Below are 71,218 nucleotides of genomic sequence, written 5' to 3' on the forward strand. Positions count from 1 at the left end.
GACTTGTTTGGGTCATGTCCAAGAGAGGCGTACATGACATCTCTCTAAAGAGTTTGTGCCTGATAGATAGATAAGCCAAATGAGGTACTACCGGCCTTTCATTTTTCTCTATTATTTTGAATATATAGTATGACTATACGGCTAGAATATAAAGTTTGGCTTTATTTCTGTCATACATCTATAAAAAAGCTCTCATTGAGAATTAACAGAGGTTTAGCTCTAGATAATGTTGATGTTTTATTGAAAATATTTCATTTGAAGTGTTAGTGTTTGTTTTAGTTGGTCTATTGACCCTTGACTTTTTAAATTATTTTTCAGCATTTGCAATAGTATTTCACAAAATACCTTGTGCTTTTTTATTTCTCTTTTTTAGCAATGCACACAAGCGGAAGTTGCCTGTTTGTATGACATTTAAATGAATGTCACAAAGTGAGTTTTTTTGTTTGTTTATTGACTAATGATAATATTGAGGTCGAGGTATTACTGAACTGTAAAAATTGTTCTATTAAACAGAAGCCGCTGTTGTGATTAACCACTGTAATACATTAACACTGAAAATAAACAAACATAATCATTGAGACACTTAGACATAAACACACATTATACAAACCTCAACAATGGTGACAATCATCAAAATATTCAGAAACAGATCAACATCTGAAACATCTTCAGTTGATTTCATCTAAGGCTGTGGCTGAAAGTCAGTTGTAGTTCTTGTTTCTGCTCGTCTCTTCTCTTTTTTCTGTTCTTGTTCCGCTTTCCTTCAGTGATTCTGCTTGTTAACAACAGGTGTTCACCACTAATGCTAAATCATCACTCAATTAATCACCTGATTATCTCATTGACAGCAACTCTGCCGCAGTGTTTCTTTAACACTTTGTAGATTGAGACAATATGTACAGAGCAATGTTGATTTAACTCTAAGGATATGTTTCAGTTATTGAGGGGAAGTACCTGGAGCTTCAGGTGTGTGTGTGTAAAACAAGTGATTTTCACTGCAAATAGAGCTAAAATAGAACTTATTTTATTCATGCACATATATATATATACATATTATAAAAACAGGCCCAATGGGAAGTTTGCAACTTCCCTCCAGAGAAAGTGTAATTCAATTATGAGATATTTCTGTCATAACTTTTGATCTACACATCTGTGAGATTGTAATTAATAATGCATCTGTTCTACAGGATTTCACAAATCTTAAAATGTCAAACTCCCATGTGAAGCATACAAATGACACAGCTTCGATCACTCATTGAATTCGTTTGTAAATGCGAATGATGTTTTTGCAGTTTGGACAGGTGTGTTTCACATCCTTGCACGATTCCAGACAGAAGGGAATGCAACAACAGAACCAGCACCTGAAAATCACAACAATCTCTAAATCAGCAGTCTGTAAATTCAAGCAGGGTAAACGGTCTAAAGCTTGTACAGTTAGCATACTCACACAAAGAGCGCAAGAACTCCGCAGATTAACCAGGTGAGCAACCCATTTAAATATTCGATTTCCGTGAGGACCTCCGTCATGCAGTGAGGGCAGATAACACGGCCCGGGACATCAGTGAGACTCATAAGCGCCGGCTGCGTAACTGCACATGTACAAATGCATCTATGACATGCAGAACAAATATAAAATATTGCATATACAGTATATATATATATATATATTATACGTCTGCAAGAGTAATTAATTAAGTCTGGGTGAGATGCAAAATATGCATTTTGAAGATTTTTTTAATTATTAATTAAACATGTATAGTGTCCTCCAAACATCAGGAAACACCCTATATTTCAAGGTAGGGTTTTAGACAATATCAGCATAAATCTTAGTTTTCAGAGTAAATCCATTAAAGTAACTTGGAATTATTATCAATGATTTTCTTTTTGGTTACATAAGTATATACACATCACAATCACACATGTCCTTTCTGCTGTGATGCCTGATTAGTGGAATTAATGATTAGCAATTAAAGATAGTAAACAGCAATTAAAAATACATTTTTATAAACAGTTCTAGTATTTCACTGCTGAAAAAAAACAAAAAAAACAAAAAAACAAAAACAAGATTGGTTGAAACATCATTGAAACAAAATAAGGATTTATGTCAATATTGTTTGTCCAGGACGTTCACAAACCTTTGAAAAGCACTGTAATGTAATAAGTGCAAGAATACAAGTATTCATGTTATGAACTGCTCCGAGACTCGAAGGTGAAGATCCAAATGCAGCTTTATTACAGAGTAGTCGTACAGGCAGGGTCAACAACAGCGAACAGATCAATGGAGGAAACACAGAGAACATCCGAATAACAGGCAGAGGTCAGGGCAGGCAGCAATTATCAGAGTCCAATAAACAATCCAAGTCAGAGAAACAATCAGGAAACGGTGAAACAGTCCAAGGTCAGCAATACAAGAATCAAACACAGGTAAATAATGCTCAGAAATGCAGTAACAGTACAACAAGACTTCGCACTGAGTGAATGTGAAAACCAGGTATTTATGGTGTGAGTGAAACAAGGTGATAAGACACAGGTGAATGAGATGAGTGCTGATGAGTCCAGGCAGTGAGTTATGGGAAATGTAGTTTGTGAGGAAGTGATCATAGTCTATTGTGGAGCGCCCTCTGGTGGCTCTCGAGGGCACTCCAGCTGGTGATCGTTACATAGCCCCCCCCAAAGAGCGGCTTCCAGACGCTCCAAAACTGTCCAGGTGGGAGGTGCGGATCCGGGGGCGGGATGGAGGGCCAGGTCCGTGGAGCAGAAGAGGACCTGGAGACTGCGGCAGGACGGAAGGCCAGGGCGGAGCAGGCTGTGCAGGCGACCAGGGCGGAGCAGGCTGTGCAGGCGACCAGGGCGGAGCAGGCTGTGCAGGCGACCAGGGAGGAGCAGGCTGTGCAGGCGACCAGGGAGGAGCAGGCTCTTCAGGCGGCCAGGGAGGAGACGACCCTTCAGGCGTCCAAGGAGGAGACGACCATTCAGGCGGCCAGGGCGGAGCAGACGGTTCAGGAGGCCAGGGAGGAGACAACCCTTCAGGCGGCCAGGGCGGAGACGACCCTTCAGGCGGCCAGGGCGGAGATGACCCTTCAGGCGTCCATGGCACAGGAACAGACACCGGCTCAGGAACAGACACCGGCTCAGGAACAGACACCGGCTCAGGAACAGGAACCGACACCCGCTCAGGAACAGGAACAGACACCAGCTCAGGAACAGACACCGTGGCAGCGGCTATCTCTGCTGAGGGCTCAGGTTCAGGCGTGTCGGCGGCCATTTCTGCTGAGGGTTCAGGCAACGTGGCAGCGGCCATCTCGTCCGGAGACACTGGCTCGGCAGCGGCCATCTTGTCCGAAGACACTGGCTTGGCGGAGACCATCTTGTCCTGAGACACTGGCTCGGCGGCAGCCATCTTGTCCGGAGACACTGGCTCGGCGGCGACCATCTTGTCCGGAAACTCTGGACTGGACGGGACCAGCATCTTGTGAAACTCTGGGCCGGACAGGACCAGCATTTTGTGAAACTCTGGGCTGGACGGGACCAGCATCTTGTGAAACTCTGGGCTGGACGGGACCAGCGGCGAAGAGGGCTTTGGCTCTGGCTCGGCGGGTATGACGCTCACAGACTCCTGCTTGGCGGGCATGACGCTATCAGTCTCAGACTCGGCGGGCATGATGCTTTCAGTCTCAGGCGAGGCTGGACTGGCGTGAAGTGCTGGCTCGGCTGGACTGGCGTGAAATGCAGGCTCTAGTTGGGCAGAAGTGACGTAAACCGTCTCTGGGTCGGCAGACGTGACTTGAACAGTCTCTGGATCGGCAGACGTGACGTGAACAGCCTCTGGATCGGCAGACGTGACGTGAACAGTCTCTGGATCGGCAGACGTGACTTGAACAGTCTCTGGATCGGCAGACGTGACGTGAACAGCCTCTGGATCGGCAGACGTGACGTGAACAGTCTCTGGGTCGGCAGACGTGACTTGACCAGTCTCTGGATCGGCAGTCTCGGCTGCACAAAATTCTGGCATGACGGCCTGGGGAGTTAGTAGCATTAGTAGCGTTGAAACCAGTGAAACTCTCTGGACCTCAGCTGCTCGGACAGATGTCAGTGGCAGATCGGCCAGCTTGGACACCAGTCCTCTCCACCCTCGGACGGGTCCAATCGACGCAATTGTGTTGGCTGATGGTGCAGTCTGCGGTGGAACACGCTCCGCAGCCGACGGAGCTTCGGCTGTATAGCCCCCTCTCAAAAATAGTTTTAAGGATGTACTCTCCTCCACCTCACCCACAGTGAAGGGAGATCCACACAACAGCAAAGCCAAATTTATATATTGGGCCAGGGTCCAGGAAGGGTGATGGAGTGGTGTAAGGGAGCTGAACGGCTCGGATAATCCACCACGGAAAAATATCATTAGGCAATCTTTATCGAAAGATGTCAAATGTGCCAGTTCAATAAAATCCATGATGTATTCCTCGATGGGCCTCTCTCCCTGACGGAGACACATGATCTGTGCTGCTGGGTTCATCTTTGGCATGGTCGTCGCTGCTGGATCACTGTTGGCGAAGTCTTCTGTTATGAACTGCTCCGAGACTCGAAGGTGAAGATCCAAATGCAGCTTTATTACAGAGTAGTCATACAGGCAGGGTCAATAACAGCGAACAGATCAATGGAGGAAACACAGAGAACATCCGAATAACAGGCAGAGGTCAGGGCAGGCAGCAATTATCAGAGTCCAATAAACAATCCAAGTCAGGCCAGGCAGAGAAACAATCAGGAAACGGTGAAACAGTCCAAGGTCAGCAATACAAGAATCAAACACGGGTAAATAACGCTCAGAAATGCAGTAACAGTACAACAAGACTTCGCACTGAGTGAATGTGAAAACCAGGTATTTATGGTGTGAGTGAAACAAGGTGATAAGACACAGGTGAATGAGATGAGTGCTGATGAGTCCAGGCAGTGAGTTATGGGAAATGTAGTTTGTGAGGAAGTGATCATAGTCTATTGTGGAGCGCCCTCTGGTGGCTCTCGAGGGCACTCCAGCTGGTGATCGTTACAATTCAGTTTCAATAGTACTCGAGTAAAGTACAAATTCTTCAAAGTAAAAATTAAGTACTTTACACCTCTAATCACATCAAAACATGCAAAGGAATTAGGTAAATGGCGGCTTTCTGATTCAGAGGAAACCTTCTGTGAAAATGCAGAGGTTTGCAGGCATTATCAGTTCCCTCCGATTTATATGGTTTATCCTCGTCATGCTACATTAGTGTTTATAACTCATGAAATGAATAAAACATGAGAAATGATGGGTCTTGGGTTCTGAACACTCACCGACAGGAACCATCATGGGCTGGACGGTGGTGGGTGGAGCCCCGAACCCATATGGAGGTGGTTGGTAAGGTGCAGCGTTTGGACCTGTAAAAGGGTCAAAACACCAGTTAGAAACACAGAAACCCACTGCAATGGAGATTTATAGGATGTGAGATCATCCGTTTTATTTAAAACCCAGACAGCAACTATAGTGTCGGCACAGATCCGGCCCACATCTGGTACGTGTGGATTCCATGTGTACCAGATGTGGGCCGGATCTGGGCCAACACTATGTTGCTGTCTGGGAAGCCAGTTCATCTCAAAATGATCCAATTAAACAAGTGAGCAAATCAAAGAAAACACTAGCCATGTTAACATGCACCCAAATAATCTGTTAGTAACTGGATTGATGGCTCAGTCAGAATGAAAAGCCTTCACGTAAACACCTCAGTCGACTTAACTGAGCTCGATCTCAGTGAAATTGTGATTAAAAGGGGTAGACCTGAAAAATCGGATTAAGAGGAAAAAATAAGCACGTAAACACTTGAATATCAGTATCTTCTCGATCAGATTTTAAAAAAGGTTAGTCCCATTTAAAACATTACTTGGGTTTCAATTGTTCAGTTGTTGATTTATTTGTTTCCAGGATCAATAACATGCTATATTATCCGGTCTTGGGTGGACACACATTGCTGGTAAAAAAACGAAATTCAATGTTCTGTGAGTGTGAGATGGACAGGTCCTGAAACCCAGTGTTTCTGTTTATGGAGAACATAGCAATTATCTTTCTTCTAATATATATATATATATATATTTTCTTTTTTTTACATGCTTTCACAGTCAGAGATGTTCCCACCCACAACAACAGTATCCATCCATTAGTAATATAATCTACCAGGCCATTACTTAATACCTCTGTAATCGTGAAGCTCAAACTATATCACCACCCAAAGTCTGTATGTTTTACAGGTGACGTCCTTTAACACACATCTGACGTCATTGATGTGACCTTTGCACAGTGCATGATTTCCTGATAACCCGTCCATAAAACAGATCTCAATGGCGCTCTGAATTTGGTGTAAGATTTAGTTTGAAATAAAAAATGAATACAAAATTCACTGAACTGAAGTAGAGAGACTGAAATAGTATTTTCTTGTAAAACATACTCCAAATACAATAATCTTTGTTTTACTTACAACTTTGAATTTTTTATTTATTTACTATTTGTTACAAGATTTTGGATCTTTTTATATCTATTATTAATACTTGAGGGAACACTGACTTGCATTTGGGTCTTATCACAGATTCTAAAGGCTTCAGAAACGTTCTCCTACTGTAAGTTGTTACAACTAGGTTCCATATGTTATTATTAGTTAACTGCGTTAGTTAACAAGAACAAACAATTCTTCTAAAGCATTTATTAATCTTAGCTATTGTTCATATCAACATTTACTAATACATTATTCAAATAAAAAGGTGTGTCTGTTCATATAATCGAATGGACCTGAGCTAACATGAACCAACAACGAACAGTTCTATGTTTATTAACTAATGTTAAAAAAGATGAATAAGTACTGTAAAAATGTATTGCTCATTGTTTGTTAGTTGCATTAACCAACATAGCTCCTGGAACCTTATTGTAAAGCGTTATATTTCGTTCTGGTCTGTAATCCTCTTGTTAGTGAAGATGATCTGACCTGTTTGAGGAGGGTAGGCTGCCTGCGGTCCAGGGTTGTATACGCCTGTCTGGGTCGGCTGAGGACCGGAATAAGGAGGGGGGGTGTATTCCTTCTCCATGATCAAAGACCTGGGAATGAGAATACATGAAGATGAGGAATTGCAAACGTTTCTTTATCTTTGTAACATTCTAATCTTGTTCTACTAATTTCCCTATATCTATAATAAAAGCCACACACTATACAAAGCTGAATAACATCCCTCTTAGTTGATGTAAAAATGTATGCTCGTACCTGTATGTGGTGTGAAACGTGCGGTTGTGTTGCTTCCTCTTTTAGAGAACGAACGGCAGAATATGGATGACTATAGTGAGAGAGCGAGAGGGTGCGGTCCCTGACAACACCAGTCTACAGTCATAAAATTACAGGCAGATAACAGTCACACTGACTGTGTAGGCAGGGCTATCTTTGGCTAAATGATGGTCATCCGCCCCATTTTCCATGACAATAAAGGGAGAGAAAGCAACATTATCAGTTTAGCAAAATTATTTTTCTGCTTGTTTGCACATGCTGTTAATCTTAAAGCAAATGTTGGCAGGTGAGCAGACAGACTGAATCCACGAACATATTAAACCGGGACTTAACTAAAATTATGTCACTTTCTGTGTGTCACAGTTTAAGCAATGTTACATTTTATGTAGAATGGAAAAATAACAGGAATGAATGGAATATAATGCGTTTGGTTGTTAAAAATGAAAATAATTTTTTATTTTTTTATTTGATGTGTCTAAAACTTTATAATGCTCTTTTATTATGTTAATTGTATGTATTCAAATTGAATACCTAGCCCGTTCATGGAAAATGCCATAGGCTATGCAGATTATAAGCCACTTTATCATGTTCTAGTTGGACTTTATAAGGCTGAATGAATCCTTTAAGTGTGCTGCTCATACATTTCTATGACTAAATCATGATTTTATCACAGCTGAGTCGAGTTTCTGGCTTTTCAATTCTTTTGGGTGATGTGCACACCGTAACATGCACATGGTTATATTTTACTCTGTCAGTTTGTAGCCTACTCAATGCTCATAAAACTTTAATGTGATTGGCCATTGTGAGAGGAAGTTTCCATTAACTCTGTGCTGTGCTGTTGTAATCTGTTTATATTAATATTACCTCAATTTGAGTCCAGCATTTCCTGGAATTAGTCAGTCATTAACGTTAGAGAGAGAGGGCAGCTTATAAACAATCCACCACGTCTCCCTCATCCAACTTGCAATGCTGGAAATATTTTTTTCTTTTATTTGATGTGTAAAGCCTTGATTGTTCACACTAAGCCTCAACCTTTCTCATTCAGTATGTATTCAGAAGTGCATTGAATATGAAATATAACATCAACTAGCTTGCCAAAACATATCTGGAGTTTAGCCTTTCTCTTATCCATTTTTGAAACTGTTTTTAGGGGAGACATAAGGAAATTATAACTTTTTTATATTTATTTTTTTATTCAGCACTACTTTAAAAGCACTATACTTTGGTTAAAATCCAAGGTCTGTATATATGAATAACTAATTTTGAAGTCTTAAAATTTAAAATGGGCCTAATCTTTCTCTCTCTCTCTCTCTCTCCCTCGCAGTGTGTTAGCGCGTGTGCCAAAAAAGCGCGTCCATAGAAACCGGCAGTATCCAGGCTACGGAATACAAACATTCAGCGACTTCGACCCTATTTTTTACAGTCTATGCTTCGACCGCTACAGGAACCGATATGAATAACTAATTTTGAAGTCTTAAAATTTAAAATGGGCCTAATCTCTCTCTCTCTCTCTCTCTCTCTCTCTCTCTCTCTCTCTCTCTCTCTCTCTCTCTCTCTCTCTCTCTCTCTCTCTCTCTCTCTCTCTCTCTCTCTCTCTCTCTCTCTCTCCTCTCCCTCTCCCTCTCCCTCTCCCTCTCCCTCGCAGTGTGTTAGCGCGTGTGCCAAAAAAGCGCGTCCATAGAAACCGGCAGTATCCAGGCTACGGAATACAAACATTCAGCGACTTCGACCCTATTTTTTACAGTCTATGCTTCGACCGCTACAGGAACCGATATGAATAACTAATTTTGAAGTCTTAAAATTTCTCTCTCTCTCTCTCTCTCTCTCTCTCTCTCTCTCTCTCTCTCTCTCTCTCTCTCTCTCTCTCTCTCTCTCTCTCTCTCTCTCTCTCTCTCTCTCTCTCTCTCTCTCTCTCTCTCTCTCTCTCTCTCTCTCTCTCCCTCTCCCTCTCCCTCTCCCTCTCCCTCTCCCTCTCCCTCTCCCTCGCCCTCGCAGTGTGTTAGCGCGTGTGCCAAAAAAGCGCGTCCATAGAAACCGGCAGTATCCAGGCTACGGAATACAAACATTCAGCGACTTCGACCCTATTTTTTACAGTCTATGCTTCGACCGCTACAGGAACCGATAAATCTCTTTAACAAAACGATTTTAAATCGATTTTAAAAATTATGATGTCATCCCAAGTTTTAGTGTCGCGACCCCATTTTGACACGCGGGTAGTGGCACAGAATGGATCACAGCCGCCGGTCACAAACCCGGAGACCACCGTTAAGGGAAACGTTTACGCGGGTACATCGGCCGGTCTGGCCACCGCGGGCTACCGGAGCGCCAAATACACCCCCGAAGAGTGGCTCACCAATAACTCTGCTCTCTTAAACCGGGCCGTCGCGGACCGGGACCGGGCGGAGAATATTTGCCACGAGTCCAAAGCGCTGAAAGTGGAGACCGACGCCGGGACTTTACGCACGCAGACCGAGGGCACCAAGCACTTGGGCGAGCGGCTGCAGGACATCCACCGCTGGAGATCCGAGTTGGCGCAGTTTATCGAGCGGCTGAACGCAGAAACACACCTGCTGATTGGCTCCAGGAGGCGGCTGGAGAAAGCGCTGGACGCCACTGAGATCCCCTTCGCCATCGCCACTGATAACCTGACCTGCCGAGAGAGACGCTTCGGCCCGGATCTGGTGGTGGACCCCGTGGAAGAGGAACTTCTAAAGGTATGAAAAACATAAAAATAATCGAAACTGAAATCGAAAATTATGTAATATGATCTATTTTTGTCTTTTCTTTGTTCAAGAGAATAATAATAATACATAAAACAATAAATAGTTCCCATGGCAGCGAACAATTTTTGGTTCCCAGGCAGAACGTTCTTGGAACATTAGTTTTGGGTTCTCTCTGAACGTTCTGGGAAGAGAACGTTTCCAGTGTTAGCCAGCCTATTTGTAATGCGTTTTGACTGATCAAATCCAGGTTTTAATTAACTCTATCTGCCAAATATACTTGAAAAATTACATTTCAGCATAACATTATAAAAAAAATAAAAAAAATCTACATGGAATGTTCTGGGAAGCTTCTCTTTAGGTTGCAAAAAAAAAAAAAAAAAAAAAAAAACATACAGAGAAAGTAGAACGTTCTTATTTGGTTCCCCCAAAAAATAAACAAATGTGAACCATATGGGAACTTTAGGGGAATGTTCTGTGTTTGCTGAGTTGTAGAACCCCTTTAATTAATAAAAAAAATAACACCAATTAATTTATATTATTATTAGTAGGCTATACTGAGTAAGGACGATGCCATTAAACACAACCAAGATAATATTTGAACAACATTATGTGAACAACAGATCCTAAAACAGTTCATTAAATGATTTTCAACAGGAGGTGGAGCTGATCAGAAGCATCCAGGCCCTGCTGAAAAAAACTCTGGATCAAACTCTCAACCAGATCAGGCTAGTTATCTAGCATTTTGTCTTCATTTACTACCTTTGAGACTACAGCACATAACTGAGATGGATTTTATTCGGATTGCAGATGAAAGTCATAAAACTGTTTGTGTGTGCCAGGCTGAACCGGGAGGTGACGCAGACTCTTGAGTTCGACTGGTCTGATAAACAGCAGGCCTACACCCTGGATGACCAGTGTGGACGTTATAACAACCGGAGCATGGACACACAACAGCATCCCAGCTCAGCAGTGCTGCAGGATCAGTGCGTGCCAAAACTCACAAACACAAACTGTATTTTCATTTCACACACACCTTGCACAATACATTAAAGCATATCAAAGGTGCCGTGTATCTTAACCAGATCATTCTGAACAGTTTTTGGCTGTATTGGATTCTTGACAGCATCAGTGACGGCACTCTCCGGTGTGTTTCTCTGTAGGGTGTGTGATGAGGAGGTGTGGCGTAAGTTTACTGTGGATAACCTGCGGCTGGCGGAGAGAGAGGAGACGGCGAGCCAGGCCCTGAGGAGGCTGTCTGAGCGAGTGCTGCAGGAGACGACTGAGGACCTGCGGGCGCAGTGTGTTACTGTAGATCAGGCTTTCATCCAGCGCTGCATGGAGCTGAGCCAGTCCAAAACACAGCTGGAGCTGCACCTGGGACAGGCAATACACACCTATACAAAGCAAAAGCCTATACAGTGCATGTATACAAATTATCACATAGCCTACATGGCCTAAAACCCCCAAAAAACGGCAGCTGTGACCTTTACAGTAAAAAAAAACGTAGAGGCATTTTAAGTTTTAACGGAACGAACATTTCAAAGTAGAATAACTGGCTCTAGCATTGTTTTTCGGAGAAACAAGTATGTGAACAGCATGTTTCCTAGATATCTGCAAACATATGGTATTTTTATCCTTTAGTACAGCCAAAAAATAAATAAAAATACAGCACCTTAAACTCAAATAATGCAATAAACATTTATTTAATAGCGTAAGATAAGAAATAATAACTTTTACAGTGTATGATAGAGCCTATATAACATTCACATTTCATACTTTATACAAAAACATGAAATCACTCTCTATGGTTGTTTAACGTGTGTGTGTAATAGATTCTGGATCAGATCGGGGCTCAGGAGAAGAATATATCATACTTGCAGCAAGCTGTGCATGATAAAGAAGCTCCACTCAGAGTGGCTCAATCCAGGCTGCATAACCGGACCTTCAGACCCAACATTGAGCAGTGCCGAGACCAGCCACAACTCAGGTACAGGCACTCACTCACTTGCTCACTCACACACACTCACTCACTTACACACACACTCACTCACTCGCTCACTCACTTACTCACACACTCACTCACTTACTTACTCGCACCCACTCGCTCGCTCACTCGCTCGCTCACTCACTCTCACTCACTTGCACACTCGCTCACTCACTCACTCTCACACACTCACTTACTCGCTCACTCACACACTCCCACACACTCACTCACTCACTCGCACTCACTCACTTGCTCACTCACTTAATTAAACACTCGCTCACTCACACTCACTCACTCACTTGCACACACACTCACTCACTCACACACTCACTCGCTCTCGCACACTCACTCGCACGCTCACTCACTCTCGCACACACACTCACTCGCTCACTCACACGCTCACTCACTCTCGCACTCACTCACTCACTCTCGCACACTCACTCACTCACTCGCACACTCACTCACTCACTCACTCGCACACTCACTCGCTCACTCTTGCACACTCACTCGCTCACTCTTGCACATTCACTTACTCGCTCACTCACACACGAACCGATCTGATCCATGTGTGTTTTGTAGTCTGTTAGGTGAGGCATCAAAGCTCAGCAGTACAGTATCAGCCCTACAGCAGCAGCTGTATGAAGCACGCAAATCTTTGTCTGACCTTGAGGAGAATCGACTGGCCCTGGAGAAAGACATCGCTTGCAAAACAAACTCTCTCCTCATCGACAGAGAGAAGTGCATGACGCACCGCACACGCTACCCTACTGTCACAGTGCTGTCTGGATACTGACACACTCTCATAACATTCCCTCCTCAACAGGAGGTCCGGGTCTGTTAGACTGTTACTTCCAGTGGCCTGTCTGTTTTTTTTTTTTATGCAATTATTATATACTACTGCAAAATGCCTGTGCAAAATCAGTTTTTGTGTGTGTTTTTAGTAATTGTTGGTTTGGTGTGTTTGAGTGCTCATTGTTACAATTACACAGCAAAAGTTCAGTGACTTTTTTATTTGTGCATGGTAGAAAGCACACAGTGAACTCAGAGAAAACGCTATGCTTGAGGAAATAGTTTGTGAATGGGCTACTACAAATGATGCCCGTGAAAGAGACTGTGAACGCATTGAATAGGATATGTTTAGTTGGTGAATAGCATAGGCTACTATTACACAGTAGCGATAACGTTAAGCGCACCAGAATGAAATATAATATTCAGAAGTAAACAGCATAGCTGACTTACAGATTCAGTTAACATCCACAAATGAATAAGCACGTCGATTCAGGGAGCAGTGCAAAGTGCCCGTGCAAAATCAGTTTTTGTGTGTGTTTTTAGTAATTGTTGGTTTGGTGTATTTGAGTGCTCATTGTTACAATTACACAGCAAAAGTTCAGTGACATTTTTATTTGTGCATGGTAGAAAGCAAATACTGATACTGACATAATGACATACAATAAATGTGGAAAACTGAACTATACGATTCAGGGAGCAGGCTACACAGTGAACTCCGAGAAAACGCTACTTAAGCTCCGCTACTTTCTTCGACCCTCTCTGTCTCTGGTCCTGGGCTGTGCTCACTCAGTGTCAGTGTGAGAGTGGGAGTGGCCAGCGGCTAGAGCGGTAAAAGCCAGTGTGTGCTTCTTTTACCGATATATATTTAACGATATCTTTTGCATTTCTAATCCAAACAACATCAAACTTGGCACTGCACTTACTCATGCCTGTAGCGAGACACCTGTTGAGTTTGAAATCCATCGGACTAACGGTTCGAGAGATATGCGAATAACACACACACAGACAGACAGACGTTTCTGTAATTTATAGATAGATATATATCCTCTGGTTTTAAAGAAAATGCTTTTAAAGATTTTTTAAAGACTTTTTTTCAAAAGCAATCATTCTAGTTTTAATGATAGATTATCATAGTTATTAATTATCTTTATTATTTATTATTATATATTAAATGTTTTGTGTCATTTAAATTTGTTTCGACATATTATAAATAAATTAAGTGACCAATCATAAGTTTTTAGTCCTACACAAATTTACATTTCAAGGGATAGTCGGTCCAAAAATGACAAATATGTGCTTATTATTATTGTATAATTTTCTGTGTTAAATCAGGATTTGAAAGTCATTACAATAAAATAATCCTGAAATATTTCTGAAAATAACATGGACCCTTTTCACATTTCCGGGGTTCTCAGAAGCGGATGTTGTCATAGTTGGGTAAACTATAGTGGTGAACAGGAGATGGCAGAAAATGTACTTTTTGTATTCCCGTTTGCTCCAATATCAAAAGAAAAAAAATCCATGTTAGCGTTCTGCGACTTTCCAAAGGAGGGAAAAACATCGAGATATTGATTACAGCAGTCAGAAGAGAGACAGATGTGAAATTTGCCATTACTCCCTCAGCCGTTGTATTAGAAACACTCTCACAGCAGCGTTCATTTGTGTTTTGTAATTTACTGCCAAGGTAATTTAACACAAAGTATAGCGTTATAATTGTATATTAAATATTAAAAAAATGATAATACTAAAAACTAGATTTGCAATGTTAATAACTGTGGAAATGTATCATCACTGTATGTGAAAAGGGTCCATTAAAAAAATTTGCTGCCTCAATGAACTGGCATTTGTGGAAAGACAAACGGTATCAGTATGGTAGGATTAGTTTCAACTTACAAACTGATGTCTGATGCAAATAGACAAAACTGGTGCGTACTATATAATCTGATTATATGGCTTATGCAATTTACAAGAGTAAAATACTTAAATCTGTCCGTGTTTACTAAGTATTGGGTAAATAAAGTGAGTGTTTTTTAAAATGGTGTTGTTGTTTATGTCTCTACTATAAGAATGTTAATTCCATTCAGGAAGATTGCAACTTCAACACTGCATCTTAGATTGACACTATAGGGAACGCCATCAACATGACCGGTGTCTTAAGTATGTGTGAAAACACAGCAAATGTTATTGGCCGACGATAGTCCATGAGGTCATTAGCAGAGCGCTCGTGAGTATAAGAGGGTGCATGTAATGCATGTCATCAGTTTGGAACAATTTGTTTGTAAAATAGCACATGGTGAAGGCAAACTAGAAATGGAAAATCCAAGCAAGCGTTTCAGGAAGTGTGTGCCTCCGTGCCCCAGGTTTCTGACTCCTAACTTCCATCAAGATGTCCTGTCTTTGGCATCATCATATCCAGCAGATAGCATGTTGCTGGTGCCATCAGGCCAGGGAGAGGTGCTTGTGGAGGGCAAGGATATTATTTGTACTGAGCCCTCTGAGCCTGCTAGCCCCGCATACGGGGAGCTGTTAGATGTTATGGTCGTGTCATAACCAGATCTGGAGAATATATATCTATATATATATATATATATATATATATATATATATATATAAAACCAAATCTGGATCTGGTATGGGGTGTGAAAAACAGGAAGTCGCTCGTGGCAGACTTGACCCATTAGCCCTCCCCATGAGCCTACCAATTCTTACTGAACTCCATGCAGAGGTGAAGTCAACGTGGAAGAAATCATATTCAGCTCGCATTTATCCATTCCAACATTCAAATTATGTGAATGTAGAGGGGTTACAAGAGCGAGGATATGTGAGGATGCCCCTGTCGAAGAGATGCTTGTCAGCTATCTCTCAAAGGGTGAATCATCCTCTCTGAAGGCTCCGGCATGTCATCTTAGCATCTTTGCTCCCCTTTGATCCTTAGGGTTGATGTAGGTTGAACTGAGTATTGTAGGGTATTATACATGTATATCCCCTCTACTTAGTTTGCTTTCCTCCCAAACTACTGTTGGGTCTTTAAGCAGGGATCTATGTTCTCCTTTGGATGGGTGGGCTTTTTAGGCCTCTCTAGTTGACCCTGGTTGAATATGGAAATAGATTATGCTAATAAGATGAAGAAATTTGCCTGGGGGGCATCCCTCCTTGTTATCTGTCACTTTCAATGGCTAACACTAATAGAGAAAAACTAAGCGCTGGCTATAGCAGGTCCTAGATTAATGTTTTACCTAAAGTGGGGTTCGAGCTGCAGTATTCTGAGGTTCCGAAGTAGTGGTTATATTATATCGTCTCTATATTAGTTCGAGCTGACTACCCCAGTATTCTGAGGTCTTTAAGTAGTGTTAAGCTCCCCTGTGGGATGAGCCTCTACTGTACCTGAGGCTCTTGGAGGAGCAGCAACATTGAAGGTCGTAGTGGCTGTGGTTTTAAAGCCTTGCATGCTCTCTTTGGTGAGCTGCTCTTTAGGACCTTAGGGTTGAGTAAGGTGTTTATTCCCTCCCCAACTGGTTTGGGTCTTAAAGCAGGGTCCTTCGCTCCCCTTTGAAGCTCAAGTTGATCTATCTTCTTGTTATTCTGCGCTCTTTCTTTAAAAGAAGTTCACATAGCTGAGCCAGTTATTCTTTAGAGCTCTGCTCTTGGGCCCAGCATATGGACTGCAAGGGAGGAAGGTTGTAAAGGCCGAGACTTCCCTTGTTATAAGAGCATAGGAGCTTGGATATCGTATATACAGTGCAATGCATAAGTGAATACACCCATGCTAAAGTTGACTAAAAAGAGGAATAAAAAATCATATTTTGGAAATTGAACTTAATGCCTTAATTTAAAAAATTAGGAAAAATCCAACCTTTAAGGACACCAATTTTATTTGTGAATGAATAATGTATCGTAAATAAATAAATGTTCTTCCTTAAAATACATGGTGCATAAGTGAGTACACCCCTATGTTAAATTCCCATAGAGGCAGGCAGATTTTTATTTTTAAGTATTTTTTTTAATTTTTTTTTAGGATACTATGCATCCTGATAAAGTTCCCTTGGCCTTTGGAATTAAAATAGCCCCACATCATCACATAGCCTTCACCATACCTAGAGATTGGCATGATTTTATTTCAGTTAGCCTAAAAGCTAGTTTGATTTGCATTGAGAGATGATCTTATGGAAAGTACCCCATGCCAATCTCTAGGTATGGTGAAGGCTATGTGATGATGTGGGGCTATTTTAATTCCAAAGGCCAAGGGAACTTTATCAGGATGCATAGTATCCTAAAATTTTTTTTTTTTAAATACTTAAAAATAAAAATCTGCCTGCCTCTATGGGAATTTAACATAGGGGTGTACTCACTTATGCACCATGTATTTTAAGGAAGAACATTTATTTATTTACGATACATTATTCATTCACAAAGAAAATTGGTGTCCTTAAAGGTTGGATTTTTCCTAATTTTTTAAATTAAGGCATTAAGTTCAATTTCCAAAATATGATTTTTTATTCCTCTTTTTAGTCAACTTTAGCATGGGTGTATTCACTTATGCATTGCACTGTAATTGGCAGTGTTGAAGTTCCACTTCGAAAGGGAACATCTCAGGTAATGACTGTAACCATGGTTCTGAGAAGGGGAATGAGACAGCGTCTTGTTGCCATGCCTTAGGCCTACCTCTGTGTCTCATTCAGACAAAAGAGTTGATGACGTGTATTACAGGCTCCCTCTTATACTCATGGCACTCCACTAATGACGTCATGAACTGTCATTGACCAATTAAATTGGTCATTTTCACATGATGTTGTTACCCATATATATATATTTTTATTTATTTTTCAGTGAAACATCACAATGATTACTAATGCCCTTATGTGTGTCATTGTGACTGGATAATTTGGTTTTGATGGCTGTTTTCAGTGAATAGTGAGTGTTTACAGTTTAAACAATGATTATGGGCTTTGTCTATATAGGGACAATGGTAAATAAATCTGTAAAATTTATTCATGGAAGTGAAAATACTGTACCACAATGCCAAAGTATAGTTTGACTTATTTAATTTGACTTGCACATTATTAAATTGTGAATGTTTTGTTTTTTTGCACAGCAGTATTACAAGGTAAGGTTACAGCATCAGAAAAGCATATTTTATATATATATATATATATATATATATATATATATATATATATACATACATACATGCACAACAGAATAAATAAATACACAGGGTAAGTAAATCATGACTGACTAAATTGCAGTGATGGCAATGCTACTCAATGACTGAATGTGTTAGATATAGACAATTCTATAAATAAATAATCATGATTATGACAAAAGTTGCTGCAATAGTACTAGTAAAAGTTGGCTATTGTACTTCACTTAGGTCTACTCTCATTGCATCAAATGTTTCTATTTACAATGTGTTTTGCCTGGTGTCCTAACCAAATTGTCTGATTGCCGTCTTTTCAGTCATGGCCACCTAATCATTTAAACAGATTGACCACATCTCTTTCCTCTGATAGCTGGTGGGTGTCCGGGTAAGCTATGACTGCCTTCGTATCACTTGGATAGATGCTGCATACAGGTGGCGGTAGAGGAGATTCCACTATTTTGTCGAAAGGTTTCCATCCAATGTGAATTCTCATGTGAATTTTAAGGCTTTGTTTCACTGTGAAACTCTTTCCACACTCAGAGCAGACAAAGGGCTTCTCACCAGTGTGACTTCTCATGTGACTTTGAAGGTGTCCTTGTTGCATGAAACTCTTTCCACACTCAGAGCAGGAGAACGGCTTCTCTCCGGTGTGAGTTCTTATGTGTCTCTCAAGGCTTTGTTTCACTGTGAACCTCAATATACAATAAGGACAGGTGAAAGGTTTCTCTCCAGTGTGGATTTTCATGTGTCTCTCAAGGGTGCTGTTCATTGTGAAACTTTTTCCACACAGAGAGCAGGTGAAAGGCTTCTCTCCAGTGTGAATTCTCATGTGAATATCAAGGTTTTGTTTCACTGTGAAACCCTTTCCACACTCAAAGCAGACGAAGGGCTTCTCTCCAGTGTGACTTCTTATGTGACTTTGAAGGTGTCCTTGTTGCATGAAACTCTTTCCACACTCAGAGCAGGAGAACGGCTTCTCTCCAGTGTGAATTCTTATGTGTCTCTCAAGGCTTTGTTTCACTGTGAACCTCAATATACAATAAGGGCAGGTGAAAGGTTTCTCTCCAGTGTGGATTTTCATGTGTCTTTCAAGGGTGCTGTTCACTGTGAAACTTTTTCCACACTCAGAGCATGTGAAAGGCTTCTCTCCAGTGTGAATTCTCATGTGATTTTGAAGGTGTCCATGCTGCGTGAAACTCTTTCCGCACTCAGAGCAGATGAAATGCTTCTCTTCGGTGTGAGTACTCATGTGTATCTTAAGGCTCCTTCTAACTGTAAAACTCTTTCCACACTGAGAACAGATGAAAGGCTTCTCTCCAGTGTGAATTCTCATATGAATGTTAAGCTTTTGTTTCTCTATGAAGCTCATTCCACACTGAGAGCAGGTGAACGGCCTCTCTCCAGTGTGAATTCTCAGGTGTCTCTCAAGGACATGTTTCAATGTGAAACTCTTCATACAATAAGAGCAGATGAAAGGCTTCTGTCCAGTGTGAATTTTCATGTGAATTTGAAGTTGTCCTTGTTGCATGAAACTCCTTCCACACAGAAAGCAGGAAAATGGCTTCTCGCCGGTGTGAATTCTCATGTGACTCTCAAGGTTACTCTTCACAGTGAAACTCTTTCCACATTGAGAGCAGGAGAAAGGCTTCTCTCCAGTGTGAATTCTCATGTGACATTTCAGCTGTCCTTGTTGTTTGAAACTTTTTCCACATTGAGGGCAGGAGAAAGGTTTTTCTCCAGTGTGAATTCTCATGTGAATTAGAAGTTGCCGTTGTTCCATGAAACTGTTTCCACACTGAGAGCAGATGAAGGGCTTCACTCCAGTGTGAATTCTCATGTGACTCTCAAGGTGTTGTTTTACTGTGTAACTCCTTGCACACTGGGTGCAGGCAAAAGGTTTCTCTCCAGTGTGAATGCTCATGTGTCTCTTAAGGCTCCGGTTTACTCTGAAACACTTTCCACATTGAGGACAGGTAAAAGGTTTCTCTCCGGTGTGAATTCTCATATGATTTTTTAGCTTTTGCATCTCTATGAAGCCCATCCCACACTCAGAGCAGGTGAACGGCTTCTCCCCAGTGTGAATTCTCATGTGTCTGTCGAGGCTTTGTTTAAAAATGAAACTCTTTCCACACTGAGAGCAGATGAAAGGTTGCTCTCCAGTGTGTATTCTCATGTGAGTATTAAGCTGTTGTTTCTCTATGAAGCCCATCCCACACTCAGAGCAGATAAAAGGCTTCTCTCCAGTATGAATTCTAATGTGTCGCTCAAGGCTTTGTTTCAATGTGAAACTCTTTTCGCACTGAGGGCATGTGAAAGGCTTCTCTCCAGTGTGAATTCTCATGTGACTCTCAAGGCTTTGTTTCACTGTGAAACTCTTTCCACACTGAGAGCAGGAGAAAGGCTTCTCTCCAGTGTGAACTCTCATGTGACGTTTCCGCTGTCCGTGTTGTGTGAAACTCTTTCCACATTGAGGGCAAGTGAAAGGCTTTTCCCCAGTGTGAATTCTGGTGTGAATTATTAGTTGTCGTTGATCCATGAAACTCCTTCCACACTCAGAGCAGGAGAAAGGCTTCTCTCCAGTGTGAATTTTCATGTGACGTGTCAGCTGTCCTTGTTGTGTGAAACTCTTTCCACACTGAGAGCATGTGCAAGGCTTCTCCCCAGTGTGAACCCTCATGTGAATAATAAGCTTGTGTTTTTCTATGAAGTTCATTCCACACTCAGAGCAGGAGAAAGGCTTCTCTCCAGTGTGAATTTTCATGTGACGTGTCAGCTGTCCTTGTTGTGTGAAACTCTTTCCGCACTGAGAGCAGTTGAACGGCTTCTCTCCAGTGTGAATTCTCATGTGCTTCTTTAGACTTACTTGTTCGGTGAAACACACCCCACATTGATGGCAAGTGACAGAATCTTCTTTCAGTTCCTTCAGATCTAAAACAAACATTGAAAGATTGATGTTAAAAGTCAATTCAAGGGCAGCAAGGATGAGATAGCCAACGTAATAGATGCGCACCCCAAACAATAAATTAAGATGAATATTGCTCAAATCCAATTGAAACTGAACATTTTATACAAAGTTGTAGACCTGTTACTATGTATCCTGATTCATTACAAATTAACGTTTTGGGTTACTTGACTGTAACCCTGTTTCCTGAAAAAGTGTGAATGAGATTCTGCACTTGATTCAGCGCTCTGAGAACACTTTTTTGTGTGACCGGCTGTGAATATACACTATTACTGAAAGTATTGGGACACCCCTCCAAATCATTGAATTCAGGCGTTCCAATCACTTCCATGGCCACAGTTGTTTAAAATCAAGCTCCTAGGCATGCAGACTGCTTTTACAAACATTTGTGAAAGAATGGTTCGCTCTCAGGTTGCCACCTGTGCAATAAGTCCATTCATCAAATTTCCTCACTACTAAATATTCCACGATCAACTGTTAGTGGTATTATAACAAAGTGGAAACAATTGGGAAAAACAGCAACTCAACCACAAAGTGGTAGGTCACGTAAAATCACAGAGCAGGGTCAGTGCGCAGAAGTTGACAACAAAGTCATTGGCTACAGACCTCCAGACTTCGTGTGGCCTTCAGATTAGCTCAAGAACAGTGTGTAGAGCTTCATGGAATGGGTTTCCATGGCCGAGCAGGTGCATCCAAGCCTTACATCACCAAGTGCAATGCAAAGCGTCGGATGCAGTGGTGTAAAGCACGCCACCACTGGACTCATGTGGAGACATGTTCTCTTGAGTGACGAATCACGCTTCTCTGTCTGGCAATCCGATGGACTGGGTATGGTCTGGGTTTGGCTGTTGCCAGGAGAGCGGTACTTCGCTGACCACATTGTGCCAAGTGTAAAGTTTGGTGGAGGGGGAATTATGGTGTGGGAAAAGTTTGGGGATGGCCCCTTCCTGTTCCAACATGACTGCGCACCAGTGCACAAAGCAAGGTCCATAAAGACATGGATGAGCGAGTTTGGTGTGGAGGAACTTGACTGGCCTGCACAGAGTCCAGACCTCAACCCGATAGAACATCTTTGGGAATTATTAGAGCGGAGACTGCGAGCCAGGCCTTATCGTTCAACATCAGTGCCTGACCTCACAAATGCACTTCTAGAGGAATGGTCAAAAATGCCCATATAAACACTCCTAAACCTTGTGGAAAGCTTTCCCAGAAGAGTTAAAGCTGTTATAGCTGCAAAGGGTGGGCCAACTCAATATTAAACCCTACGGATTAAGAATGAGATGTCATTTAAGTTCATGTGCATGTAGGCCTAAAGGCAGATGTCCCGAAACTTTTGGCAATATAGTGTAGTTAGCATCTTGAACTTGAGCGCCTTGACTGAGAAGTTCATGCCTTGATGATTTAAAATCGGATGCAACCCCCCATCCTTCTTGGGAACCAGGAGGTATCTGCTGTAGTTACCTGACTCTTTCTCTGGAAGGGGAACATGTTCTATGACCAGAAGAGATTACAGCTCTTGTGACAGTAAATGCGCCTCCTCCGGCTTCATGGTAGTGGAGACCATGCCGCTGAAATGCGGAGGACGGCGAACTAATTGAATTCTGTAACCTTTTTCTACTATCCTTAGAACCCAACCTTAGTACATTTTGCTGGAAACCGCTGCCCCCGCAACCCCAGAGGTGACGGGGATGGTACAGAGGTTTCATGGGGGTGTCTGGAACAGGCAGGTAGATTTAAATGCCCCGTACCGAGGGGGGGTACCCCCATAGGGCGGGGCGCAAGACCATCGGGACATCTTTTTGGAAATTATGGTCAAGGGGTCTTGCCTTTTTGGAGGCTGCTGAGAGCAACGAGCCGGTCCCCAGTCTTGTTTCTGTGCCTCACGTTTAGAAGGACCAGGGCGAGGCTGGGTGGCCGGCAGCCCCTCCCCCTGAGTGTGGCGAGGAAGGAATTGCACGAAAGCTTCCTCGGCTTTCTTCACCTCCCGATACCTGCTAACGACTGTGTTACCCGAGTCGCCAAATGGGCCGGAAGGTGAGATTGGGGCATCAAGCAGGAACACCCTGTCCCTGTCTTTGATGCCTGTGAGGTTCAGCCACAGATGCATCTCCGTGCTAACCAAAGCACCTATTGAATGGCCGATGACATGAGCCGTTTGCTTGGTTGCATGAAGGGGCAGATCTTTAACAAGCAAGATGAACATAATAAATATGAATAATAAAAAAAAAGTTCATACAGTCTGTGAAGAAATTGTTCTATTGAACTAGATCTTCACCGAATAGGACTAGAATTTAGGATGGGCTTAAGTACACAAGTAACTTAAATAACATGTTGTTTTAAATTGTTATTAAATGACTTATTATGTAACAACAAGGGAACTCAGTATTTTAGTTTGTTGATGTGGGTAAATAAAACCAGCTACATTTTCATGCCTCATAACACACTATAAACTTGAATGGTCTAGTTTAATACAAAAGCAACTGAGGATTCAGCATCAAAATTACTGTAATATTTGTGCAGCATTCACCTTGTTGTGACATCGATTTTTTTATATTGTAGTGGACTATTTATTTTTCTTATCAGAAGCTTTAAGATAATATACAGGCTGTATGTAAACTCAAATCAATATTTCATGTCCACATATTTATTTTTATGGTCAGTAGCCAAAGCTAAGCAGAATCAGAAAGCAATAAGTCAGGAGCAGAAAGGTTTTGAATTGTAACACCACAAAAGTGTTTACTTTGCAATAATGACCTACTGACAAACATACATTTTATCTGCCACTAAATATATGTATTAGAACAAAACAACATTAAATGGGAACACTTTTGTAAAATTTTGTATTATGTGAATAAACATTTAAAGGTCCCATTCTTCGTGATCCCATGTTTCAAACTTTAGTTAGTGTGTAATGTTGTTGTTAGAGTATAAATAATATCTGTAAAATTATAAAGCTCAAAGTTCAATGCCAAGCGAGATATTTTATTTAACAGAAGTCGCCTACATCGAACGGCCCGTTTGGACTACATCCCTCTACTTCCTTCTTTAATGACGTCACTAGAACCGTTTTTTGACTAACCTCCGCCCAGAGGAATGCTCCCTCAACTCTACCGAAATTCGTTTATGTACTTGCGCACTTCTTATAACTTACTGTGTTTACTCAGCTCTTACGGTGATTTTCTGAAGTAAAACTGACGCTTCATCTTTTGTGTGATGTACAATAAACTTTATTAAACTCATCAGTATATGTTTGATCATCATTCGGACCTGGTCCGAAACAGCAGACTTGTAGGCTATTAATAAATAATGGATACATACAAGCAGATGACAAATACGTTATAATAACCGTAATTAAACTACTAAACTATACCTGTTCCATCTCTATACAGCACTCTGACTCTGTAGGCATTATTGTCCGACTCGAAATGAACACCGTTACTGAGAGTTTCTGATATTATCATCATTCCCTGAGATGAAATTGTCCTGAGAGACTGAGCGCGAGCTCATGAAGCTCCGCCCCCTGGGTCGTCCAGCAGCAGCTTATTTGCATTTAAAGGGCACACACTAAAACAGCGCGTTTTTCTGAGCCCCAAAAAATGACAATTTAAACATGCTGTAAAAAATGATCTGTTGGGTATTTTGAGCTGATACTTCACATACACACTCTGGGGACATCAGAGACTTATTATACATCTTGTGAAAAGGGGCATAATACGGGACCTTTAATGATGCTAAATATTATGCAAAATAATTTAAAAATAATATTTAAAAATAATCTCCCTGCAATGTTCTGGTTCTAATGTTAGGGGAATGTTCTGTGTTTGCTGGGTATGAGGCTTTTAAGAAAGCCTTTGGATTATATTGAAAATGCTGGATCTCATGCTGTAGAATGAACCACAAGGCTGCTGTTATCAATAACTTAAATATAACTCAGAGATTAGACTCTAAATGAGCTCGGTGATTCAGGTCAAATGATTAGGCTATTATGTGAAAACATAACCAACACCACCTGATCACCTTTTCTCTTTGCTTGTCTGGCTGATATAGGCTAACTCAGTTACAACTCAGTTATAGCAGCCCAAACAAAATCTGATATTAAAAACTCAAGGGACAAAACCCTGAGTAAAGCAAACACTGATCCTTAATGGTGACTTAAAACTGTGATTTTCTCCTTTGGTGATTCTGCTTGTTAACATCAGGTATCTTCAATAATGGTCAATCATCACTCAATTAACTCAATAACTTTAATGTGAACACTTTTCAGAGTTCATTTAACACTCTTATTTTAACACTTTAACACTCTTGAGTGTGGTCTCAAATAAACTACCAGGATAGTTAATTTAACACTGGATGTTTTGCTGTGTACTATTGTGGACATGAGAACATCACCTATTTAGGTTTAGTCATAAATCATTTGATACATGAGGCTTTTTATTAGTCACTATTAACAATAAACAGAATTAACAAATTATTTTAATAGATTTGTTACATTATAAGTGACAAATAGCAGTCTTACTCTGTGTTTTATTCTTCCACTCTTGCATAGGTGTCGTCTGGCAGGTTTTCGTCTTCACATATGGTGCCTGTGTGGTCTGGTTGTTTTCAGGCTGCTCCATCTTTATCACTAGGAAATGTTCGATGCAGCTTATTTCATCAGTATCCATCAGTCAGGTTTCATTCAATCTATTCTCTAACAGATATTCTACAAGCAAAATTGATTTGGTTTGAAATCAGTGATTTGGCGGCGTTCAAAACGCTGCTTGAATAAGCTTCGAGACGTTTGCGAATACATGGCTTGGAGAGCTCGTCAAACTGGCCAAATCACGTGATCGTTACGTCATATACCGTGTGTTCGCCGCTAGGAGCCGTTAATCTGCAGAACCAGAGCCATTTCAGACCCATATTATAAGATTTCTGACTGAACCCATGAACCAGTGTCTGTGTTGATATGATTTTACCTGATCTCGGTTCAGTTTTATAATTTAGGTTCTAACCTGCAAATATATATGCAGAAGGGCAAAATGGAGAGTGATATTTAATTTGACCGATTAGCCAAGCTCTCCCTGAAAGTAAACAAAAACAATAGCAATTAATAACAGAACACAAATGATACATACTTCATATTAATGCCATTTAATGATTTTTAGATTATATTTAATAGATTATACACTTTCAAAACATTTGCTATTGGTTTGTAATGTCATTATAGCCTACATGTTTGGGCTGTATTCTTGTTGCATTTACATTGTGTTGACCAGCAGGAGTCTCCAGCATAAGATGTTTTTTTAGCACTTGATCTGTAAAATTGCATAATCTTGCTTTTTTTAATATAAGCAAAAAGCAATCAGTGTAGTTTTAGGATAGAGTAAAATAGCTTTAAAAGGTTTATTGTGACACTTTCATTTACATTTTTTACTACACATTATAAATATATTTACAGTGAAGGGTTAGTCCATCCCAAAAATGAAAATGCTGTCCTCATTTTGCTAATAAACTATCTATGGTTCACGCACCTCTGTGAGTCTATGCTATCCTTACACATACATGGCATTAGAACACTGTCATTTTATTTTAAATCTATCTTTGTAAAACATGACACTAAAATAAGCATGAAATATTTAAAAAAAATTGACATTTAAGAAAAAAAAACTTAATTTCATTTAAGAAGTGACAGGAGCAGACTCACATTGGCATCGGTGAAAAAGCAACTGGTATTGCTTTAGTAAGTATTTTCTTTTTTCAAAAGATCTCTCAAATCAAGGAGTTCCAGATGCCCAAAAAGCAGACTTTACTGTTTCAACAAAACCTGTGCCAGCTAAACATCTAACAATCTCAACTGCAGTTGTCTCTTTACACTGTTTTCTGACCAATGATTGTGCACACAGGTACTTTCACTTATATATTTTATGGATATGATAAGACATGCACGGTTGAGTGACACACATGTACACAATTTCCTGTGAAAACCCTTTCGCAAGGTCTAAAATATAAACACAGGCAAAGTTATGTCAATTAATTGGTCAGGCAACACCCATTTTTACGAGTTGACATAGCTGCTATATGCAATGCCCAAGCTTAATGAAACTTGAGACACAAAGATAGCAGGATATTCTGAGGACGCACACCAAGTTTAGTAAAATTCTGCCAATAGAGGGCACTACAACTAAAAAAACAATTATAACTTCGCAACCGTATGATCCATGAAGTTAAAAATTGGTATGCGTCTTCTTTGGTGGACGTACTAACATATCCTCTAATATGACTCAGATACTTAAAAAAAAAAAAAGCCCACCAGCAGCCAATTAAATTTCAGCATAATAACATCAAATCTGAATGACCTAGCATTACAAAAATGGATATATTTCTACATTTTGTTAAAATTAATGTGTTTTTGTGAACAGAATATGGACAGATTTCTTAAAAGAAAAGAGAACTTCATTCTCATGTAGCAGTGCCGAGCGGGTAGCTGACAGCAGGAAGAAGAAGAAGAGACAGTTACTTGTCTAATGTTTTCACCTTTATCAGAGATCCATAGTGTCCTCTTCCTCCATGTCTGGTAAGTTGGGACAAACTGTCAATTGAAGCTACGGTTCCTAGCAAACTAAAACAGCATCTGACACACACAAAAAAAAATCACCCATTACTAGTAAGTAAGGATGGAGAATATTTAGTGTCCGAATAAGCACTGAAGGCTAGCTATCTTGTGGCTGACATAGTAGCCATGTCAAAAAAACCAAAACAAAAAAACGCCACACAATTGCTGAGACTGTAACCTTACCAGCATGCAAAGCCATTGTTAATACCATGCTAAGGACCACAAAGAAAGCAGCGAAACCAAATATAAAAGGTTCCCCTGTCAAACAATACAATTATCAGGCGAATAGATGACACATCTTCAGATATAGAAAGATTGGTTTTGAAAAAAAAAAGATATTAGCGGGCACGCTCAGCTCTTGGCAAATGTTCGTTTCGTAGATGGCGATAGTATTAGAGAAACTTTTATTTTGTAAATCAATGCCTGACAAAATAACAGAAGAAGAAATATATTGTGTGACAACAGAGTATCTAGAACAGTGATGGCAGGAAGGACTGTCTCAGTTTATGTGCTGACGGGTACGGACTGCGAAGGGCTTCTTTAGCAGAGTCAGAGTGCAAAGCCCACATGTGAAAGCCACTTGCTGCTTTTTACATCCAGAAGCACTGGTAACAAAGATGTAGATATAGTTCATTTCATCAAGGCGCACCCACTGAAAAGGCATCTTTTTTCGATTTTTTTTTTGAGGAAATGGGAGCAGAACATCAGATCTTATTACATAAAGTCATTTGATGGCTATTGCGAGGACCAAGGGCCAAGCTCACCCTCTTTTGTTGAATAGGACCAACTTCATGTTTCCCTTGTGTAATGCACACTCAAAACAGCAAAGTCCTGTGACATCATATGACATAAGATTCATCTAAATTTAAATGTTAAATACAAGTCCACACATATTAACAACAAACTCTAACTTTCAGTGAAGATTCAATATGGACTATGCTATATAAACCACATCATAAGATACATTTCAATAAGTTTGTTAATCATCCACATGGGCCATTAGCGCTTGGACCCTGACTATTGCGGCTATATTTGTTATTAGGGATGTGCCAATACCAGTATTGGTATCGGGTCCGATACTGCACTCGTACTTAATAAATTGCTCCCATACCAAAAAACGATACCATGCAGCCCAGGACAGTGTTTGTAAACAGTAAACAGTTGGGAAAGAAAAATCGTGTGTAACAGTATATTGGATCCGTGAAGCTCTTAAAGTGACAGCAGCCTAATATAGGACTACTTGCTGCTTCCTGTGTCCTTAATGTTAATCTAACAGCAAAGGACAAAGAGAAAATCACTCACTGCTTTTGATTGAATAACTTTTGTAACTTTAATAAAGATTAAACTATATTTAATTTATAAGGTAAAGACAATGCAGTGTTATTTTACATTTGATTATTCTATTTCTGTACCTGAAAAACCTGAAAAGCAGTGTTTTAAAAATTACAAATGCAATGATAATACAGGTATTGCATCGGACTCGTTTTGGAAAAAAGTGGTATTGGTGCATCCCTATCTGTTATTATAATAGGAATGTTGATGATGTTGCAGAGGCTCCCTCATGAAGGAGTGTTCACCTGACCAATTTTTCCCATTGATCTTTTCTCAGACATGGCCTCCTAATCACATAAACAGATTGACTACATCAGACTTTTACAATAGCTGGTGGGTTCTCTGGTATGGTATGACCACCTTCTCTGATGCTGCACACAGAGACTTGTTGAAAGGCTTGTCTCTTGTGTGAATTCTCATGTGAATATCAAGCTTTTTTTCATGTTGAAACTCTTTCCACACTTGTAGCATTTCCATTCTTTCCAGTGTGACTTCTGATGTGACATTCAAGGTTGAATTCTTTTGTAAAACTCTTTCCACACTCAGAGCAGGTAAAAGGCTTCTTTCCAGTGTGAATTCTCATGTGTCTCTCAAGGCTTTGTTTCACTGTGAAACCCTTTTCACACACAGAGCAGGTAAAAGGCTTCACTCCAGTGTGAATCCACATGTGTCTCTCAAGCTTTTGTTTCATGTTGAAACTCAATCCACACTCATAGCAAGTAAAAGGCTTCTCTTCAGTGTGAAGTATCATGTGACATTTAAGGTGGTTTTGCTGTGTGAAACTCCTTCCACACTGAGAGCATGTGAACGGCTTCTCTCCAGTGTGAATCCTCATGTGAATATGAAGTTTTTTCTTCTCTGTGAAACTCTTTCCACACTGAGAGCAGGTGAAAGGCTTCTCTCCAGTGTGAATCTTCATGTGACTGTCAAGGTTTTGTTTCACTGTGAATCTCTTTCCGCACTGAGAGCAGGGGAAAGGCCTCTCTCCGGTGTGACTTCTCATGTGAATCTCAAGGCTTTGCTTCATTGTGTAACTCTTTCCACACTGAGAGCAGTTGAAGGGCTTCTCTCCAGTGTGAATTCTCATGTGACATTTAAGGTTTTGTTTCTCTGTGAAACTCTTTCCACACTGAGGGCATGTGAAAGGCTTCTCTCCAGTGTGAATTTTAATGTGGCTATCAAGGTTTTGTTTTACTGTGAAACTTCTTCCACACTCAGAGCAAATGAAAGGCTTCTCTCCAGTGTGGTTTCTCATGTGAATATCAAGGTTTTGTTTCATGTTGAAACTCTTTTCACACTGAGAGCAGGTGAAGGGCTTCTCTCCATTGTGAATTCTCATGTGAATATAAAGTTTTTTTCTCTCTGCGAAACTCTTTCCACACTGAGAGCAGGGAAAAGGTTTCTCTCCAGTGTGACTTCTCATATGAAAATTAAGGGTAGTTTTCACTGTGAAACTCTTTCCACACTGAGGACAGGTAAAAGGCTTTTCTCCGGTGTGAATTCTCATGTGACACTCAAGGCTTTGTTTTACTGTGAAACTCTTTCCACACTGAAAGCATGTGAAACGCTTCTGTCCAGTATGAACTATCATGTGCTTTTCAAGGCTTGCTTGCTTGGTGAAACATATCCCACATTGATTGCAAGTAATATAATCTTCTTTCAGTTCCTTCAGACCTAAAATAAGCATAAACAAAATCAAAGGTAAAAAATTTAATTTAAGGACAATAAATGCGAGATAGCCAATGTTTTAGATTTGCACCCATTTTATTTGCAACAGATGTCATTGGTTTATCTTTGACATACATAAATATTGTTAAATATTAAATATTTCATCCTCAAGTTCTTGTTATTAAATCTGATATGGCGTAGCCTTTTCCTCTATTAGACACTGTTAGGCTCAAGATACACCTGGTACTAACATCCATCTCATTTGTCTAGGGCTGCAAGATATTGGAAAAAAACTGATTTAGAAAATATATATATATATATATATATATATATATATATATATATATGATATAAATTGCGATATGAAAAAACTTGGGATTTGAGTGATTAGGTGTTCACAACTCAAACCTCTTGTAAGCTTAAGGTGAACAGAGCTTCCTCAAGAACCAATTAATTTTTTGTTAATTTTTGTGTCACGCAGCATGTTCAAGCTTCTGCAAGAACCTATTAGGTTCATTCTCATGTCACGCAGCACGTTTGAGCTTCCTCAAGAACCTATTAGGTTCGTTTTTGTGTTACGCAGCACATTTGAGCTTCTGCAAGAACCATTGAGGTTAATTCTCATGTTATGCAGCAAGTCTGAGCTTCCTCAAAAAACAATTAGGTTCATTCTTGTGTTACGCAGCACATTTAAGCTTCTGCAAGAACCAATGAGGTTCATTCTCATGTAATGCAGCACGTTTGAGCTTCCTCAAGAACCTATTAGGTTCATTTTTGTGTTACGCAGCACGTTTGAGCTTCCACAATAACCAGAAAAAAGAAAAAAAAGAACCACAAAAAATTCAAATATTTTATATATCAGGGCCAGTTTATATAGGCTACACTATTTTTTTTTATTCAATGGCAAGTCAGTATTTTACAATCAAATACATAATTACAATTAAAAAGCATTTTTAGTAAACGTTTTAGTAGGCTATGTGACAGGAGCAGCAAGAGCAGCCTATGGGAATCTGTGGGAAGAACAAAAAAGCTTTACCTTGTGCCATCTTGTCTGTCAGACATTAGTTCCATCCGGTTCAACCCGTCAAACGCACAGATTAAACGCATAGCGCGAACACAGCAGCGAGTCGACGCAAGCGCACTAGATCAATAGCGCTTCAGTGGAGCGCACGGCAGCTTCTACACATGACATTGACCAGCGCTGGGTTGGTATGTGAGGGGGTTGATCATTTGTACTTACAGTAAAAATGATCCAGCAGCTGAGTTACAGAATAACTATTCAGCACACGGGTAAAAAATATTAAGAATAACCCAATAAAATTACCCAACAGGCTGAACCCAGCATTTGTGTTTTTAAAAAAAAGAAAAAGAAAAAAACCTTACACGGTCCTTCATTCGTCCATTCTTGCCTCGGTGATGACTGGCATGTTTTCGTCTCCACATCTGGTGTGGTCTGGTTGTTTTCATGAAGCTCCATCATTATCTCCAGGAAATGTTCGATCCAGTATAATTTTCCAGATCGCTCAGTCATTTATTCTTCCTCTTCTTCTTTGGGAATTGACTGCAGCTTGAATCCAGAGGCGTTACACTACTGCCATCTTCTGGGTTTTTCCCTCCATCATATTCTCCTCATCAGATCTGTCATTGTTAAAAAAAAATATTTTGTCTGCAAATTATATGTTCTATATAGTTTCTAAAACCTGAAAATATCAGGAAAAAAAGTATTATTATTATTTTTAGTTTTAGATTAATACATTCCTTGATTTTCTTCCTTTTAAAAATCATCACTTTGGAAAATGGAAAACTCCATTTTGTCCCCCATTTTTCAACCTGCTGTACAGTGTAATCATAGACAGTATGAGTGTAATAGCAATGTGATTATTCATGAGATAGTGTTTGTTTATTTAAAGAGCAGACCACAAGGGCAGTTATCTAATAGTGTTACCAATACAAAGAAAATAAATAAGAAGCAGACGAAAGGACTGAAAAGAGTGTGTGCCACATACGTTTATTCACATAGCAAATTTATATTCATATAGCACATTTAAAATATTAATTATATATTATTCAAATAAACTAATAATAAAATTGTGTTATTTTTCATCACAGATAAATCTCTACCTGGTATGTTTTTTTAATAGTCAACAAAATAAAACAGCAACATACATTTCACGTGTGTTTACTATAAGAAAACAAAACCAGACCAAAGCTGAAAACTTTTGTGAAACGTTTATTTAGCTGTTAAAATAATGTAATCTGTACATTGGAATAAAGCATTCAAAAACGTCATTATGGTATCAAAATCTGACTAGGCCAAATATTCTAAGGAATGTTCTTTGATGACTCTTTTGAGTACACATACAAAATAAGATTGAATAAACAATTTTTCTGACCAACGTTTCTATGTATGGGTACAACTACAGCACCAAAACAAGGGAGTAGTAATTTCCATTTAGGAATGGACAGAAATAGTAAAAGTGATGTAAATAATATGCCATTGATGTAATTTATTCTTTCTGTCAATTCACTGCTGGTAAAATGGGCTTTCAATAAAACTTGGCTGTCTATGCAGTAGAAAGGCAAAACATTAAAAAGGTGCTACCTGAATAGAGGAAACAGAGAGAAAAGGCTGTTGTCTTCATAGATATCATATAATAAAAGCTAGATGTCTTACGGCAAAGTCTCTTCCGGCATCACCGTTCGGCCATCTTGTCACAGGCAGGCTTTCTGGCGGGCTCTTTGGTACCTGATGTAAGGTGAGTGATCAGCACGAACACAAATACTCTTTATCTCGCTGAAATCTTGACGGTTTGGTTTATTACAAACGTTATTAACGTGGCTATAATTCCGAATGCTTGAACATGTATGTTATAATTATTCATATGTATGTAGTGTCATAACTACATCTCTGACGTTTATAACAAACCAAACTGTTTGAAAATCGGTAGAAAGTTATAGTTATTTAAAAGTACATGCACCATTAAAACACAATGTTACGAGTGAGCGAGCTGTCTGTGGCAAGATGGCCACCACATGTGGACGTCGACCTCCATTGGCCAGGAGCGCGCACGAGACATCTAGCCTTTATTATATGATATCTATGGTTGTCTTCTCTTTTGCCAAATGGCTAGGGAAACTTCAACACCCATAATGCACTGGGCATGTTGCCATCCAAGGCCACACCCACCAGTCTGTTGACGCCTAACCAGAGTCAAATACCACCTTGCTTTAGTAGGTAATACTCAGAGCCGGACAGTAACGGAGTACATTTACTTGAGTACAGTACTTAAGTACAATTTTGAGGGATCTGTACTTTACTCGAGTATCATTTTTGGGGAGTACTCATGGCTTTACTCAAGTACATTTGAGAGGCAAATATTGTACTCTTTACTCCACTACATTTCTATCCATAACCGTGAGTACCCGTTACTTCTTCTAAAAAAAAAAATAAAAATAAAAAAAGAAACATCTCGGAAACCCTCAATTTGTTGTTTCCCTCTCAAATGTGATTGGATTGTGCAGGCGTCACTGATTGGGACAGCCTATCAGCAATCACCTTCAGATTTCCGCCAAAGTCAACTCCATGGTCAGATTTAGATAAGAGACGAAACCATGGACTAAACAATGGATGAAGATGCAGCAGGTCCATCCCGGGAGCGATATTTTTTTTCCAGGATGGTAGGGGAAGACTCATGAATATTCATTAGGGAAGTCATCCCTGATTGGTCTTAATCCCAGTGACGGGTAGGTTTAGGGGCGGGGTTAGGGAGGTCATAAGACCCCCAGTGACGGGTTGGTTTAGGGGTGGGGTTAGGGGTAGGTCATCAGACCAATCAGGGATGACTTCCCTAATGAATATTCATGAGTCTTCCCCTACCATCCTGGGAAAAAAAATATCACATCCCGGGAATGTGCCAACCCGTGCCCCCACCTCGCCAGACTATTTCAATTTTCTGAACAACTTAATGATATTTTTCGCTTCAAGTTGCTGTGCTTACCAATGTAAGCACTGTGGCAGTAGTAATGCAATATTTAGAAAATGTACTCTTGTACTCTTGATACTCAAGTACTTTTAAAAACAAGTACTTTAGTACTTTTACTTAAGTAGACATCTGACTGTAGTACTTTTACTTGTACTTGAGTAAAATTTAGCAAGAGGTATCTGTACTTTTACTCAAGTAATGTAGCTGTGTACTCTGTCCGCCTCTGGTAATACTTCTTAGCAAATGTTTTACTTTTAATGGTGTCGACTTGTATTGAATTCAAAGAGTAAACATTTAGCAAGAGTGAGTTATTTTCAGTTTCCAGTGAAGGATCCAGCGCATTGTAGGCAGTGGCTAAAGGCTGCAAAGAATCATAAATATGGAGAGAACGCCACGACTGAAAATCTGAAAAACCTCTTTGTTTGTAGTCAACATTTGTAGTCAATTATAATCAAACTATGACTACGAATACAGTGTTTTAGGCCAAATGAAGGGGAAAAACTGAAAGAAACTGCCGTTCTGTCATTTCAACCCAACCCCCAAAGTACACGTTGCGTACAGGTAAGAAAGCTGTTGCTATAGTTAAATTTTTTACCATAATACTGTTATAGTATTATAGTGTTATAGTAGGCATAGTACAATAAAATTTTCATTGATAAACCTACCTTCACAATAACAGTTCAGTTAATAACTCTCTGTCTATCCCGCTGTCCCAGACAGCAACAGTGTCGGCCCAGATCTGGCCCACATCAGGTACACATGGTCCTTGGGCGGGAATACAAAAATCCAGAAGTATAACATGTCTTTTTCACAAAAGCCTCAAAGCTATTAAAAGTCTGCCAATAAACGTGAAACAAATAAATGTGAATTTATTGGTCCATGTAACACAGAGAATGACTTGCTCATTTATACATACTACCGACATTGTAACAATACAAAGTGGGTTGAAAATTGGCAAAGTTACACTTTAAGGAAAGATTTGGCTGGATCAATTTAAATGTGCATTCTCACCTCTCCTACCATGATGATTTTTAAGCAAAATAATGTATCTGGGTTACATTTGTAAGTGTGAAGCTGTGTATGGTGTTGGCCCTCATGAGATCCGTTTTAGTGGATGTTTTCCTTGGGAAGTGAAAGACAATTAAGAGCAAAATAAGTGGCATTGAACGAGAGAATGAAGAGCTCCATCCCTGCTCCAAACACAGCCTTCCTAGCTTCCTCATGAACCACCCAGAAATGTGTACTATTTTTTTTTTAGAAGGAGTGGGCTCCCTCCAAGCACTCATGCTGGGTCCAGAGTGAGAAGAGGTCTAGGACTCGTAGGCCTTGCCCACCAGTCTAGATGTCATCTGACATGGTTTAGAGGGCAAGACTGGAGCCTTCAGAGAAGACGTCGGATGGCCTGAAGGAGCCTGAGACCTAAGAGGGATGTAGCATTTGAATGTCGCAGACTGAACCCTAGCCTATCTGAACCACTTGACTACTGTTAAGACCGGGACATCAAGGAGAACAAATTTCTCCTTATCTTTTATCCTTGACATGTTCAAGCTCAGAAGCCTCTACGCGGTGACCATTGCAACCATGGGTCGGCAGATGGCACGGGCCGTCTGCTTGGTGGCGGGGAGGGTGAGAGGTATTTCAGGAGGTCAGACTGATAAGCCTGCAAAACCACCATAGTGTGCAGAGCCTGACCTTGCCCACCAGTCTAGATGTCATCTGACATGGTTTAGAGGGCAAGACCGGAGCCTTCAGAGAAGACGCCACACCAGGGGAGAGATAGATCAAGTGCCTCTTCAACCCAGGGCATTTTCTCATTCCAGTCCCTCCACATTCGAGGAAAATCGAAGCAGTGGAAGTTACTAAGCAATAGTACCCACAATCTCTACATAAGAATGTAGACTGGGGAGAAACAGAAGGTTCATGAGTGAGGAGCATCTTTGACCCACCAGGAAATGCTCATAAAATCTACTTGGAACAACTTCTTCTAACACGGGGATAACGGTGAAGGTGGGCTCACTGAACGTGTCCGCTTCAACTCTTGTTACATCTAGCTCCTCAGAGCCAGATGCCATTAGCATGCCCTCGGCCAGGGATACGTTTCCCCAAAGCATTGTTAGCCAACTATGGTCGCAAGTTCCATCGTTATCAGCATAGTTCAACGAGTCTGTGTTTCCCGAAACCATCTATCTAATGAACATTCAGAAACAGCTTTGCAAAGCTGTGGCTGAAACGACAGCTCTCGACCTGTGGTTAGAAGCAGTTTCTTGTTTGCATGACATGTGGACTCAATAAATCCTTATCTGGGGCCAAATAAGCAAGCTGACATTCAGTACAACCTGTGTCTTTTATTTAGAATACATAAAAAATGTCATTTACCTCTTTTAGTTCAGAGATTTGAAGCGTTGTTTTCGAAGAGTGTGCATATGCGAACGTGCTCTACTACGTAATAACGAGCCTATAATCTGGACATAAATCAAAATTAGTCCTCAGATGCCATGTCCCTAATTTATAGCAAAAAGTCTAGTATTAATTCGATCTCAAACGATTAATTAAAAGTAGTTATTACTTCACCAAGTTTGTGACATCATTAACCAACGTGGTTGAACGACAACTTTGGGCAAAATGGTTTCAGGAAAACAGTTGTGACTAGCTAGTTGATTTCTTCAATGATGCATCGTACCATGGTAGTTAAGCAGCGAGTTTTGTCGTTGTGTCGAATGGCTAACGATGCTTTGGGGAAACTCACCCCTGGCCGAGGGCATGCTAATGGCATCTGGCTCTGAGGAGCTAGATGTAACAAGAGTTGAACACACCCCAGATCGGAAGAAGCTGCAGAGCGACTGCCAGCCGGCACTGGTACTCAACTGACTCAATTTTTAAATGATTAAATGAAATTATGACCAGGGCCGTGCACAGGGGGGTGGCCCGGTGGCTAGAGCCACTGCCCCTCTGCCCTCATCGACTGAGGTGCCCCTCTTCCCCACCCCCACCGCTCCGCTCCGCTCAAAGCATTCCGCTGATTCCGCTAATCCGCTCCAGGTTTTCCCGCTCGCTCCGCAGCATCACTCACAGTATACGACAGTTCACGAAAGCTGTCGCATGAACAGGTAGGCTATGCAAGACAGTGGTTGAATCTGCGAAATTAGTCATAAAAACATTAAAAATCTTACTGACCCCAAACTTTTGAACGGTAGTGTATGTTTTCTGACCTTCATCAGCTCCTGTGGCAGATGAGGATAGTGATGAGGTTCATGAGAGAGCCCCCAACCCCCCAATGACATTTTTATGACAGCGAAGCACTTCGCTGTGCTTCGTAGACAGAGTCTGGCATGGCATAATTGAAAAGCGTTTTCTTTCTCGCGGAGGGCGCTTGTCGGAAGTTTAAAATCATTGGTTACCCGTAAGCCAATCACATAACGTTTGGTTATGGCGTGTGTTATGCGCATGCTCAGACGCATCTAACTTCCACTGTAAACACATGTATGATGCGAAAACAAAACCATCGAGCGAAATACCAGAGTGAACATGGCTGTGAACGACTTTTGCAGATTATGTGAAGTAAATCTACGCATCCATGGTACAATCAGCATCTACGTCACGGCTCTCAGCCCGCCCTCTGTTCGTTGATTGGCCGGCTGTTTTCAGGCCGGAGGAAAACAGAAAGCTATTACGCTTTCTCAGACTGAATACAGAAGCAAAATGAAATTGAGCGGAAGTAGGAAGTCTGACATAGTCAGACTACCCCAGTCCAGCCCTGTGTACAACATATCCACGTTCTTAGAATTAGCTGCTTGTCTAATCAAATTATTGTACTCTCGATCAGATCTAATACAAATAACTAAATTTTCTGATGTTGGCACACTTTGTAGTGTGCCAACCCCCCCAAAAAAACAAAATAGTGCCCCTTTTTTGGTTTAGGCCACTGCCCCTTAAAATGTCTGTGCACGGCCCTGATTATGACTATGGTTAACTAATTGTAAAAACTATTGGTTAATGCATTTTATTTAGGTCTAGTTTTCCTTGTATCAAATGTTTACATTTTACAATGTATTCTTGCTGAGGTTCAGCTTCTCCCATTATAATGAACAATAGAAGCACTTGCTTGAGTAGGGGTGTAAACGTGGCATCCCGAACAAATTGTCCCATTGGTCTCTTATCAGTTATGGCCTCCTAATTACATAAAATATTGACTACATCACTCTCCTCTGATAGCTGGTGGGGTTTCTGGTACACTACGACTTCATTCTGATAGATGCTGCACACAGGCGGAGGAAGAGATTCCCCCACTCTGTTGAAAAGGCTTCTTTTCACCAGTGTGAATACTCAAGTGTCTCTCAAGGCCTTGTTTTACTGTGAAACTCATTCCACACTCTGAGCAGCTGAAAGGCTTCTCTCCAGTGTGAATTCTCATGTGAATCTCACGGGCATATTTCACTGCGAAACTCTTTCCACACTCAAAGCAGGTGAAAGGCTTTGCTCCAATGTGAATTTTCATGTGTCTCCCAAGGTTGTTTTTCATTGCGAAACTATTCCCACATTGAGGGCAGATGAAAGGCTTCTCTCCAGTGTGAATTCTCACGTGATACTCAAGGTTTCGTTTTACAGCAAAACTCTTTCCACACTGAGGGCAGGTGAACGGCTTTTCTCCAGTGTGAATGGTCATGTGACTGTCAAGGCTTTGTTTCAGTGTGAATCTCTTTCCACATTGGGGGCAGGAGAATGGCCTCACTCCAGTGTGAATTCTCAAGTGATTTTCAAGCTTTTGTTTTACTGTAAAACTCCTTCCACATTGAGGGCAGGTGAAAGGCTTCTCTCCAGTGTGAGTTCTCATGTGACTTTCAAGGCTTCGTTTCACTCTGAAACTATTTCCACATTGAGAGCAGGAGAACGGCTTCTCTCCTGTGTGTGTTCTAATGTGACGTTTAAGGTATTCTTGTTGTGAGAAGCTCATTTCACACTGAGGGCAGATAAAAGGCTTCTCTCCAGTGTGAATTCTAATGTGAACTTTAAGGCTTTGTTTGGCTGTGAAACTCTTTCCACACTCAGAGCAGTTGAAAGGCTTCTCTCCTGTGTGAGTTCTGATGTGAACCTCAAGGCTTTGTTTCAATCTGAAACTCTTTCCACACTGAGGGCAGGTGAACGGCTTCTCTCCGGTGTGAATTCTCATGTGCTGCTTAAGGCTTCCTTGTTTTGTGAAATGCATCCCACATTGTTGGCAAGTGATATAATCTTCCTTCAGTTCATTCTGATCTAAAATAAACATTGAAAAAAATCAATGTCAAAACTCAATTCAAGGACAATAAATTTGAAATAGCCAATAGCCAAAGTAACAGATCTGCAACACAGACCACTGGCAGAATGTGACATAGGTATGTCACAGTGAGGAAATTTTCCCACCGCATAAACTTGCAACAACAACAGTTTGGGATTTTGAATACGTGCTCGCTTTTCACTTTCGACTTTGAATTTGCTATCATGGGTGCTCTATGGATAGGCCTATAATTCATGGGCATCAGGAAGCCGCTATCTATATGCAGGGTATTGAAATCGCTTTAGAATGCGCACTTACTTCCCCATTTGCGATCATGTGTACTCTGTGTATAGAGGCTTTGTACACTGTAAAATCCAACAGTTGTTCAAACTAACACTTTTGAGTTCAATTTACTTAATGTCTTAACTTAATTGTAAACATTTAGTAATCTGTACTGTTGACATACTATTCCTTGTTTACTCCAAGCTACCAAGTTAAGATTAATTGATTGGTTTGAGTACCATTTTGTCAAAAAAAAAAAAAAAAAAGTTTTAAGGCGGGGCAATTCTTCATTCTCATTCCCTCCAATTCTGCACTGTTTGAACTCACCATTGTGGTGATCAGTGTTCCCTTTGGTTGGTCACTTAGAACTTCATTTATATCATTGTAATTATCTTCCTATAGATGCAGCGATGCAACAAGAAATCCGTTATTTGGTTTCAAAGGAAGGGAACTAATAAATAGGTTGCTTTTAAAAGGTTACCTATCTTCTAACTAAATCCTTAACTAGTCTATTTTTCATGTTGAATTATGATCTTTTAAAATTTGAGAAAGTTTTAATTGGGTTGATATAATACCTTTATATGTGTGACAATATTTTGCAATTGACCATGCTTAAGTCACTAACAGATTTCAACATTCAGCATGCAAAACACAACAATGGTAACAATTAAGCCTACATTTTATTTATTAGTTACTAGAACTCTTGTGTAAGTGAACTATACTAACTAAGCATTTGTCGATACAACATACTACTCCTATTTCACTTTACTAGTTTTTTTTAAGGTAATTGGTTTGCATGCTTTTTTTAAGACTAACTAATTAGATTTTACAGTGTACAGTGACTGCACATTTTACAAGATAAGATAGTTGTCAATGACGCTAAGGATCTGTTGCGCACCAAATCCACCGCCATCGTCCTGTCAGTCATCTCTCCTTACTCGTTGCGTGATAAGTAAAAACTTGTCCAACTGAACTAAATAGTTTTTATTTCTATAAAAAATCTAAACAACAGTGCACCACGGAGGCCAGGTAATGTAATCTGTGTACAGCCGAACACTGTGCAACAAAAACTACTGCAGCAAGCCTAATGTGACAGTTTGTCTTTGACAAGTTAAATCTGTCATTCTAATGTTCTTGCTATTAAATCTGGCAAGACTTATACAAGGTTATTATCTTTTAGATTCATTTTGCAACAGCATTTTCCCTCTATTAGACACTGTTAGGCCCCATTTGTCGGCTACTACCAAAATCCAACTCACTTGTTTGTCAATAAACTGGATCCAAAATGTATGATTTATTTGTAGATGGTGCCCTAAAGAAAAACTGCATTATCCACATATATAGAGTGGACATATTGCAATTTTTGGATTTTTTTTTCAATTCAATTTTGAATTGTGCTTCTTGTTGCTATGCAGATTTATAGTGAACTATTATGTTGTGTAAATTTTAAGTCAATATAGGGGTAAGATTATAAAATTAAATATATATATATATATATTTTTTTTATTTATTTGGTGAGTAGCTTTAAATGTGTAATAAACATGATAATATACTGTCAGGGATAAAGGGATGTAGTAGTATCACCCTTAAGGCGATTTTTTATTATTATTATTCTGTGAAGTAACTTTAACTTAACATAATCACAAGTTCATTGTGTTTATAGTAAGCAAGCTATGGATCAAATTCATCACTGTCTATTACAATGAAATTTTGCAGCTTGCAAAAAAAGGCCGTCAATGAAGAAGAATGTCTGCTTGCAGAGTGTAGTTATGATTTTTACACACACGAAAAAGGAATGAATTATCAAATATCCAAGCATCTAAAAAGATCTTTTTCTGCTGCACTTGCCTTCATGGTTTCAGTCAGCTAATTTAAAAAACATATAAGTTAGTTACTATTGTGGTCAACTGAACATCTGAAGTAACAACACCTTTCTAGGCTTTACAGGCATAAATAATTTGACACACTTGTATGTATTAGTCACAAACAACAATTAACAGAATTAACACACTAATTTGTAACATATTTGAGTCTTTGTAACTTACAAATAACCCACTTACACAGTTCTTTATTCTTCTGTTTAAGGCTAGGCGACTGGCAGGTTTTCGTCTGGACATCTGGTACCTGTGTGGTCTGGTTGTTTTCATGCTGCTCCATCTTTATCGTCCAAGTTTATTCCACAGATAGCTCTCCATCAGTCAGTAACGAGATTTTACAACCACAGCTGGTTTGCTTTAAAATAACAACAGCTTTAATGTAGTCACAGGCGCTTTAAAAACACTGCTTCGAGAAGATCCGAAACGAATCTGTGATTCGGAGCGCGAATCAAACTGGGCAGGTCACGTGATTTCAGCATCGAACGAGGCGTCGTTACGTCATGTATACTGGCGAGGGCGTTGATCTGATGAACCCATGAATGAAAACGCCGGTGTAACATTTTAAGTAAATAAACTGGATTAATACATTGGTCATAAATTAATTCTATTCAGAGACGGAGTGTGTAGTATATGAAGTAGTGAGTGACACACTGACTAGCACCGTTTGTTGCTAATGCTTGGAAAAACAGGCGAATAATAGGCTCGTTTGAGATGTGCCATGCCTGAAATTCAGCCGAGACTATGAGGCTGTGAGTGAAAGAGTGAAAAGGTGGATCAGACACCTACGAGATCAAAGGCGGATATCCCGGGATTCACACTCATGCACAGCATTGCTAATAAACTGGATGCAATTTAAATTCTGTTAAATAAATATGAACAAGACTCCAAAAGTACTTGTTAATTTAATTCGAAAGACGTGTTTATCAATCATTTCTGCTTTAATCTACATGTTTTTATATATTTTTAGAAAACAATCATATCCTATGTAAAGAGATTACACTGTCCGAGAGTTTGGGTATTTTCACACTCACACATAATTTATACACATAAAAACATGATATCAGAGTTTTAAAATCAAATCTTTTAAAAGAACAATACATCGCGGTTGTTTAAAGGGATACTCCACTTTTTTTGAAAATAGGCTCATTTTACAACTAGAGTTAAACAGATGAGTTTTACCGTTTTCGAATCCATTCAGCCGAACTCCAGGTCTGGCGGTACCACTTTTAGCATAGCTTGGCATAGATCATTGAATCGGACAGGACCATTAGCATCTCTCTCAAAAAAATGACCAAAGAGTTTCAATATTTTTCCTATTTAAAACTTGACTCTTCTGTAGTTACATTGTGTACTAAGACCGACGGAAAATGAAAAGATTTTCTAGGCTGATATGGCTAGGAACTATACTCTCATTCCTGCGTAATAATCAAGAAACTTTGCTGCCGTACCATGAGTCCAGCAGGCGTAATGATATGACGCAGCGCCTGAAAATAGTCCCCAGCTTGGTAACTTCCAACATGACCGGGACTAAGTTTGTCTAACCTATTAGACCTATTTTCAGGTGCTGCATCATATTATTACGCCTGCTGGACCCATGGTATGGCAGCAAAGTTTCTTGATTATTATGCAGGAATGAGAGTATAGTTCCTAGCCATATCAGCCTAGAAAATCGCAACTTTACATTTTTTCGGCGGTCTTAGTACACGATGTAACTACAGAAGAGTCAAGTTTTAAATAGGAAAAATATCGAAACTCTTTGGTCATTTTTTTGAGAGAGATGCTAATGGTCCTGTCCGATTCAATGATCTATGCTAAGCTATGCTAAAAGTGGTACCGCCAGACCCGGAGATCGGCTGAATGGATTCGAAAACGGTAAAACTCAACTGTTTAACTCTGGGGGAGTTGTAAAATTAGCCTATTTCCAATCAGCTTTTGATCAGCGCCCCGTCGGTGGAGAGCAACTGCAGAACCCGACGTGTCCGCCTCGTTGTCGCAAGAGTTTTTTGACATACGTGTGAGCATTTATTCATCTCACTGGCACAAAAACAGATTCACTATTCCTCAAAATGGATGAAAACAGTGAAACGCAAACTCAGAAAATTAAACAAACCTGCAATAATTAAATATTTAAAATTACACTGATACACTTAATGTATTTAATCTCAATCAATGTCTTTGCTGCTGACATCCGATGATCCAATTCAACCATAAGGAAAAATGACTTTAGATAAACATCACATGTGATGTTTGAACATCAAAAAAACACAGTGGACTGAAGAGCTTTTGTCACATATATCCTTACCAATGTCATACCTGTAGGATTTTCTCTTCTAAAATTTCTTCAAAACATATTGTCAACTAAACTATTCTGCAGAATTAACGACTTTATTCCACTATTCATTTCCTTCTCTCTGGGCCTCGAGTTAGTTCACGTAGTGTTTTAGCGCAGCGCGTCTGTGTTGCACGTCACACGCATCACACACGACCAGCGTCGGCCAATAGTGAGCCTACGTGTGACGTACAACACAGATCAGGGTTCGTACACTATTTCCAAGGTCAAATTCAAGCACTTTTCAAGCACTTTCCAGGTCCATTTTAAAGCTTTTCCTAGCACCTTACACTACCGTAAATTACATACCAATACATAGTTAAAATTATTATTTAGTGCTTTTATCACATCAAAAGAGATAAACAGCCAAATGTTTCATAATAGCAGAGGGCTGCACGATATTGAAGAAAAATGAGATATGCGATAACTCATTAAATAATGCGATATTCAATATGCGATACGATAATGCTTAAAGTGTGTCAAATTAACTTAAATTATCTTTAAAATGATATAACCTACACATACGTGTTTCACATTCTTTTTGTGATAAGAAAATATCCCTACAACTTCTGACAGTGAACATCAGTGTTTTACTGTAGCATAAGAAGTGTTATTTTAACATCACTGGGGTTTAGGGGTTCAGGTTATCCTACATTAGGTTTATTTAACAACAGAAACTGATTAATCAAATGTAAAAATAAACACTGCTTAGTTTTCACTGCATGAATTAAATATACTGATTCTTATTAAAGCTACAAAAGTTAGCCTATTCAGCCAAAGGCAGTGAGTGATTTTCTTTGTCTTTTGTTCATGACCCCAGTTATTGCAAGCCGTTGCGATATGCAATTATGCATATTGTAATATATACATTTGCAATATTTCGATATATTGTGCAGCCCTAATATTTAAGCCAATCACAAGTTTTATTCTTCAAAATGTATCACTAAGTATATAGCCTAAAGCAGGGATAGACAACTCCGGTCCTGGAGGGCCACTGTCCTGCAGAGTTTAGCTTCAGCCCTGATAAAAACTCACCTGCCTGTATCTATTTAGTAATCCTGAAAACACTGATTGCCTTGTTCAGGTGTGTTTAATTAGGGTTGGAGTTAAACTCTGCAGGACAGTGGCCCTCCAGGACCGGAGTTGTCTATCCCTGGCCTAAAGCATATGAATAATATACTTTTCATTATATTAAAGTCCAAATATTGCTTATCAGATAATGTGATTTATAGGCTGTAAAACTGAATTAATTTCAAATATGAAGACTTAATATTTGAACAGAAATATTTGACAGGGCTTCCCGTTTTGGGACACATTATTGATATAGACTAGAGATGCACCGATTACAATTTTCTGGGCCGATTCCGATTTCCGATTTTTCATTAAGTTTGACCTGCCGATACCGATTTTAGCCGATTCCGATTTAAGTTTTTTCTAACCACTTTACAGCACACACAAATATTTATTTTATATCTTTTCTGTAATAGAACATTTTTCAATTTGCATAGTTCACACACATACAAAGTGCAGTGTTATGGAAGAACCATTTCCTTTTCACATTCAATATTCAATAATTTTTTTATATATGTATTTAGCAAACTAAACGGCTGTATGAAAACAGGGAATGGCAATAAAATAATATATAAATAAAAAATAAAATAAATATAGCCTTGCAGTATAAAGATATTTCTCAAAGCACACACACAGGCCTATTGCAATCACCTGTACAGACTGAATAATAAAACAAGTTTAAAAATGGGTACATTTTCTATAAATATTAGTCTTCGTTTTCTTTTCTGACATAGCCTACTCCAGTTCTTGTTAAAACACGCAAATTCTGTGCATTTTGGGCACTTTTTTTTGTGAAACCCTATTTAGGCTATTTTGTCCATCAAAAGTGTGCTTTCCCTTTAATTGAGCGTGAGCAGTGCAGCAAATAGACTCGGCGCCGAAACACGCGCTTCACTGCTCGCGACGCTCCTGCTTGACGCTCACGCGCTGCTCCTGCTCCCGTTGTGAATGCACTCAGTGATTAACATGCACGCCGAAAAAAAAAAACGCTTGCGGTCTGAACGGACGTAATTCACAAGGTTTTCTACATGTGTGTTCTGTGTGCACGTGTGATGCTGATGTTGCGCGATGTTAATCATGCGGCGCCCAAGTGCATTTGACCGGCATAAAATCGGCATTTATCAGACCGACCGGCCGGTCGCCGGCCACGGCCGATCACGTGAAAATCGGCCAATTCCGGTCACCAGCCGATCAATCGGTGCATCTCTAATATAGACAAGGTTTGAACAATATCTGAGTGCACAGGCACCTGCCTGATAAATGTATTTCATTGCCAAGATGTCTTGGGCCAAGACATAACGTTAGCTAATACATTTACTGTAATAGAGCAGAGTAAATATTGCATAGGGCCATCCTAAACCTTACAGTAACAGTATAATACTTATGACACTGACTGATTTCAGTTCAGCAATCAACGACTGTTGTTATGCACTGGGCTAACGTTTGCAGGTTAATTTGCACGTTACAGTTCTGTAATTTTGGCAATGTTCACTGCATATTCCACAAATGAACGTGACATAACGGACATGCAATACTCACATTACATTATCACACCAAGTACTCTCAGTCACTAATGGCCCTTTCAGATAGGACGCGGACCGCGCTGCGCTATGAAATGAAACCGATATATTTCAATGGCTTGCGCCGCGCGACTCGATCCAAAGCGGAGCTCAGCGAGCTCACGCGCACGCCGCGGTCAAAGTTAAAAATAGTTCAACTGTTGCTACTGCGTGGCCAATAAAAACGGTGCATCCAAACAACCGCGGAAATCAAAACGAAAACTCCGCCTACTTTTGCTCTGGCCAGCGTTAACGCAAATCAATCTGTATCTGATTCTGAAGGGCTACATTTTTTTTTCCATTTAATAAAGAACTATTTCGTCGGAAAGATATTTCTTGTTAAAGAAATACAGTTACAAATTCAAGCATTTTCAAGCATTTTATCCAAAATTCAAGCACTTTTCAAACCTTGAAAACACAACATCAAAATTCAAGCACTTTCAAGGATTTCAAGCACCCTTACGAACCCTGACAGACGCGCTGCGAAGTTATACTACGTGAAAAAACTCGAGGCCCAGAGAGAAGGACATGAATAGTGGAATAAAGTCGTTATTTTGGGGGGGGTTTGCGCACAAAAAGTATTCTCGTCGCTTTATAAACTTAAGATTGAGCCACTGTAGTCACTTGGACTATATTAACGATGTCTTTAATACATTTTCTGGGCCAGCAAGTTATAGTGTCTTAGAAGCCTATGGAGGAGTGAGACAGCTCTCAGATTTCATCAAAAATATCTTAATTTGTGTTCTGAAGATGAACAAAGGTCTTACGGGGTTGAAACAACATGAGGGTGAGTAATTACTGACAGAATTTTCATTTTTGGGTGAACTAACCCTTTAAGGCTGATGTATTATGAGGCAAAAAATTAAGTGATAAGAAAGTAGTTTATTAACCTTAGATATTTGCGTTGTCAAAGCTCTGCCAGCATCTTAACAGAAATATGCATGTTCTTCACAATTATATTCTTATAACAAAAAGGGTCATAGTAATTCTGCTTTACAGTGTCTAATCAACTGACTCGTTGTGATTTCTCATGTGAATATTAAGGTTATATTTTCACTGTAAAACCCTTTCCACATTGAGAACAGATGAAGGGCTTCACTCCAGTGTGAACACGTGACGTTTACACCGTGTCCTAACTACACGCGACGCGATACAATTCCAGCGACAGGCAGTGTGTCTGTCCACACTAGACGCGACGCGACTGAGAGACGCCAAAACGTCAATCAAAAATCACAGCCAATCAGAACAGCGTGTGGGCGGAGTCTCTCTGTGAAAGCGCACTGCTGTCCCTCACTCGCATTGACAATGGGTAAGGACATAATCAAATCAAGAAATAATATTATTAAAAATCAAAACATTAACAAAATATACTCAGTGACTAATTTTGTTATGAAGTACAGTTGTATGTTTGCATAGAATTCAGTTTGAACACTATATAATTTGCTTTCAAAATCTGAGGTAGCCTAAATTATCCATTATCGCTTGTGGCACAGTGACCTATTTTTAACTAAAAATAAATAATTTGTACTCATAGCCAGTGTCATTTTTTCCATATGACAATCAGTTTATTCGATCTGAGATTATTAATGACCAAAAAGATTACAAATTAGATTAATGAATACGAAATATCGCATTCATTATTTCCCCCATTTAGGTCCGAGGTTCAGGCGAGAGCTCTGGAGGAGGAAGAGAGTAGTGGCCTTTCTTTTATTACAGGGGAGGAAGACAAGGATGTGGGTGCATCCAATAAATCAAAGAAGAGCAGAGCAAGGGGCCTATCACAACCTGGTGCAGGAACTTTTCCTGGACAAGGCACGTTTTTTAAATTATTTTCGTATGTCCTCCACTGATATGGAGAATGTGCTGTCCTATGTTGGGAAGGACCTGAGGAAGCAGACCACATCATACCGTGTTCCAGTTGAGCCACAACAGCGTCTTGCTGTAACACTAAGGTAAGTAAAATACACTGTACTGTTGTTTTATTTTTACCAAATTGTCAAAGAAGCTGTCTTAAGTGGCTTATATGCCAAGAAAGTCTATGTAAAAGCACTTTTTTTGTAGTTAAATGCAAATGTTTTTATTGTCTTTACTGTTATTAGGTGAATGCCTTAAACACAATTTATATATATATATATATATATATATATATATATATATATATATATTTATATTTATATATATATAATGACATTAGTAAGATAAATATATTGCAATTCCATTTGGGGGCACAAATAATGATGACATTATACAAGACTAGTCAATTGATGACTGTGCATAGAAGAAACAACTATAAAGAAAAAAAAAATCTGTAAAGTAGTTTATTTCATAGTAACTGGTGTAAAATTGCTCAATACAATTTTTTTTCATCAACCTTATAAAAGACCACACAAATGTGCTTCAACATAGCCTTTACAAAAACAAAACAAACAATATAAAATAGTTCATAGTTTGTGACAAACTTGGAAATTATATATGAACAGTATGCTGCAAAATTAGTTTTGTTCACATATGACGCTGTAAACAGTATATTTGGTTGTGCACATGGGAGAAACTGTACACATAAACCTTGTAAAAGAAACATCAACCTTATAAAAGACCACACAAATTTGCTTCAACATAGCCTTTACAAAAACAAAACAAACAATCAAAAAAATCAAACACCAGTAGTAGACAGTAGTCCAGTAGTTTTTAGTTTGTGACAAACTTGAAAAATTATATATGAACAGTATGCTGCAAAATTAAGAAATGAAAACTGGGTGTAAACCCTCAAGACATTTTGAACATCAATGAAATATTGAAATAAGATTAAACTACTCAAACATGTAGTCTTCAAAACAAAGTCTTTGTGTCTGCTTGGGTGTCAGTCTGTGTGAGTGGTCTGCGTGCTTCTACGTGTGTGCACCTCTGTGTGTGTGTCTGTACACAAATATATATATATATATATATATATATATACACATACATACATACATACATATTATATATATATATATATATAATGTGTGTGTGTGTGTGTGTGTGTGTCAGAACTTAACTGTGTAAATTTCCCCAGCTATGCTGTGATGGTAGGGCTGAAAAAATAGGATGATTTGGCAGGCTGTGTGTATGATTACCGGTAAGCATGTAGTTGTGAGGTTCCACGTGGTATTGAGGTGCAAACTGATTAGTAGACATAGGCCTGGACATTTGCTGCTGCTCCTCCTCCCAGTTGACAATGAGTGACATTAATTTGACTTTTAATTGCCCTTTATTTACCGTTATTTTTCTCATCTCGGGTGCTAAACTCAATAAAAAAAGTTCATCGGGATCTTCATGAGGCATTGGCTGCTGAAGAAATTTGTACAGCTCTGCGGTGTCCACTTGTGCAGCTGACCTCCTCTTCTTTATCTGACCTCCTCTTCTAGGTTTTGATGTTGCATTTTCTTGCTCGTCTTCTGTCATGGTGTACTCTCTCTCACTTCCTCTTTCTCCTTCATCTGTTGAATGTTCTCTGTCTTTATTTTCTCCATCATCTTGTTCTTCACATGCAAATTCATTGGTGTGACTGAAGTCATCCAAGTTGCTCCTTGTCCTGAGGAAAACAAATAATAACAAATAATAAAATACCCTAAATTAAATAATAAAAATGCAATGTTTGAACTAACATATGACAGAAATGTTGTAGTTTGATAACAAAGAATCTTACATTCTTGGCTGAATATATGGCAAAAGGAATGTCATACAGTGATAGTATTTCCATTCCTTTTGTGTAGTTGCCCCTGAACCACTCGGTGGGCGTGGTCTGCTTGTGATTCTCACAAATGTGTCTCTTAGATTTTTCCACTTGGACTTAAGTGTTTCATAATCTATAAAACAAACACAAATGCATTATTCACAAACTCAAACAATGTGTTTTTTATTCACAGGTATTTGGCAACAGGAGACTCGATGCACAGTCTGGCGTACTGCTACCGTCTCGGAGTCCAGACAGTGTCCGACTGTATCAAAGAGACATGTAGGGCCATTGAAGAACAAATGTTGCCAATCTATCTCCCAAAACCGACAAAGGAAATGTGGGAGGACATAGCTTTGTCCTTTGAAAATCGGTGGGATTTTCCCAACTGCATTGGGGCACTAGATGGGAAACACATCTACATCACTGCTCCGCCAAAATCTGGAAGCCTTTTTTACAACTATAAAGGCTCCTTTTCAATAGTTCTCCTTGCCCTTGTTGACGCCAACTATAAATTCATCGCAATCCAGGTTGGTGATTTTGGAAAGAGCAGTGATGGAGGGGTCTACAGCAACTCCACACTAGGCAGAGGAATGAAGGAGAAGACACTAAGTGTTCCTGAGGAAAAGTGTTTGCCTGGTGCTGAGGACCTGGGAAGACTTCCCTACGTGATGGTTGGAGATGCTGCATTCCCTCTCAAGCCCTACTTAATGAGACCCTACCCAGGGAAGAATCTAGAGAGAAGAAAGGCAAATTTCAATTACCGCCTCAGCAGAGCCCGAATGACAGTGGAAAAGGCATTCGGCATACTATCCTCACGCTGGCGAATTTTCCACAGAGACATTAACTTGATGCCCGAGACCACAGACACCATGATTGTTGTGACATGCATTCTGCACAACATGCTGACACACCCAGGTGAAGCAGAACACTGGCTCAGAGAGGCATCTGAAGACGTGTCCTTGAGGGGGCTGACTGAACGCCCCAACAGAGGAAGCATGGAAGCATCAAATGTGCGAGAGAAGTTTGCGGATTACTTCAGCTCTCAGGCAGGAATGCTTGTTTCTGATCAATAAATTTGAAAACATCCAAATGTAGTTCTTGGAGCCGCTCTAAAAATGTGTTATATCAAACACTTGGAATTGATGCAAATCTGATTGCTGTAAACTTCCATGATTTAACTTACTCTTGTGGTATCTTTATTTAATTTTAATTTATCCAGTTCAGAATAAAATGGCTTAATTTCTGCTGATCTGTTTTGTACTGTCTTTAATCCATGCACATTTTGGATATATTTCTGCCACTAGCTTAAGATTTGAATCAGCATGGGAAAACATAATGCTATGCATTAACGTTACACAGTACATAATTAAAAAAATATTGACCTACACGCCATGGTAAACTACTATATGTTAGTTAAAATCATTAATAACTATTAACATTGCATTACATACAGTACCAGTCAAAAGTTTGGAAACACTACTATTTTTAATGCTTTTGCAAGAAGTCTCTTATGCTCATCAAGCCTGCAGTTAAAAACAAACAAAAAAACAGTAATATTATGAAATATTATTACAATTTAAAATAATGATTTCTATTCTAAATAAATACAGTTCTTTTTAACTTTTTATTCATCAAATAATCCTGAAAAAAGTATCTCAGGTTATAAAAAAATATTAAGCAGCACAACTGTTTCCAACATTGATCATAAATCATCATATTAGAATGATTTCTGAAGGATCATAAGACACCAAAGTCTGGATTACTTGCTGATGAAAATTCAGCTTTGCATCACAAAAATAAATTACATTTTAAAGTATATTAAAAAAGAGAACCATTATTTTAAATTGTAATAATATTTCATAATATTACTGTTTGTTTTTTTTTTTTATATATAACTGCAGGCTTGATGAGCATAAGAGACTTCTTTCAAAAGCATTAAAAATAGTAGTGTTTCCAAAACTTTTGACTGGTACTGTATATATAAAATATTGGTCAGTACAGAGAGATGTTAAAAATGTGGTCTGTTGGTGTGTCTTCTCCACGAATAGAGTTGCTAACTAGAGAAGCTGCACTGAGGACAGTGTATGCTATGTGCCACAGGTGAGTATAGTAGATTGTCTGGAGTGACACCCCTGGATACAGGGATACAAATCGTCGTGCCTATTCACTCTACTTTACATTGAAAATAAAGCGGAATTTATTTTACACAGGATGATGCTTCATTAGTATATAGCTAATAGCTACATGCTACATTCGTTCATTCATTCGTTCATTCATTCATTCACTAGCTGTAGATTAAAGTCTAAACTTAACTTACCTTGTGTATGCAATGCTTCAGCTATGCTTCTCCAGACGGAATCCTTTTTCCTGATGTCTTTGTGGAATTTGTGGGATTTATCGTATAGAATTGAATGCCTTTGAACTTCGACAATCAGTTTCTCATCGTCCATGTTTGATGATTAATTATTCATGACACGCAGAACTTCCATCCAATGAGATCTCTGTGTGGGTGGATCTATCAGCCGCGAAATAGGAACCGTTTCTAAATTAGAAACGTCGCGTGTCGCCGTCGCGCCTGGTTAGGACAAAAACTCTGATTAACATGGAAAAGATACCTTTTATCGCGTGTCGCGGCGTCGCGTCGCGTGTAGTTAGGACACGGTGTTAAGGTGTCCTTGTTCTGTGACACTCTTTCCACACTGAGAGTACGTGAAGGGCTTCACTCCAGTGTGAACGCTCATGACGTTGAAGATGTCCTTGTTGTGTGAAACTCATTCCACACTGAGTGCAGTTGAAAGGCTTCTCTCCAGTGTGAATTCTTGTGTGATTCTCAAGGTTTCCTTTCACTGTAAAACTCTTTCCACACTGAAGGCAGGTGAAAGGCTTCTCTCCACTGTGAATTCTCATGTGAATCTCTAGGCTTTGCTTCATTGTGAAACTCTTTCCACACAGAAGGCAGGTGAATGGCTTCTCTCCAGTGTGAACTCTCATGTGATTCTCAAGGTTTCCTTTCACTGTGAAACTCTTTCCACACTCAGAGCAGTTGAAAGGCTTCTCTCCGGTGTGAATTCTTATGTGATTTTCAAGGTTTCCTTTCACTGTGAAACTCTTTCCACACAGAGAACAGTTGAATGGCTTCTCTCCGGTGTGAATTCTCATGTGAATTTCAAGTCTTTGTTTGGCTGTGAAACTCTTTCCACACTCAGAGCAGTTGAAGGGCTTCTCTCCAGTGTGAATTCTTATGTGATTTTCAAGGTTTCCTTTCACTGTGAAACTCTTTTCACAGAGAGAACAGTTGAATGGCTTCTCGCCCGTGTGAATTCTCTTGTGAATTTTAAGTCTTTGTTTGGCTGTGAAACTCTTTCCACACTGAGGGCAGGTGAACGGCTTCTCTCCAGTGTGAATTCTCATGTGCTGTTCAAGGTTTTCTTGCTCTGTGAAATGCATCCCACATTGATGGCAAATGACAGAATCTTCTGTCAGATCTAAAATGAACATTAAAAGATCAATGTCAAAATCAGTCCAAGCACAATAAAGCTGTGATAATTCTAGATCTGCAAAAAAATCTTCACTTTGGGCGACTAAATAATGTCTATCATTAGCCATTAGCTATCTTAAACCCGGCGCAACACCGCGCCAGGCGCAAGTGTTTTTTGCTAGTATCATTTTCACCTCCAGCGCCACGTTGTTAAATAGCAAATGCTCTCTGGAGAAGTGTTCAGTCTTTCCACTATCAAATTCCGCCATGTGAATAGCAAATCCGCCATGGCGCGAGCGCAACTGGCTTTTAAAGGGAATGGAAGATGAGACTCTGGTTGGGTTATTATTATGACGTTACGCCCAAAACACACCCATTACTCATTAACCCTCTGAGGTCTGAGCTGTTTTCTGGGCCCTGGAGGTGTTCTGACATGCTCTGACATTTCTGGTTATTTCTGTTACTTGTGACATTTTCATGGCTAAAGTCTAATTACACTGTATTCAGCACAAACTCTGCTACAATAATATATCAGCAGCATGTATGTAAAAGTTTGTAGTTTTGAGATAATGACATTTATGCGTGGTTTTTGAAAATACAAAAAAAAATTCTCACTGAAATAAGGCCATGAAACCCATACTGATTATTTCTTCACAAGACTTTTGAAAATTGTATGACGTAGCCTAGAATATTTGCTGCAAAACTATGTGAAAATCACCCTGACTGCTCATTCAGATAAGACAATATATTGATTTAAAAATTTTACGACGTGTTTTGTGTGAAAAAGCCTTATGCGAGAGCTCATTAATATGTAAGCTTTTCTCACCTGAGAAAGACAAAGAACCTCCCCTAACGGCCCTATTAGGAGCTATCAGGCCCCTATCATTCTGAGCAACCTTGCACAATACTGTAAATGAGGAGATTTAAAAAATAATGGCTTTTAAATTGTTTGGATTTATTTACAACACAACATAATCCAAAGATACACAACAAATGCCAAAAAAGCACTTCAAAGACAGAGACCTTTGTGCCATTCCTAAAAACATTGTACATACCTTTCATTTCCAAGATTTTCACTTTACCATGTTCACGTACTGAGACTCATGTGAATGTTGAAGTCCTCAGTGGCATCTGGGACCTGAAAAAAAAAAAAGTGAACATACTGATATCAAGAGAAAGGCCTGCATGATTTTGGAAATAAATATTAGATTTTTCTGGTTAAAATTGCTTTTTAAAATTCCTTTTTAAAATTCACAGAATACACACACACACACACGTTTCCAACGATATATAATATAATGAACACCAGGTTTGTTGTGCCTTGTAGGCATAAGGTATATGCGCAGTGCGGATAAAATAATAATAACAATAAATAACCTATAGCAGCCTATAAATCTTCCAAAAGAAGCTAGAGAAAAATATATTGATTATCATGTTACTTCAAATGTTTCCATCCGTTATGATGATATGAAATGAGATAATAATAAAAACATGAAGCCGTTTGGTGCGTTTTGCTTTCATCCAAAATATGATACATTCAAACGCGATCGCTTGCAAAATATGATGCATTCAAACGCGATCGCTTGCAAAATATGATACATTCAAACGCGATCACTCTCAAATATAAAACATTATGGTTACCATAAACATATCTATGTTTGAGCAGATATCCACAAACACAGTAAACACATATGATACATTCAAACGCGATCGCTTGCAAAATATGATACATTCAAACGCGATCGCTTGCAAAATATGATACATTCAAACGCGATCACTCTCAAATATAAAACATTATGGTTACCATAAACATATCTATGTTTGAGCAGATATCCACAAACACAGTAAACACGGGTCTAAATATTATAATATTCCCCATATATCTAGCAACAGTTCAGCTGCAACGTGACATTTATGCAACAATAACAAACTAGGCTATGTAAGAATTTCTTACCTTATCTTTCTTGTCTTCAAATCGCGTTCTTCTTCTTCTGAGGTAGCCTAAATCCAATGTAAGCTCAGGCACGTCTTTCAAACTCGACGAAAAGTGAAGTGAAGTGTTTTGTTGTTGAGGTAACGAGCGCGTTCGCGTTCCATGTGGAGATTTGCATGTGAATATCTTTTGCGCGAGTAGGCGTGGCCAAATTAACTGTAATGAGCAAGCGTTTGAGAAGCTGGACATCTTGTTGGTTTTATACAAATTACTTAAACAGAGAATATTTGTTTTCGTTTTGAATCCGATCATTTAAAAGTACACACTTAAATGTTTATAAAGGTATATGGCTCATAAATGTGTGACAAGTATTCGCTGAGTTTTGTTTCAGTTTATAGACGTGCTCAAGAAAAAAAAGTTCACCGCGACGGAGAGGCAGAAAGCACACCCTGTTTATTTTCTTTATTTTACAAAAGCACAATGTTTTGATTTGATTGTAAGTGGACACATACAAAAGGAGAAATATCACAGATTCTTTTTTTATATTTCTTTTTTCTGTATGACCATAAATGATGGAGTAATTTAAGTTTATAGTGCTACAATGTGGAGAAAATCCGGCAAAACGCGTCGGCGCGTTTGTCGACCTCAGAGGGTTAATATGTACAACCCTTTTAGACCATGCGCCGGGTGCGCCGACCATTTTTCCCATCGTTAAACTAGCAAAAGTGGATTCGGACCCAAACTGAACTACAAATCTGTGTTGTACTTTCCTGTCAAATTACCAGAGTACATTTGGAATTATTCAGCTTTTAAGAACAAGCAGAAGATTTGTCGGTTTCTCCGGTAGTGGGCGGAACTAATACTAACGACAATCTCATTGGCTGGCGTTCAACCCTGTTTTGATTTCAGCCAATCAGTTCGAGCAAAAGCTGACAACGTGATTAATATTAACGAACCCAGCAGCTCATCAATCCTTAGTGCGTTGTGTGTTGTAATTAGTAGTATTATTATAAACTTTTTATAATAATTACTATTTTCTACCTAACCCTAAACCCACACTGAATGGCCAACAATATCTTAAGCACCACTACCAGTCCTAAGTTCAGTTAAAATGACAAATATGCATGCATACATGGTTACCATGTTTTAGTTCTAATTACTAAAGTTCTATCATTAAATAGGGCTTGATTATCATTATCGTAATATCATAATATAACGCTTGATTGACTGATGTTAAGAGTGCGTTGAGATGTTTAGCATCTGTACGTTCTGTGCCATTTTACAAAGATAAGCTGATTTGGTGGAATAAATATAAAATAGTCTATCAGTCTGGCGAGTAAACTAAAAAATTTACAAGCCAATGGCAATTCTATTGCCAAGGTGTGCGTAGAGGGTTGTGTAAGTTAAATGGTTAGTTCTCCCAAAAATGAAATTTCTGTCATTAATTACTCACCCTCATGTCGTTCCTAACCCGCAAGACCGTTCATCTTCACTCGGGCTGCACGATTAATCGCAATTAACATGAAATCGTGCCTAAACCGATTTGGCTTATCATGATTATAAAATAATCGCAAAAGCTGCAATTGTTTTTTATGCGCAGCTTGTCACTTGTGACGTACGGCTCTGTGATCAGTGGTAAACGCTGCTCCATCTGAAAGCACTGCGAGTTTGAGTCACTTATAACATGCATTTGAAAAAGCAACACGCGTCAAACATCTTTTCCAACTTGAGAAGCATTTATGAACCTCTTGACCAACAAGTGTCAACATTTAATAACATGTTTTTACTCAGAGCTGTGCTGCACTGACAAGCTGCACATAAAATAATCGCAGCCTTTGCCAAATTGCGTGCGGTTTCATTTCGATGAATCGTGCAGCCCTAATCGTCAGAACACAAATTAAGATATTTTTGATGAAATCTGAGAGGTTTCTGAGCCAGCCATAGGCATCAACATCATTGCAACTTTCAAGGCCCAGAAAGATAGTAAAGACATAGTTAAAATAGTCCATGTAACTCCAGTGGTTCAAATGCAATGTTATGAAGCAATGAGAATACTTTGTGCCCAAAAAAAGTAAAATGACGACTTTATTCAACAATCTCTTCTCTTCCATGTCAGTCTCTGACGCTATTCGTGTAGTAACAGCAGTACAGAGCTTCCTGGTTCTATGTTAGAACGCTGGCTCTGTTTTATTCAAGAGATTGTTGAATAAAGTCGTTATTTTGGGGGGGGGTTGAACCACTGTAGTCACATGGACTATTTTAACGATTTCTTTACTACCTTTCTGGGCCTTGAAAGTGGTGATTACGTTACAGTCTATGAAGGGATCTCAAACCTCTCGGATTTCATCAAAAATATCTTAATTTGTGTTCCGAAGATGAACGAAGGTCTTACGGGTTTGGAACGACATGAGTGCGAGTAATGACAGAAATTTAATTTTTGGGTGAACTAACCCTTTAAGGTAGCAATCAAGCGACGCGAATGTACCATGCTATGATGCTCTTGAATCGAAATCCCTATGGAGCTATTCACACCAGGCGTGATCAATCGTGGCCCATCAAATCAAGAGTTTTCAGGAAGGGAGAAGAGAATGGGTGTTGAGATTTTGTTATCATTGTGTCTGAGAACAGATTTGTTCTCACATGTTTACATCATATTTCTTTTTACAGAATATAATTTCTATTCATTTTCCACCCAGTTTTCTTCTGGGTGCATGTGTGTTGAGTCAGAGTGCACTCATTCACTTTAGATCTATCTATCATATTACGTAATCATAACTCCTGCCCATCCAGATGACAACGTCCTGTATACTTCCGAGTTCTGTGCATAAACAATTAAAGGACAAGTTTGGTATTTTACACTTAAAGCCCTGTTTACAGATAGTTTCTGATGAAATAGAACGGTTAAGATTAAAATTTGGACACATGCTGCTGTCCCGAGAATTTTAGGTTTATTTCGCTTTCCCCCCCACCTACAGAATGGCAGCCTATGGGCACTGGAACAATCCTTCATAAAACGCATTCAACTTTCGATTACAAAGACGTGAAACTCACCGAGTGGTCATGGGTGTTCACTGATATGCTCACACAAAAATCACTGCAAAAGAGTGCATTTTCTGTAAAGCTGCTTTGAAACGCTATGTATTGTGAAAAGTGCTATACAAATAATTGTGAATTGAATTGCCAAATGGAAAACAATATGAGATACATGCTTTCTCGGTTCAGTGCCACCTATCGTGCTGGTGTGAATTAGCCGAAGGCGATCAACTGATTCACGTTTGTTGGCGATTTGCTTAGTTTCATCACGTCGTGCTCAGTGTGAAAAGGCCTTTAGGCTCAATTTACACCAGAGACTAGCATCCATCTCACTTATATCTATTAATACAGGGGTTAACACAGGATCCGAAATGTTTTGTGATTTGATGACTGAAATCACATTTGTCACAAAACTTTACAGTATAATGTAATATGAACAAAATAAAAACGTTTCCATGGTTTGTGAAGAAACCATCTGTTTAAACCAGAACTTAAGACTCTGGAATACTTAAATAATAGATTTTTAAAAAAAGCTTTGTTCCTTTAATTATAATGTTTTTGCTCCTAGTTTCTCTACCCTGTTTTACCTGAATTCAATTGTTTTCAAACGGAGGAAGGCATCAGGCATTAGGCATTGTGTTGGGAAAACTTTTGTTTTTGACAAGAACAACTTTGTAAAATTGAGCATTATGTAAAATAGATATTTTAATGCTGCGTTTATTTTATTATTTTTCAAAAAGTGGCAATTTACCATTTTTCAGTAGATACTAACAAATATGAATGAAAAATCGCCGTTTCTGCAGCAATTGGATCTCTGGTTCAAATTTAGTCGGCTAATTTTAAAATGGATAATTTGTAGATTTGACAATTACCCAATTCTTTTAACTTAATTGATTCTTTGTAATTGAATCACCAAACTTACACTGTGTTTCATTCTTGCACTCTTCTGTTGTTATCCCGTCTGGTGTCTGTGTGGTCTTGTTGTTTTCATGCTGTTCAGTCTTCATCACTTGGAAATGTTCGATCCCGTTTATTTCACAGATCGCTCCATCAGTCATTTTGTTCATATCTTCTAATACAAATTACACAACCAAAACTGATAACTGGAATAAGCTGGAACTGAAATAGGCGCTTTCAAAACACTGATTTATGAAGCTCTGAAACTTCTTCTTCTTCTTCTTGTATTTTAATGGCGGTTGGCAAACCATTTAACGGTGCATTACCGCCACCAACTGGACTGGAGTGTGGAACGAGAGATTAAGCAGGAAAATAAATAAATAAATAAATAAATAAATAAATAATACTTATTAGACTCAGATTCTTTTAATTAATTCAGTTTCTTTAAGAAACCTAATTATATAACAGTATATCTGACCTGCTGTTTTCCCCAAGAGACCTGACAATGAGACGTCATGATGTTTTGCCTTCCGTAGTGACTGAAAGAGGTGCTCCCTATTAATATTATATTTCCTACACTGAAGAAGAACATGTTCCACTGTTTCTGGTTGATTACAATAAGTACATTTCCCAGTTGGGTGCTTACCTATTTTATACAATGAAAGGTTTAGACCTGTATGACCTATTCTCAGACGAGTTATTAAACTTTCTTCCCTCCGTTTCCAGCCCACCATCCTCCCAGCACCAACCTGTCTCTGTACATTATATAAATGCCTTCCAGTTTCACTGTTATCCCAATACCCATGCCAAACGGACTGTGCATTCTTCCTGATAATTGACTTGGCTTCTTCTTTATTTAATGGGGTTTTTAAGTCTACATGTTTAGTTTTGAGTGATCCTTTGGCCAGCATATCCACCTGCTCATTCCCCTCCACACCGACATGAGCAGGAACCCAAAGAAAGCATGTGGATAGACCCTTTAGCTCCATCCTGTATAACATAAGGAATATGTCATTGATGATATTGGATCTAAATAATGATTTGCCAGATTTAATACTCATAAGTGCAGACAAACTATCAGATGCAATAACAGTATTATTTGTTTCCCTCTCTTCTATCCACTGCAGGGCCAATAATATTGCAATCAATTCTGTGGTATATACTGACACATGATCCGATATTCTTTTCTTAATATATGACTCACTTGCTGGGATGTAAACTGCTGCACCTGCACGCCCTGTATCAGGATCTTTGGAACCATCTGTGAATATAAACATGGAATCTGCGAAATGCAAATCAAAATAATTCTGTACTATTCTGCTTTCAGGAAGTTTCTTTGACATATCCTTCAATTCCTGCTGTATGTCTAGGTCTACACGTGGTGTTGGGAATAACCAGGGAGGAATTGAAGACTGTATCACTGTAGAGCTGTAATCTAATTATCTTAATCCTATGACTTCTGCCTTTGCATCACCAATCCACCCAAAACTTATGAAATTTGTTTTATTGTGTTCCCAGCAATCTATTAAAAGACTCTTGGCAGGATGCGACTCACATTGCCCCTGGATATTAACCCAATATGCCATCATTAATTTTACTCGCCTGATTCCTAACGGCATTTCTCTCATTTCAACCTGCATTGCTGATACAGGAGAAGTTTTAAAAGATCCACTACAAATTCTCAAAGCCTGAGCTTGTATTACATCCAACTTCTTAAGATTTGATTCTGCTGCTGACATGTACGCTATACATCCATAGTCAAAAACCGACCTCATTAATGCCCAGTATATATTTTGTAGGGCTACTCTACTTGCTCCCCACTCTTGTCCTGACAGACAGCGAAGTATATTTATGACCTTTTTACACTTGTTCTTGACTTTGTCTAAATGAGTATTCCATGTGAGCTTCTCATCAAACCAAACCCCAAGAAATCTAACTGTCTTAACTAGCTCAAGTGGTTGTTCATACAACTTCATGGAAATCGGCGTGACTTTATGCCTCCTTGAGAAGCAAATCACCTTTGTTTTTTCTACAGACAATTTGAATCCCCATTTATTTGCCCATTTTTCCACATCAACTATTGCAGCTTGCATTTTCTTACTGACGTGCAAAACATTACGGCCTCTTACCCACAGAGCCCCATCATCTGCGTACAAGGATTTCCCTACGCTTTGTTCAAGCTGAGAGAAGATGTCATTTATCATTATGTTGAATAGCAGTGGGCTACACACACTACCTTGCGGAGCGCCATTCTCCACCTTATATACACTGGAGTATTCTGAGCCAACTCTTACTTGAATTTCCCTGTCAAACAAAAAGTTCATAACCCAATTATATATTCTACCTCCAATACCCAATGACTTCAACTTAATAAGTAATCCTTCCTTCCAGAGCATATCATATGCTTTTTCAACATCAAAAAACACAGCTATCAATATTTCTTTGTTAGTCTGTGCTTTCCTGATGTCTGATTCTAAGCACAATACTGAGTCCATTGTCTTCCGACCCCTACGAAACCCACTTTGATATGGATACAGAAGAGCTTTACTTTCTAAATAATACGTTAAACGTTCTGTGACCATTCTTTCCATAATTTTGCATAAGTGTGACGTTAATGCAATAGGTCTATAGCTAGAAGGGTCTGACTGATCTTTTCCAGGTTTTAGAATGGGCACTATTAGTTTGTCTGTATGAGACTAGCAGTAAGCTAGATCAACATTAGAATAACATACAGATCATATTCTAACATTTTATCATTGTTGAACTATATAACATTGATTAGTTTTATGTAAATGTGCTCACCTGTTTAATAAAGTACATGTAGGAGCGCTGATATTGATTCTCGTTTTAGTTCTCCTTTTTTATCCAAAGTCTGCTTGCCATGGTCCATAATGTTTGAACGAAACAACAACAGCTTGCAAATAGACATTGCGAACTACAAAGTTGTCCGCGTCAGTCGCTTTGGTTACTATCAGAGGGCTCTGGTTTCTATGGCAGTACGAGCGGAAACCAGGGACAACGCGGATATGACGCCACTGATGGAAACGGATGGAAATAAAGAAACGGGACGTGTCTTCGAATTAAATTACAAATTTCTCCTGGTTTGAAAGTTGTTGGAAACAGTCGGCATAATGTAAGTACACAACTAAAAAAAATATATAACATAGATATAGTGATTTTTGCTATTTTTAAAGCAAAAAAGTTACATATTGTGCCTTTAAATCTAACTACAATTAAAAGTATTGACCCAACTAGACATTTTTTTGTTCTAGCAATGTTTTCAGCAGCAAGTTGTATTTTGTTCCCGCAACGTTTTCCTAAAAGGTATAGGATAAAACACTCTAAATATGTTTAGTGATAACATTGGTAGAACATTATCCCCTAACATGCTTATAAAGTTTTTAGAGGGAGGTTTCCCAGTGGGCACTGAATGTGGACAACTCCTCAAACAGCATTACCAGCTTCACTTATTACTAACTAGGGGTGCATGTCACGATTTCCGTCTGTAACAACACAATTCAACAGAACTTGAGACCATATTTGGGTAATGATGCTTTTGGGAAACACCAGTTTGACTTTATTTCTGGCAGACGTCTACAGAAGTTCTTATTAAGAATTAACAGAGGTTTAGATGGTTTACAGAGGTTTGTTTTATTGAAAATGTTTAATTTGTCACCATTATGATGATCAGTGTTTGATTTAGTTGGACCACTGACTATTTGACATTAGCTTTTCTCTGACTGCCGTAACTGTGTTTATAAGGCACATTTATTATTAAGAAGACAAGATGTGATCAAGTGGATGGGGTTGGCTTGTTAATGATGGTGACTGACAGTCATCATCTAGTGACTTACTGATTTCATCTAGTGATCATATGGGTATGTTATTCATTTTTATGTTTTTGATTATTGTAGCCCTGTGATTCTACAGCATGTGATTCAGCAGTGTTTTAATTAGATCATCTGAAGGAATTTGAAGACATATTTTAAACCCCTGTGTCTAGTAGACTCACTTAGACATCAATAATCAGTGTATGAATCTCAACAATGATGACATGTTTAATGCTGCAGTGCATTCTGGGAGCCATGGATGAGTTTTGTATGATGCACCATTTAGCTCTACAAATGACTAAAAAACCACAAAACATACATACACTTCATGTTTAATGACATCTGACTAATAGATTACTTTTTATAGGTTACTCTTTCATGCAATTCGCATTTGTTTTGTAAAAGTGTCTTGCACATGGTCTTGACCAGCAGGTGTCGCCAGCGTAAAGTGTTTAGTGCGCTTCAAAGGAGAATCATTTTACAATGCAATTGCTTCACCTGATTCTAAGTGTCTAAACTCTCCGTTCTCCTATCACTGCTTTAATGGATAAAAGCTGTCTCTATCCAAACTCCGTGATCAGTTACAATCTACAAAGGAACAGAAGGAGTTATTGTAGTATCTTACATCTTTGAAAACAAGTTTGTGAAGAAAATAGACCTATAGTTGCAGACTCAGTGCTAATGGAATATATATATATATATATATATATATATATATATATATATATATATATATATATATAAACATTGCAAAGTATCTTTACCTTTACCTTTTTTTCTCTATGCATTTTCCACTGTGTGAACAACATGAAAATCTATTATTACCTATGGTTATTGCTGAGCATCAGCTGTAGCATGTATTCATACGGAGATTAAAATGTTCTTTGCCCTGATTTGTTTTTTTAAATTATACTCTTGAGAAGAAATGAGATCTGGAGATCCTCAGATGTAAGCTCGCCGTATCTTGTTTAGTGAGCAGAGAGCAGAACAGAAGCACAAAGACTGGATCGTTTTGAAGGGATGATGTTATATACAGGTCTTCGAGATGAGAAAAGAAATGAAAACCTCACATTTGCTCTGTTTCTTTGTTTTACAAACACAAACATTTACTATTGTGTATCCATCCAGGCTTCCAGTTCAATCTATTGTAACTAAGATGATAATATACTGAACCTAACACTAAAATATAACATTTTCCATTATTAAATATAAATTATAGCATAATTTTAAAGGGTTTTTTTTTTACATTTATTTATTTATTTTTTAGGGACGTGCTCAGAATGTGTTTTAATCCTCTTAGACCATTTTCTGAAATTTCATTCCCATTAGGATAATAATAACTTCACACACACACACACACATATAGTGAGTTAATTGTCACTGTAAGGCATTATCTGAGTGTTCCTCTTGCTCATTCACTCATGTGTTATTCAACAGTGTCAAAAATGACAATTACTTGCTGTGCAGCAGATAACAGCAAGAGCTTGAGTGTGCGAACCAACACACAGAGCCGTTGTTAAATGTTTTCATTTCTAGTCACTAATGCGTGGTTGATCATTCACTTCCGCTGATGCAGAGTCAGAAATAAACTAGATTTTTACACTTTCTTTCAGTTGTAACAGAATCAAGGTCCATTTATCCCTAGAACAATAAAGATATAGTTATAATAATTGTTATAAAAGTATCTATCTATCTATCTACAGTATCTATCTATCTATCTATCTATCTATCTATCTATCTATCTATCTATCTATCTATCTATCTGTCTGTCTGTCTGTCTGTTGGTCTGTCTATCTATCTATCTATCTATCTACAGTATCTATCTATCTATCTATCTATCTATCTATCTATCTATACGTCTGTATGTCTATCATCTAAATGTAAGGTTTATATATTTAAATTTAATATAATATAATATTACCATTAATTTGAATTACAGTTTACCCTAACTAATAAATAAATAAATAAAACATGCAATTTAAATACATAAATCATAAATTTGTACTCTGACATCCTATTCATTCACTTACTTCCATTTGCATATTATGAAGCAGGGAAGTTGGAACCAGGATCTTGACTTTTTCCCTGGATGTTTATTCTGATCGACAGGATGGTCCGAAACTTCATACAGACTTTCTCATCAAAGTCAATACTGGGACTGCGGGGTCTCAGTGACACACGAGACATCTCTCTCTGTGTCTGTCTGTGTCTGTGTGTGTGTGTGTGTGTGTGTGTGTGTGTGTGTGTGTGTGTGTGTGTGTGTGTGTGTGTGTGTGTGTGTGTGTGTGTGTGTGTGTGTGTGTGTGTGCGTGTGTGTGCGTGTGTGTGTTTTCTGGGCCACTCACTTCACTTCAAAACTTCTCATTCTAGCCTCTTTTTTTTCCTCTTGTCTTCAAAGCCATCATTCATATTTCTGTCTATTCTTTCTTTCTGCCATATGATATTCAGGCTAGGTTTAAAAACACACACTAGTGTAGTAATCATACTGTTTCTGCAGTATATATCATATGCTGTATGCTGTGCACAACATTTCAGTATGCATGGAATTTCCAGATAACCTGCGGCTTTTGAAAAACATGTGCAGTAAACAATATCAGCCATGATTTTAATACGATTTGATTGGCCTGCCAAGAGTAAAGGATATTCTTAAACAAAAAAGTAAAAAATGCAAAATATTAAGTTTATTAACTTCTGAGATGACAGCTTGATGACACAACATGCAACATGTTGAGGTCCGTTGTGCATTGTTTTATTCTACAAAATAGTAGACCAATATATGCTATTCCATTCCGAACATGGCCTTTCTGCTGTATTCTTCCTGTTTTGCAGTTTAGTGAATGTGTGCAAGTTATTTCCCTTATCATCAGCATCATTCACACAATAATGCCTAATCATAAACACCTTAAATAAGAAATCAAATTTCACATGGATATAGACAGAAAAGATTCACCCTCATACACGTGTGTGTGTGTGTGTGTGTGTGTGTTTTTGTCTATCATGCCCACACTGATAATGTTATTAATGTCATTTTATCACCTCTCACACAAACCTATTGTTCATTAAGATGTTATTTATTACGTTTGCTATATTTTTCTTGAGGGGACATTTTAGCTTCACAACATTGTTGGTACAACATGACACATTATATAATTCTCTTGATTTTATATTAAACTAATAATATTTGCTAGGAAACCAAGCCCTTGCACAAACGTGTAATATGTTCATTAACACATCATTTGGTCACTTCTTCCAGCTCAGGGTGAAACCGCCTGCTGAAAAACAGGTTTGAATCAAAAGGTGTTCGAGAAAAATCACTAAACACAAACACAAGACTCACAAGACTGTCTTCAGATACACACACAGACGACAGACGTATTGAGTGAGGGCCACAAAAGCTGGATGCTGCAGATTCACACACACGTAAGACGGTGCCATGCTTTAACAACAACATGAAATGACACTGATGATAATTATACATATTTTGCAGTTACAATTTAAATGTTTATTTTAAAGGTCCCGTTCTTCGTGATCCCATGTTTCAAACTTTAGTTAGTGTGTAATGTTGTTGTTAGAGTATAAATAATATCTGTAAAATTATAAAGCTCAAAGTTCAATGCCAAGCGAGATATTTTATTTAACAGAAGTCGCCTACATCGAACGGCCCGTTTGGACTACATCCCTCTACTTCCTTCTTTAATGATGTCAGTAGAACAGTTTTTTGACTAACCTCCGCCCACAGGAATGCTCCCTCAACTCTACCGAAATTCGTTTATGTACTTGCGCACTTCTTATAACTTACTGTGTTTACTCAGCTCTTACGGTGATTTTCTGAAGTAAAACTGACGCTTCATCTTTTGTGTGATGTACAATAAACTTTATTAAACTCATCAGTATATGTTTGATCATCATTCAGACAGCAGACTTGTAGGCTATTAATATATAATGGATACATACAAGCAGATGACAAATACGTTATAATAACCGTAATTAAACTACTAAACTATACCTGTTTCATCTCTATACAGCACTCTGACTCCGTAGGCATTATTGTCCGAGTCGAAATGAACGCCATTACTGAGAGTTTCTGATATTATCATCATTCCTTGAGATGAAATTGTCCTGAGAGACTGAGCGCGAGCTCATGAAGCTCCGCCCCCTGGGCCGTCCAGCAGCAGCTTATTTGCATTTAAAGGGCACACACTAAAACAGCACGTTTTTCTGAGCCCCAAAAAATGACAATTTAAACATGCTGTAAAAAATGATCTGTTGGGTATTTTGAGCTGAAACTTCTCATACACACTCTGGGGACATCAGAGACTTATTTTACATCTTGTGAAAAGGGGCATAATATGGGACCTTTAATTTAAATGCCTGCAGCAGTTTACTAAATCTGATTAAACACACTTTTAGCAGCATCCTAAATGGCATACTACTGTATCATAGATTATCTTTTTCTTCATCATTATTATTATTAATAAAGAAAAGAAAAATGGAAAAGTTTTTCCTTTGTGTTCTTCGCGTACTGATGACAATGTTGTCAAAATGATCCCCATTCACTCGAATCCGCGAAAACGACTAAAAACGCTGTATTCTGCTGCCAGGCCACTTTCTCATTGTTTTTAAACAACCACTTGGCGCTCAATTAAGTCTTGTGTCTTTTGCAGAGTCTTGCGTCAGTTGTTTGTGACACGACGTTCTAAAAAACCTGGAACATTCTAAAATGGGACTTCTTTTTAACTTGGACTGCATTCAAGGCCAATTTTGGACTTTAGAAGTGCATTCAACTTCGTCAAGTGGCTTGAGGGAAGTTTACTTGAACAGACCCTCGACCCCTTGATTTTGACAGAGGGAGCGAGTCTACTCAACATGTACACATCAGGCAGATCCATAGACCACGATGCAACACGAATGTGACGTCCCAGCAGGTCGTGCTTAATTGACCCCCACCCCACACAACTCTAGTTCTACCAGAAAGACTCGGGAGATAGAATTATATAACAAAGCATATATTTATTAACAGCCCAGCAAGCAAATATTTATAAAGTTCTTTGGCGTAGGCCCCGTCCGTAGCGCGCAATCCGAGGGTAACGGAAACTGCATTTCCTGCCTGAAGACAAAGGCAGTGGCACAGCCGACCCCCGGGAGGTATGGGAAGGGACCATCCTGATGGTGGTGGGGAGGATGGAGAGGAAGGGACCATCTTGGTGGAGGTGGGGAGGATGGAGGTAATTGGCAGCGTCAGCATCTGCGAACTCAGACATGTGTAAGTACCAGTCTTTTTTACTGCAAGTATGAGCACATGATTGGTTAGATGTGGGGGTAATAAGTGACGCAACGATTGAGTCTTCCTAACAGAACTTACGCTAAAGCTTTCATTGTATGATATTGGAGTTATTTTGGCATTTAACTGCATTAAAAACTTGTAACTAGGGCGTAGGGCGTCCAAATCCACTTTTGCTAGTTTAGCGACGGGAAAAATGGTCGGTGCACCCGGCGCATGGTCTAAAAGAGTTGTCCCTATTTTCTTAATGAGTAATGGGTGTGTTTTGGGTGTAACGTGCAATAAACCAATCAGAGTCTCATCTCCCATTCCCTTTAAAAGGGATTTTACATGGCGGAATTTGCAAGCGGAAAAACTGAACACTTCTCTAGCGAGGAAACGGATTTGCTCGTGCGCGAGGTTAAAGCGCAAGCAGACCATCTACAGGACAAAGTGTACGTACACTGTGGACCCGCCTATAGGCGCATTTTACTAACGCACTCTTTAAATAAATAAAAAAATACTGCGCCATTGACTTTAGACCAGGTTTCAGTTGGTCAGTGGCTCAGTCTATTTCATTTGATTCAAAATAGCAACGCGCCATCAATGCGCCAGAGCACACCTCGTTTTCAGACCAGCGCAAATGCATTTGCTATTTAAACAACGGCCCCTTCCAGTGTGGTTCTTTTGCAATGATGAAAATACTAATATGTTATAAAATATGTATTAATGACTATATGGGTAGCCCTAGTGGAAGACATTATACTTTATTCTGCAGAAATCAGTCATGTGATTAGCAATTTAGCAGTTAGCAATTTAATTTTACATTCTGTTAAGTCTGGCAGGTTAAAATCGTAATCGCAATGCCTTCAAATCTATTTACTGAATAGCATGCACTGTAAAAAAAACTGTAAACTACTGGCAGCTGTGGTTGCCAGCATCATACCGTAAAAATACGATGTGTTACTGTTTTTGAAATTAACAGCTAAATACCGTTTTGTCAGCTACATTATAAAACTGTAATTTAACAGCACATTGCATTACAGCATTTAAAACAGTAACACACCGTATTTGTGCAGTATGATGCTGGCAACCACAGCTGGCAGTAGTTTACTGTTTTTTTACAAGATTATTTTTTACAGTGTGTCTCTCACAGAGGTCAATATTCTATTCTGTTCTTAAGGTTTTCTGGAAATATAGACTTAAACATTTCCATATGTTTTGACCCCATATGTAAAAACACTTGAACGCCCAGAGACCTCCAAACAGTAAGTTCATAGTTCAGACTTCCAAACCCAGCACAGTTCATTAAGCATGTCATAAACATGCGATCGTGAGAACCGTTAGTGTGACACATGTGCTTCTTTTGCATGTCATGAATCTGTCCGCACTTCTGATAATGCTGTGGACTGATAGTGGCAGTGAATGTGTGGATAAACAGTGTGTTCTGCTACTGTAAACAGCGAATGTTATCATTGAGCCTCTGAGAGTCACTCTGTTTGCGTTTGAACGTGTGAATACAGTCTAATTGTGTCTCTGTTTTGTTTTTGTCCGTGCTAAAAATAATGGTGACATGTAATGTACTGTCTCATGACCTCGCCGTGGGTTTCCATGCTCTCGCTGGTACGGCAGATTCACTGGATTCCCTAATGATGGCCTTTATGATGAATGGCGGAACCAAAGCCACTGAAAGGACAGACAATTAAAGATAGTAGGACTGTAGAGGGACGAGTGTAGGAAGAGATTGTGGGAAGGCATCAGTCTTTTACGGGGTTAGAGAAATCTGCACAATTCCCACCAGTCAGAATCTTTCTGGAGAAAACATTACAATTTCATGGAAATGTTTTTGAAGACAATCCTGAGCCCAGCAGTCAGCATGTGATCCAAACACCTTTTTCCGTTCATGTTTCCACCTTTGTGTGAAAAACAAACCAAATTTAAGTTGACAATTAGCACCATTATTGGTCTAAATGCCATGAATTAAAAGAACACACAGGCTTGCAGTATTTCAGGAAAGTGGATTAGATGTTTTCTCATTTTTATTTAATTATCTTTTCTTTTCTTTTTTTTAAAACAGTATCCCTTGAGAATGATGTCAAAACACTGTTAACACTGAACTGAAGTCAGAAAAAAATGAAACTGATATCATTCCACGCTGGGGTAAAAACTCCTTTGTTGCCATCTAATCGAAAGAGTCTTTCCACTCCGCTGGAAATGTAATCAGTATTTCTCATTCCATGTCAC

At 39.1% G+C, this 71,218-nt stretch overlaps 7 protein-coding genes across 8 annotated transcripts; 2 read left to right on the forward strand and 5 right to left on the reverse strand.

The window, feature by feature from the left end:
- Nucleotides 1-460: 460 nt before the first annotated feature.
- LOC311077913 (lipopolysaccharide-induced tumor necrosis factor-alpha factor homolog) lies at nt 461-7,338 on the reverse strand. The gene is made up of 5 exons (XM_084106558.1): nt 7,266-7,338; nt 6,993-7,102; nt 5,317-5,400; nt 1,448-1,589; nt 461-1,361 (listed from the first exon to the last, which is right to left on the reverse strand). Exons 2-5 carry the CDS (start codon nt 7,090-7,092, stop codon nt 1,253-1,255), a joined length of 435 nt encoding a protein of 144 aa, XP_083962684.1. The 5' UTR covers nt 7,093-7,102; nt 7,266-7,338; the 3' UTR covers nt 461-1,252.
- A 2,058-nt stretch (nt 7,339-9,396) lies between these two features.
- On the forward strand, nt 9,397-13,824 carry tekt4 (tektin 4). Its single transcript, XM_084106559.1, has 6 exons — nt 9,397-9,997; nt 10,661-10,731; nt 10,846-10,989; nt 11,167-11,389; nt 11,839-11,993; nt 12,570-13,824. The coding sequence occupies exons 1-6, from the start codon at nt 9,449-9,451 to the stop codon at nt 12,781-12,783; spliced, it is 1,356 nt and encodes a 451-aa protein (XP_083962685.1). The 5' UTR covers nt 9,397-9,448; the 3' UTR covers nt 12,784-13,824.
- A 4,148-nt stretch (nt 13,825-17,972) lies between these two features.
- On the reverse strand, nt 17,973-25,680 carry LOC311078236 (uncharacterized protein). Its single transcript, XM_084106975.1, has 2 exons — nt 25,398-25,680; nt 17,973-20,847 (listed from the first exon to the last, which is right to left on the reverse strand). The coding sequence occupies exons 1-2, from the start codon at nt 25,543-25,545 to the stop codon at nt 18,251-18,253; spliced, it is 2,745 nt and encodes a 914-aa protein (XP_083963101.1). The 5' UTR covers nt 25,546-25,680; the 3' UTR covers nt 17,973-18,250.
- Nucleotides 25,681-26,239: 559 nt separating this feature from the next.
- LOC311078196 (uncharacterized protein) lies at nt 26,240-32,035 on the reverse strand. 2 transcript variants are annotated; one of them, XM_084106912.1, is made up of 2 exons: nt 31,513-31,637; nt 26,240-30,482 (listed from the first exon to the last, which is right to left on the reverse strand). In XM_084106912.1, exons 1-2 carry the CDS (start codon nt 31,520-31,522, stop codon nt 29,248-29,250), a joined length of 1,245 nt encoding a protein of 414 aa, XP_083963038.1. In that variant the 5' UTR covers nt 31,523-31,637; the 3' UTR covers nt 26,240-29,247. The 2 variants fall into 2 exon arrangements, with proteins under 2 accessions (XP_083963038.1, XP_083963037.1); XM_084106911.1 differs by lacking the exon at nt 31,513-31,637 and adding an exon at nt 31,860-32,035 and having other exon boundaries at nt 26,244-30,482.
- Nucleotides 32,036-35,310: 3,275 nt separating this feature from the next.
- Nucleotides 35,311-42,293, reverse strand: LOC311070704 (uncharacterized protein). Its single transcript, XM_084094715.1, has 2 exons — nt 42,053-42,293; nt 35,311-39,709 (listed from the first exon to the last, which is right to left on the reverse strand). The coding sequence occupies exons 1-2, from the start codon at nt 42,147-42,149 to the stop codon at nt 38,700-38,702; spliced, it is 1,107 nt and encodes a 368-aa protein (XP_083950841.1). The 5' UTR covers nt 42,150-42,293; the 3' UTR covers nt 35,311-38,699.
- Nucleotides 42,294-48,044: 5,751 nt separating this feature from the next.
- On the forward strand, nt 48,045-52,080 carry LOC311070626 (uncharacterized protein). The gene is made up of 3 exons (XM_084094611.1): nt 48,045-48,137; nt 48,483-48,780; nt 50,734-52,080. Exons 1-3 carry the CDS (start codon nt 48,134-48,136, stop codon nt 51,614-51,616), a joined length of 1,185 nt encoding a protein of 394 aa, XP_083950737.1. The 5' UTR covers nt 48,045-48,133; the 3' UTR covers nt 51,617-52,080.
- LOC311070630 (uncharacterized protein) lies at nt 49,139-60,160 on the reverse strand. Its single transcript, XM_084094620.1, has 4 exons — nt 59,910-60,160; nt 52,861-54,028; nt 50,514-50,673; nt 49,139-50,399 (listed from the first exon to the last, which is right to left on the reverse strand). The coding sequence occupies exons 1-2, from the start codon at nt 60,052-60,054 to the stop codon at nt 53,208-53,210; spliced, it is 966 nt and encodes a 321-aa protein (XP_083950746.1). The 5' UTR covers nt 60,055-60,160; the 3' UTR covers nt 49,139-50,399; nt 50,514-50,673; nt 52,861-53,207.
- Nucleotides 60,161-71,218: the final 11,058 nt, after the last annotated feature.

The sequence above is a fragment of the Abramis brama genome, assembly GCF_963993115.1.
Source record: "Abramis brama genome assembly, chromosome: 2".
Taxonomy (NCBI): domain Eukaryota; kingdom Metazoa; phylum Chordata; class Actinopteri; order Cypriniformes; family Leuciscidae; genus Abramis; species Abramis brama.

Bases quoted from the DNA above. Each gene is read 5' to 3' on its own strand.
- LOC311077913 (XM_084106558.1), bottom strand. From the start codon at position 7,092: ATGGAGAAGGAATACACCCCCCCTCCTTATTCCGGTCCTCAGCCGACC. The intron at 5,401-6,992 runs GTCAGATCATCT...ACCCTTTTACAG, and splicing joins AGCCTACCCTCCTCAAACAG to GTCCAAACGCTGCACCTTAC. The intron at 1,590-5,316 runs GTGAGTGTTCAG...GTACATGTGCAG, and splicing joins GCCCATGATGGTTCCTGTCG to TTACGCAGCCGGCGCTTATG.
- tekt4 (XM_084106559.1), top strand. From the start codon at position 9,449: ATGATGTCATCCCAAGTTTTAGTGTCGCGACCCCATTTTGACACGCGG. The intron at 9,998-10,660 runs GTATGAAAAACA...GATTTTCAACAG, and splicing joins TGGAAGAGGAACTTCTAAAG to GAGGTGGAGCTGATCAGAAG. The intron at 10,732-10,845 runs GCTAGTTATCTA...TGTGTGTGCCAG, and splicing joins CAAACTCTCAACCAGATCAG to GCTGAACCGGGAGGTGACGC.
- LOC311078236 (XM_084106975.1), bottom strand. From the start codon at position 25,545: ATGGATACTGATGAAATAAGCTGCATCGAACATTTCCTAGTGATAAAG. The intron at 20,848-25,397 runs GTAAGACTGCTA...TGTTTGTTTTAG, and splicing joins GTGGAAGAATAAAACACAGA to ATCTGAAGGAACTGAAAGAA.
- LOC311078196 (XM_084106911.1), bottom strand. From the start codon at position 32,007: ATGACTGAGCGATCTGGAAAATTATACTGGATCGAACATTTCCTGGAG. The intron at 30,483-31,859 runs GTAAGGTTTTTT...TGCTTATTTTAG, and splicing joins ATGGACGAATGAAGGACCGT to GTCTGAAGGAACTGAAAGAA.
- LOC311070704 (XM_084094715.1), bottom strand. From the start codon at position 42,149: ATGGAGCAGCATGAAAACAACCAGACCACACAGGTACCAGATGTCCAG. The intron at 39,710-42,052 runs GTAAGTGGGTTA...TGTTTATTTTAG, and splicing joins ACAGAAGAATAAAGAACTGT to ATCAGAATGAACTGAAGGAA.
- LOC311070626 (XM_084094611.1), top strand. The intron at 48,781-50,733 runs GTAAGTAAAATA...TTTTATTCACAG, and splicing joins CGTCTTGCTGTAACACTAAG to GTATTTGGCAACAGGAGACT.
- LOC311070630 (XM_084094620.1), bottom strand. From the start codon at position 60,054: ATGAACAAAATGACTGATGGAGCGATCTGTGAAATAAACGGGATCGAA. The intron at 54,029-59,909 runs GTAAGTTTGGTG...TGTTCATTTTAG, and splicing joins GTGCAAGAATGAAACACAGT to ATCTGACAGAAGATTCTGTC.